The sequence below is a fragment of the Lycium barbarum genome, chromosome 8 (assembly GCF_019175385.1).
Source record: "Lycium barbarum isolate Lr01 chromosome 8, ASM1917538v2, whole genome shotgun sequence".
Taxonomy (NCBI): domain Eukaryota; kingdom Viridiplantae; phylum Streptophyta; class Magnoliopsida; order Solanales; family Solanaceae; genus Lycium; species Lycium barbarum.
Genome location: NC_083344.1, coordinates 25,529,316 through 25,593,595, shown reverse-complemented (window position 1 = coordinate 25,593,595; position 64,280 = coordinate 25,529,316). Strand labels below are relative to the sequence as shown.

The window sequence follows — 64,280 nt, the reverse complement described above, 5'->3', positions numbered from 1 at the left end:
ACCTTCCAACCATCAACTCTTTAGCCCAAAACTAGGTATAATTTCCAAATCCCGATCCAGACGGCGTATGGTTACAACTACAAAATTGTATAGAAGCGCGTTGTGGCTTAAGGTGAAGCTGAAAAAGTGAAGATACGGAAATATTATCGAGATAAAGGTATGAATCTCCTGCTATTAACGTCAATCTTGGTTTATTTACGGAGAAGGAGCTGTAAACAATTGTTATGAAATGATTCTGTGGAGGGAATATGGGACGAACACCATATGGGATGTTTATGAAGTATTTTGGTATTGGAAATATTATGGTTAATATTGGTATTGTTGTGGTTGTTGTTGGTTGTTGAATTGAGAATTCGAGCTGGGCATATAAACAGGGGAGATGCTGCCCGATTTTCGGCAGAATATGGAATAGTTTGATTTGAAACTTGGTACAAGTGTGCGATGAAGAGGCTAACGTTAGTGTAAATCCTCTTAAATATAGACTTACAAGCTTGGACGAATAAGCGTAGCTAATAAGAGGTGGAACAGGTATGTTAAGGCTCGTCCCTTCTTTCAAAGGCATGATTCCTATGTTACGATTTCATAAATGCTTCCATAACTTCTTTGTTTTCAAAAGTTAGAAGTCTATGATTCCAAGGAATGATTCCATTCCCGATAACGCGTAAATGTTTTTCCAAAATGTCCGTATTTTTTTCAAAACAGAGGTTTATGATTTTGTAAGCCCTTATGACAACAAGGATGGACATGTTTTTATCATGATGACAATGATGCCAAAGATGAGAATATTTTTCTATGATGACTATGATGAGAACGATTTCATGTTTAAAGGTTCCAAGTTATGATTTCAATGACGATATAAGAATGTTGAGCTATTTCTTGATTTCTCAATTTTATTCATGGATGATGACTATTTAAAGATTCCAAAGTATATGAATTGATGCCTTATGAGATTTATGATCTTATTCTATGTTCTCTCTTGATGCTATTCTTCATTGATAGTCTCACCTTATAATAATTGTTCCTTCAAGGTGAGACAGAGCGATGATGATTATTCCATAATATAATTGGAGGTTACCGACCTTACGTCACTCCGATAAAGACATAACTTTCCTTGGGCTCTCCTGCATGCTGCTTATATGATATATGTATATGTATAAGGGTAATATGGGAAAAAGAGAGTGGCACTATACACGCATGACCACCTGATCAGTTGGCGTAATATGATATCATCCCGGACGCGGGATGCCTGGACGTGGGACATATCTGGTTAAATGGATCGGGCCGACGTTCCTCGACATATTTTCTGTGTATATGAACAAAAAATGTTTTTCAAAGAAAGCCAAGCATTCATGGCATCCGCCCTAAGAGACACTCATATGTACAGGTTACTCTTTTATCTTACGATATGCTCTATATTTCCATTCTGTTATTATTCATACTTTACATCCCTTATTATGTTACTATTCATGCCTTACATGCTCGGTACATTATTCGTACTGACGTCCCTTCTTGTGGATGCTGCGTTCATGCCCGTAGGACTAGGTAGCCAGTTAGACGATTCGCAGCAGTAGAACCTCCCCTCAGCAGCAGTCAGTACGCTCCATTGATCCGGAGCTACAGCCCTTTTGGTATGCTATTCTGTTACGTACATATATGGGTACGGCAGGGCCTTGTCCTGTCATTTCTACAGTTCGTACTCCATAGAGGTTTGTAGACAGTGATATGTAGTCGTGATATTATACAGCCTCGTCGGCGTGTATTTTGTTGTACAGTATATATGTGTGGCGGCCAAATCGGCTCACGCTGTTATTCTCAGTGTTTATGTTTATATGTATGCGTTGGCCGTGAGTTCCCGGTATGGTGTCTTTTATGTTGATTGTTCAGGAGACAATATAGCACAGTTACATATTGTATATGGGCCCAGGACAGTCAGTGAGAAGTAAATGCAAGCACAGGAGTGCTTGGCCAGTAGTGGTCGGGCACTTGTTACGGCCCATCGGTTTGGGTCGTGACAATACTCTACTTTCTTCCATAATCCAAGTCTTTCAACCATTCAATACTCTTAATAACATGAAATGAACACAAAAATCACCTTTGATTATGTAGGAATGGGCTTTGGATGAAAATATTTCACTTGGATAAAAACCCGACTTCAACACCAAAGAGATTCTTGATTTCCATAAGCCCTAGAGAGCATCCTTGCACTTGATTCTACTAATTCTTGGTGTTTCACCTTTGATTTACCTAGGATTTATGTTAGTAAGGTGTATGGAATAGTCTAGAGCTCCCAAGAAGTTTAGAGAACATGGGAGAAATGAAAAATAAGAACTTGGGTCTAATATATATAGTTGCAAAAATATGACCTGACATGATTTATAGGGACACTTATACGGTCCGTATAAGTCCATCAAAGACTGGTCCATTTTGTGACTGTTACACGGACCATTATACTGACCGTATAAAGTAATACGGACCGTATAAATGGTCGTATAACCCACCTTTTTCCCGAACTTGTTCTCGTTAATTCGTTTGATCTCAAATCCATATGGAACCTTCTTAGCACTTGTATAACACCTCATTAACCATCTAAAGAACCTTATAAATCATCTTTAAGACCTTACTAAATACTCGTTAGCTCGATAATTACAAAACCTTTCCCGAACACAACTTATACTCCACTTTCCCTTGACAAACTTTCTTCCCTTACCTCAAATGTCTTTGGAATCTTAATTAGAATTATTTAGTATCCCTTCTCACCTGTAGGGATTCTATGTACACCTTAGCTTGCGTTAGTCTAATCACTACACAACAACGTGAAATGTTCGAGGTGTAACACTTAGTACAACATTTTATCCCCAGACTGATGGGCAAGCTGAGTGTACTATCCAAACTCTTGAGGATATGCTACGGGCATGTGTATTGGATTTCGGAGGTAGTTGGGATGATCACTTACCACTTATTGAATTTTCTTATAACAACAGTTATCATTCTAGCATCCAAATGGCCCCGTATAAGGCTTTATATGGGCGCAAGTGCAGATCGCCAATTGGGTGGTTTGAAGTAGGTGAGACTAAAGTGGTAGGGCCAGACTTGGTCCAGCAAGCTATAGAAAAGTTCAAGCTTATACAGGATTGATTATTAACAGCTCAGAGTCGCTAGAAATTCTATGCAGATAATCATCGACGGGACTTGGAGTTCTAAGTAAAAGATTGGGTATTCTTGAAGGTGTTGCCAATGAAGGGCATCATGAAATTTGACAAAAAGGGCAAGCTTAGTCCTCGATATATTGGACATTATGAGATTGTACGCAAGATAGGCTAAGTGGCTTATGAATTAGATCTACTTTCGGATTTGGAGTCAGTCCATTTGATTTTCCATGTATCGATGATTCATAAGTGCAATAGAGATCCTTCCAGAATTGTACCGGTAGATGATGTTCAGGTCACTGAGCAATTATTCTACGAAGAAGTTCCCATTGTCATTCTAGATAGGCAAGTACGGAGACTCAGAACCAAAGATGTAGCTTCAGTTAAAGTCTTATAGGGAAATAATAATAAAGAGGAAATGACCTGGGAAGCGGAAGAAGACATGAAGTTCAGGTACCCATATTTATTTCCACCTCCAGAGGAGACTCAGGCAGAGACACCGTTGTCCTCAGGTATGTAATGCTTTCCTTGATGCTTTCTTGGTCGTGTGTGGCCATGGTTTGTTGTAGCCCTATGGGGCGATATATTTTGGGTTGCTATGATAGGATGGTAGTGCCATATTATAGGGGAAACTCTGGCAAAATATTTGTAGAATCCCCAAGAGTCTAACATTCGAGGACGAATGTTTTTAAGGGGGGAAGAATGTTACATCTCCGAGATTTCGGACTTGTCGCATTGTGAGTGAACTAACGCGAGCTAAAGGTGAATATGAAGTCCTTATGAGATTAAGGAGAGTATTAGATAGATTAAAGTGTGTACCATAAGATTTTGAAGTCATATGAATCAGTGGAACTAGGTTCATCGAAGGAAGTGAAATGTAAGTCATGTTTGGGAAGGTTTCATAACAATTGAGCTAATAATTACTTAGTAATGTCTTGAGGAGGAGCTATAAGGCTTCTTAAATGGTTAATGAAGTGTTATATAAGTGTCAATAAGGTTTCATAACTTATACGGCCCGTATAATGGTCCGTATAACCATTCCAGTGAAGGGGTAATCCCATGGTGGGATTATATGATCCATTTATATGGACTGTATAAGTTATACGGAACGTCTAAATGACCGTATAAATCGGTCGGGCCAGTTTTTTTTCTTTTTATATATATAGACGACCCTTGTCTTATTTTTCATTTCCCACTTCTCCCAAACTCTTAAAAGCTCTAGAACCTTCTCCCAAGCATATTCCAATCAAACCCAAGAGAAATCAAAGATCAAATAGCAAGAATCAAGATATACATTTGTTGGGAGACTCACATGGGTTGGTAGACTTCAAGAATTTCTTTAGTATTGAAGCTAGGTTTTTCATACAAGTTGGTAATTTGATCCAAAGCCATACCTATGAGATAAAAGGTAAGTTTTCGTGTCTATTTCATGTTTTTAAGCATGCTTGGTTGTTGAATAACTTGGGTGAGGGAAGAAAATAGAAAATGAAGCTCAAATGTGGAATTAATGATATTTTGAGTGGTAAATTAGCTTGAGATATGAATCTTAGAATGCTATGAGTATAATCCTGTTGTGAAGGGTGATAATAATGACAAGGAAGTGTTGTATGCAATTGTGCAAAGGGTTGGTGTAAAGTTGTTGAATAGGAGAACGAATTTTGAGACTTAATGGAATATGACTACTTGATTATGATATTGTGGATGTTATTATAGATGTTGGGGAGTTGTTTTACAATATGGTGGAAGTCGATGAAATAGGGGAAATGCTGCCAAATTTTCGTTAACTCATGAATTATTCTAGTTTGAATTTAAGAGTGTCTTTAAGACTTAACCATGGTATGAATCCTTTTAAATGTAGATCTTTCAAGCTTTGGAGATGAACGTTAAGTAGTTAAGGAGACGAAAAGTTATGTAAGGCTAACCCTTCTTTCTTAAGGCATGATCCCATTGATGTATACCTTCATGTGAAATCCATAGTATCTGCCATGATGATTTCATTCCTAGAATCACAAAAGCTCATAGCTCTTGATACTCTCATGATATCGTTGATCTAACCCTATGATAGTCAATCCTCCGAGGGAAATATATTGACGATGATTATGTTGACGCTACTAGGTACCCCTAGGTGTATATGTATGTGTATATACATAGGTGTGGCCACTATGTAGCACCGAGCTTATGTGCCTGGGTATGATATCTATTGCGTGCGCACCACTGCAGTTGGGTACGGATAACACTAAGCCTTGGTAGGGCCAGGTATGTATAACACCGAGCCTTGTCATGGTCGGGTATGTGAAACACCGAACCTCTATGGTCGGGTATAGTACTACTATATGTGTAAGTGTATGTAATGGAAGGTTCCCATTAGAAAAAAGGTAAGTAAATATGATGAACGTCGCTAGAGGTATACACGGCTCTCTATTATCCCATGACTCTTCCATCTTATGTTACTTTTCATGCTTCTATTATGTTATTGATTATGCCTTACATACTGAGTACATTATTCGTACTGACGTCCTTTTTGTTTGTGGACGCTGCGCCATGCCCGCAGGTGGACAGGGAGATAGACTTGATCCGTAGATTGCTTATCCAGAGATTGCTTTTGTGTATATATATATGGGCATGGCGGGGCACTGTCCCGTCTTTAGGATGTTACATGCTCTTTTTAGACGCTCATAGACAGTTATGTATAGTTAGATGTTTTTCAGCCTTGTCGGCTCATATTTTGTATATCATTTTGTCAGCCTCGTCGGCTTGTATATATATATATATATATATGGGCATGTTCGTTGATGTTGATATAAAAGTGCCTTAGGAAATGGTATTATTGATGTGTAGAGATTGTTAGCAGGCCAGGTGGCTCACCTAGATATGATTGTGAAAGTATGATGGGAGGTGCCCGATGGTTTAGCTCCGGGTGCCCGTCATGGCCCTCCGGTTGGGTCGTGACACTTAGTTAACAAACACCACACCGTAAGTGTCACAACCCAACTCGTGGGTCAAGCGGGCACCCACACTAACCCTCCTTGTGGGATGACCCTTCCTTTAACTGACATTTATTGCAAGCGTACCAAAACAGAAACAAAATCATTCAAGAAGTCTCAATATATAACTAACTACTAAGTGTGGAATACTAATACAAAATACTCAAACTCTGGTTTAAGTACAGTATAAGATCCACTATAAACTACATAAGTCTGAATGTAACAATACATAAGAGTCTAAACTACTTTCTCAGAACAGACTGACAGATATCATAAAAGAAGAATTTTCTAGGTTGCGGATCTAGAATATGGCTCACCTGGAAACTCGTACTAGAATCCTCAGGAATCACTCACGAGGTACTGATGTGGATCCGGTAGCAAAATCTGCACTCAGAAAAGAGTACAGCAAGGTAGTATCAGTACAAACACTATGTACTAATAGGTATCATAGGCCGACAACAATTAGTTCACATATATGAAGAAAGAATCAACACATAGACATGTCAGCAATCAAGCACGTTCATGAATAAATCAACAATGAGATCAAGTCAAATATCAATGCCATGTATAATTCAATAGTGAAGAATGGATATAAGAGTGAATGCATATGCAATGCGCTGGCCAATACCTCGACCACGTACACACATGCCACGGACGGAAACCTCCACATCTCAATAGTCATGACCCTTGGGGGACCCATTAAGTTCATGTATACCCTCATCCCGGCAAGAAACCTTAGGCAGAGAGTATCACACGTTCCGCTCTGGTAACAACCTTGGATCACGGACTCTCATCTTTATTACACAATCCGACAAAGACCTCGGATGTTCCTTAGTCTTACTTATCATCATCAGTACCAAGTCACAGTTCATATCAATGCAACATATGAAATGAGAGTGTATGTTATGCAAGATATCATAATCAACAATATATCGTAACCGAAATCTCATCCGTGTCTTATCATAAGCACACATCATAATTCAAGCCTAATCTCATGATTTTTCCTCTTCCGATGATAAGTAACATAACAATAGAAAGATGAAGGAATACTCAAGTCACAACATAGCAAATAAGGCGACAATCCCAATCACAACAATAAGGCGACAAGCCCACAAACAACAACAACCAACCTAATAGAATTCATCTCAACTCCATACCCGAAGGCCTAACATGCTTTCCCCGTCAATATCTAATTCCTACATATGGTTCACTATTTGAAGTCTAACTGAAAGGTAAATCGTAACATACCTCGATGTCGAGAAGGTGCCACGAACTATCCACAACAAGCCTTGTCCTTCTGGTGAGCTTCCGAACGTTTGAAGTCTATTCAACAACACATTCTATATTAGAAAAAGAAGACTAACGATGACATAAAGCTACAATACTAATCGAAACAACCCTCTTTAAAGAGGAAACTGAGCCCACAAGGAAAAGTAGGAATTTTAGGTAAAAATCAGTTAATCCATACTTAGGAAGTCCGATACTATCCCTCAATTGCTAAATAAACTTAATCAATCATCAATTTCAACCCTCAATAATAATAAAAAAAAACCCCAATTTCCTAACTTTCCATATTCATAATCCAAGAGATTTAGAATGATTCAACTTAGTAACTACTCAATCCAAGAATTCATGACTAGGATAAAAAAGATTTATCAACAAAACCTAATTCCATAGCATAAGATTTCAAGATGGCAACTTAGAGTTTACAACTTACTTTCCAACTAACCCCTTTAATTCATCATAGATTTTAACTTAGAAAATAAATAAACATAAATTAGGGTCAAGGGAACTTACCCAAAGATTATTCAAATCTAAATGCTCCTCAAATCGCCTCTAGAACTCTTTAGATTTCAATTTAGTGAATGAGAGTTGAATGGTTTGAATTGGGAAATATAACGGGATTCTGTTTAGTGGTCTCCGCTTACGCGATCACGCCTCGACGGATAACTTTCCGCTGATGCAGAGCTCATTTAATGAGTCATCTCTCGCGTCAGCGGGTCAAGTCCCGCAGAAGCGAAACACCAGAAAACCAGAAAATCTAGTTTTCACCAAGTTTCACCCAAAACCCCGACATCCATCCGAGACCTCCCGGATACAAACCCAGCATACAAACACATATAAAAATACGCTACCAACTCAACCGTGGCCTCAGAATTCCCAAAGGAAGTCACCTTGACCCAGTCAACCCCTAAACTGCCAAAACCAAGTTTCCAACCAAAGGTACAAAATGCTCCCGAAAGCCTTGGGAACCGAACCAAAAATCCCACTATGTCATAATCGACCCTCCGGACCTCACGCAATTGGTAGAATTCTCAACAAGGATCGTTTACCTGAAAGTCAACTATCGGTCAAATTTTTTTCACTTTAAGGTTTGAATTTCCTCAAATCCTATCAAAAATCGCCCGATGACCTAGGGAACAGAGTTGTCCATCCCCGCAAATCAAAAGCACTCTAATAGGGCTAGAGGAAGGGTTAACAGGGGTATAAGGGGAAAAATGCACATAACTGTCACGAACCAGCTAGGGGCCGCGATGGGTACCCGAGGCTGACCACCGAGCACCCCTTATTCCCTCCCTTGTCATAGTCATTAACGCTTCTTTATCATTCACAAATTCATAATTGCATGAAAATCATTTTTCGGTGGGAAAACACAATTAGTCTATATATATATATATATATATATATATATATATATATATATATACAAATGCCTCATTAGGCTATCAAAATAATATACATAATATATACATGCATGCTATAGTAGATTTGTGAGACCATCTAACCCACACTACTCACCTACGAGCCTCTACTGACATACTATACATGTAGACGGAACAAGACTCTGTCATGCCCAAAATATACATATGTACCAAAAGAATAATCATACGCACCTCCGAACAATAGAGTGCTTTCAATTAGCTAACAGCTCCTAAGAATCCGGATCGAGCTCGCCTCCCTGTCTACCTGTGGGCATGAACACAGCGTCCAAAGAAAACGGACGTCAGTACGAATGTTGTACTGAGTATGAGAGGCATGAACAATAACAACACATCAAGAACTAAAGGAGGCAACAAGTATGGAGCAACTGTACCTGACTGGGAATCATATGAAAAGAAATGCATGCTGACTTACTTTTATGCTTATCATCATCTCATGTATGCATATCATATATATATATATATATATATATATATATATATATATATATATATATATATATATATATATATATATATATATATATATATATATATATATAAACTGCCCGACCATATAGGTGCGGTGTGATAATCAGTAACATTAGCCCACGTCCGGGGTACCATCTCATGCCGCCCACTAGTGGTGTCTGCCCATGCCAACTGGCCATGGTGTATCGTATAGCTGCCTGCTTTCGCGGTGACTGCCTGGCCAACTAGGCCCGGTGTAATATGATTATAACATGCTCATTATAAAATACTTATAATAATATGCTTATCATCGTACATGCATAAGGACTCTAGAGCAACTGTATTTTATCGAGGTGACGTAAGGTCGTGAACCCTCGATTCCATTATGAACATATATGGACATTCTGCCTCACCTTGAAGGGATTAGTATATAAGGTGAGTGTATACAAGGAACGACATCATTTACTTTATAAGAACGTCATATCATATCCCTTGACTCATATAGTTATTCATGATCTTAGGCTCTTGGCTTTAGGGAATATAGGAGAATCATGGAAAGGGAGAAGAATCATATCATGGGATTCATGCCATAGAAAGAAAAGGATTAGCCTCACATACCTTTGTCTCTTAGTTCAGCTATCGTTCACTTTTTCTCCTTTAATATCATGTTGCTACCTTCACGAGAGAATACGCATTATAGTTAGTCAATCGATCATAAGAACGCTTCGTCGTTTCTAGAGAAAATTGGGCAGCATTTCCTTTGTTTCTACTACTTTTCCCATGTTCTATTTCAACTCCCAATCATTTACAACAACACTCACAATATAGTATCAACATTCCTCATTTATCTACTCTTAGCAAAATCCATCATTTTTCTCCAATTTCTCCACATTTAGTGGTTTTAGCTCATCATCATAATTTTGCATACTTCACACCTATTCCATGGTCTATACGTCATTTATAACGTATTCATAATCACAACACACTAAAATTCATGACTCAATTCAACTACCATTCACTCATGACACTATTCACTCATTTATGACCCATTTGCTATGCTTTTCTACAATTCAGGTATCTTAACCTTCCAATACCTTAAACAACATGAAATGGTCATGAAACTTACCTTGGATGATGGTTGAACAAGTCTTGAGTGGAATTACTCCTTTAGCACCAAAACCCTTCTTCACCTCTTTTGGAATTTCATGAAGGAGATGACTTCCAATTAGGTTTCATACACTTTGTTTCATAGATTTGGTGTTGATGATCTTTGATTGCCTTGGTATTCTTGTGGTTGAAGTGTTTGGAGAATATTCTAGAGTGTTCTTGAGAGAGAGGGTGGAAGTGAAATGAAAAATGAAATGAAAGGGTCCCTTATACTTCAACTTAAAATCTGCCTGACCCTCTTTATACGGACCAACATACGGTCCGTACTATTTATACGGACCGTATGTATGGTCGTACATTTGGTCCAGTGGCTGGTGGCCTCCTTGGCCAATTATACGGTCCAATATACGGCTGGTACAATTTATACAGTCCGTAGGTTGGGACGTATAATGCCCAGTGATTCCGTTTTCGTTCTCGTTGTCTCGTTTGATCTCCGATCCTTATGGAACCTTCTTGGCACTTGTTTACCATTTCAATACCAATCTAAAAGGCGTTATTACTTGTCTCTAAGACCTCATCACGCCATCACAGAATCGTCACTCATTATTCTTATCCGATATACAACATACGTCTCGCTTTTCTTAACAACTTCCTTTCCTTATCTCGGATGGTTTTAAAATCTCGTTTAGGGTCATCAATTACTATTTCTTACTTCTCGAGACACCGCATACATTATGTCCTTCGTCAACCTATTCACTGTACATGTACGGGGAATTTTCCAAAGTGTAACAATAACGACCAAATGAGTCGTTGCAGTAAGAAAACTGGAAACACATTGCCATTTAATCGCATAAAGACAGCCTTGTATACATTAGACATATTGTGTATACAAAATGCATACACTCTTGTATACAAAGATACAAGGTGTATACCCCTTGTATACTAATGGTGTATTGAGTTTATAAGGTGTATATCGTCTCAAAATAGAAGAAGGAAAGAAAGGGAGGGGAATAGAATGAGGTAGTAGCCAAATAATAAGCAACACAGCCTGATTACCTGAATATCAATAGGGTATACAGTTTGTATACACTTGTATATGTTGAATATACAAGATGTATATACCTTTGTAGACTTTGAAGTATTTCAGAGTATAGTAGATCGTATATTTTAAACACAAAAGGAGAGAAAGATGAGGAAGATGAGAAAAGCAAACATATTGAAATGGATCAATCTAACTGAACATTGCAAGGTGTAAGGAGGCAATTCCAACCAAGTGATCAGTATCGAATCAGTGATATATGTTGAATGTATACCTAGAGCATACCAAGCTAAACCAGGTATCATAGCCTATTATCTAGTTCCTTTTGAATGTTTCTTATCAATAGGAACCTAGACACATGGCATTTTGAGGTCTGACAAAGGGGCTTAAAATTAGGAAAGAACAGAAGTTGAAGATATCACATATAATTCAAGAACTTCTGGACACTTTGCAATGGAAAAATTATATGCATAAAGGAGATAAAAAAGAGAAGCAAACAAGAAGCTCAATATCCCACAATCAGATAAAATACATAGTGAAAGGAAGGGATATCATACATCTCCGTTTTGACATCTTTGATTTAACACAAGAAATAAAATAAAAAAACAATGTCATGTATCATGTTGGTTCACACACAAACCCATATTCATTGTGACTGTTTAGTTTGATTCTACTATGGGCTAGTCATTTTAGTTGTAGGGAAGGTTTACTTCAGAAAGAATAAAGGAATCATACAAAGTTACACTTATTCATTCCTCTAAAACAGGTTTAGAATCCTACATATATCTATCAAAGTGAATTCAGTACCCAGGAAAGGAATCTGTATCACAGCCTCAGATTGACAAATTGGATCTCCAAAGTTAACTATGTCTTAAGAGAATATACCTTAACATTGTTAATCCCAAATGACTCATTTATACTTAAAAGACCATATCTTAACAACCACAAGTTGAACTAATCTATTTTCAGATCCTAACGGTTCAAGGACCAAATTATTACCTGACGTTACTTAACTAGAAATATACCAATAGTGAAGAGTTTAAGACCAAATTGTCACGCCCCAAACCTGGGGAGGCGTGGCTGGCACCTGATGTCTTAATTGACCCCGAGCATACCATCTACAACTCACAACCTCTGAATACACAAATAAACAATATGGGCCGACAAGGCCATACTCTGAATAATCTGTAATGACAACTATCTCAACTGCTATAAGATAGCCCAAAAATATACATTCATATACACGCGCCTATGCTAGCCGACAAGACTACCACAGATATCTACAAACCATAAACCCAAAACAAATATATACAAGGACCGACAAGTCCACCATGCTAATATACCATATATACAGGACATGTCTATAAGCCTCTACAAAGAACGTAATTGTAATATGGTTGGGACAGGGCCCCGGACTACCCATCATATCTGTATATACTAAAAATACATCTCAAAACCTGGACCTGATAACTCCGAAGAAGATGGAGCTTACAAATCACGCTAATACTCGGCACTGGCTACAAGGAAGGTCTTTTGGTCAGTCTCTCAGGACCTGCAAACATGAAATACAGCGCCCCCAGCAAAAGGGATGTCGGTGCGAAATAATGTATCGAGTATATAAGGCAACTGAATAATTGTAACTAAACTAAGTATACAACTGAGAGTCAAAGATACTCTAGAATGCACTTACATGTTTTGACTAAACTCTTACGTAATATAATAGTATAGCTAGTTGGCCAAATATATGACTCGATGTATCTCTCACCAGCTATAAGGCCAGGATATCTCTTACTAGCCTTAAGGCCAGGGTATCTCTCACCAGCCGTAAGGCCAGGATATATCTGTATATCTTTGTATATAATAGTAGTATCGTATGTCTGTATATGTATGAACTATTTACTTTTTCTATTAACATAAAATGAGTATGGACTGTTCGTGGATTCTCGACGAGGGATATCCAAGACATGAGACTAAGTGATGACAATATGAATATGAGGACTCTATGATATGCATTTTTCTTATACGATTGTCCAACTCTTTCTAGTTATGGGTTCATGCCAAAGAAAGAAAGGATATAGACTTTACATATCTTTTGTCGCCTATTCGATAAGAACAACGAACTCAGGCCGTATCTCCTCAATCTACAACAGAAACAACAATAGAATTCTCATTAACTAAAGGGAAACTCGAATACGGTATATCGAGCGACAAGCTCGTCTCGTAACACATTCAATATTCTTCTACCTCTCCCCTTTTCTTCATAATACACATGACCATAACAAAAACAATATATTCAAGTTATCAAACCCATTTCTAGCCATATAACACCATAAGAGCAACCTCAAAACCAGTCCAACAACTATAACAACACATAATACGATTTCTGGCCTTTACTCTCAAGATTCTCAATCAACAATCCATCCAACACATATATGAACTCAAGTATTTGGAGAGGGGATAGAATCTTACCTTAGACAATAAGAACAACTCTAAAATATAAGGTTACTTCAATTTGAACAACAACAACAACAACAACAACAACGTACGCAGTGAAATCCCATAATGTTGGGTCTGGGAAGGGTAAAGTGTACGCAGACCATACCCCTACAATGTAGGGAGACAGTTTTCGAAAGACCCTCAGCTCTAGAGAAATCATGGCAAAAAAAAGTCAGATAAGGACAAGCAATTCAAAGTAGTATGAAAATAAAATAGTGCAAGATCAAAGACCATAACAAACAATCTAGAAAAAGGAATAGATAAATAAAACTACTTGAAATACAAGATTACTTCACCTTGAAGAATCCTCCAAAATTAACAACAAGAAGGAGAAGAAACAATCTACAAGCACCACGAGATTCTTAACGTCTAAATCACGTTGTTTAACTTAGATTCTACTCTTGGCTCATATGTAAGCCTTTATAGAGTGTTTATGGGTGTTTAGGGTCAGAGGATGGATGAAAACAAAATGAAATGAACCTCCACCATTTTTATAAGTTGATACCAAACTTGCACCGCCTCAGTTTTGCGTTGGGATCTGCGACGCAAAGCACCAAATGAGAACGCATATCCTCACACATTTCTAGGCAAAAATCTCCCCCAAATCGTTGGCCAAAATGCATCTCAATCTGTGTGGTAGAATGAGTTCTGCGACGCAGAACACCCCTTCAACACACTGAACCTCCACGAAATGTATTCTCATCGATTTGTTTAATCTCTAAGCCTTCTAGTACTTACGGTTATAAATTCTTGTAACCTTTAGGATCAACATGTTTAATCTCTTATAACCTCAAAGATAATCTCACTCTCTGAGCTTACGTCGATTAACTTACGATGAACTTAAAGTACGAAAGTACGAGATGTAACACAAATCGACTAATTAAATTGATTATGAGACTTTAATTTATGCTAAACTAATCCATGAGAACACATTACATCTTAATTGATTAGCTGATCCCAATATATGAACCCTAAGTCGTTAACCAATTTACAATAACGACTAGGTTAAACTAAGACAACATTAGCATAATGAGACAAATCAGCTAAACCAAACTAAGTAATAACCCTTACTACTCTAACAACTAATCTCAAACATCACGTATAAGTAACCAACTAACACAATACACAAATTGGATAATTAACACTAAATGTATGAAGCTAACAATTAGAAACACTACATACAACTAATCAGCATAATCAAATTAAGCTAAACAAGCACATAAACCAAGAAAATACATAAGTTAAACACAAAGAAATGCAAAAATGAAATGAGATAGAGGAATTACCTTTTGTAGACCCGCTTTATCAACACTACGAAACGCAACCACGCATAAAGAAAACAAAGTTTAGACTGAAAAGACCAAATTTTGATTAGGTAAAGGTTTCGGAAAAATCCTAATCCCTAAGTAAACCAAAAAATCAGTCTAATGCCTCAATGGAGACTTGCATGTGTATCCAAATTAGTGGAAATAGGGGTCCTTTGATAGAACCCCAAAACCCCAAGGTTTCATCTTGAAACCATTGTGGGATTGGTGTTTTTGGATTTCTTTGATGAATCAATGAAATTTGGGCAATCAGTTAGCAAGAGGACTATAACGACCTGTTAGGTCGTTTTAACATTTTTGACCATTTTACCCCTTTTAACCTGTTACACCTCAATTTTTTTGCATCGTTTGCATTGAAAGTAAACTAACGTAAGCCCAGAGAGGTTATGAAACTCTTATAAGGCTAAGGAAGACTTCTAACAAGTGCTAAGCAAGCGTCTAAAGGTTTCGGGATCAAGCGAATCAAAGAAATTAAGTATGTTGAAATTTTGAAAAAACTTGGTAGAATTTTGGACCAGAAATTTTAGGTCAACTTGAGAGAGGTATATCTCCTAGCATACGAGGAGTTATAGAATGCATAATTGCACATGTAATTCAAGTTCAAAGAGTCTTCTTTCCAATGAAACTAGCAGATTGAAATTTGGAGAAGTATGGTGTAAATTACGAGCCGTCGAATAATGACGGTCCGTCATTGTACATAGACGGTACCGTCGATGTACGAAGCAGTGGAACCGACCTTTGGGGGTTATAAAAACCCCACTCCACCCCTTATTCACCATTCTACAACCTTCCATCGCCTCTGCATACCTCTATATACTCCCTCCAATATATTTTATTCATTAGATCATTAGTCACTCCAATTTGTACGCTAATTAGCTCGGGAAGCTTGTGGCAACATCATAGCTATTGTTGATATTGAAGTTATGGATGTTAATATTGGAAAGAAGGGTTTGGATTTAGAGTTTCTGGACCGAAAAAGATTTGCAAGTTCGGGAGGATAAGCATTAAGTAGTTAAGGAAACGACAAGGTATGTTAAGGCTATCCCTTTCTTTCTTAAGGCATGATCCTATTGTTATGAACTTTCACAAATGATGCCCATAATGATTCCTTTCGTAGAAATGCTAGAAGCTTACATTCTCGATGTTCTTACGATATTATTTATGTTGGTCTCATCTTATGATTATTGTTCCTTCAAGGTGAGATATACGAATGATGTTAGCTCCATAATGGAAATCGGAGGTATATGTCACGACCCAGCCCCGTGGGCCGCGACTAGTGCCCTACTTGGGCACCCAAACGGACAAACATACCAAATTGTCATATTATAGCTTAGGTCAATTTTCAAATTCATTATTTTAAACAGATCTAAAAATAATTATTATCTTAAGCGGTCACGCGTACCAAAAACATCATATCGGAACAAAAGGGGCGGCGGAATACACATCGCCGATCATATGTACATATGCGAACACATGGGCCATTTTGGCCGCCATAACAAACAGGACCGCATTAAGACGCAAATTAGAAACAAAACGAACACACATAGGACCCACGACCCACATATATGACTACAGGCCTCTACAAACCAAAACGGAAACAAATGACGGGACAGGGCCCCGCCGTACCCCAAGTAGCCAAATATACATAAATATATATATGACAGAGATATGTACCAAAATATGGGCTCCAAATCAAAAGGAGCACTCTGTAGTAGCAGAAAGTGTGGCCTACAGTGGCGGATCACCAACGTCTGTACCTGCGGGCATAAAACGCAGCCCCCGAGGAAAGGGGGTCAGTACGAAAGATGTACTGAGTATGTAAAGCATAGAGTACAGAAATTCAAACCATAACCATAGTAAAGGTACAGAAAGGGAATACCGAAGCAGTATATCAAAACCGGTATGGAAATCATATGTACATAATGCAAGTAAAAGAAATCATGCATAAGGCTCAGGAACGTGGTCACCACTCCGACACTGGCGCCACAACACAGCATACTCCGGAAAGTTTCAAATCTCCGTACAACCCCGAACATAACATATCATCACACACATCATACCTTAAGCCATATCACATCATAACTCCATAAACGGAACCCGGCCCTATGGCGAGGTCTCGGGAACCGTAACACAACATACTGCCGAATATATCATAGCGCGCACGATCACAAAACCGGCCCGGGAACCGGCGAACGATATCATAATAATGGGCACGAGCAGAGTAGTGCGGAAACTAATGCAATTTACATATCAAAACATTTATGAAACTGGATATAATCATATGACAACCCGTTAGGCAAACTAGTCCGGACAACTGATCAATACGGGGTTTATCTCACAAAAGTACTTCTGAAATCGTATTCATAGTTCAAAATGTAAATCAGAATATCATGGAGTAATCAAAACATTATTCTTTAATAGCTAGAGTCATAAGTAAAAGTCTCTTTCCGATATCGTACAAAGTTAAGTCAATTAAGACAACGAAGGAGACTCGGGGCTAGTGGGCCCACCTCGGTCCAAGTCGAGGCGGCGTACAAATTTTTACAGACATTTGACCTTATGGAATCAACCATGAAAGCTTAGGGGTGATTCGATCATGTTTACGAAAGTTACGAATGGTTGAACATTCCTTTTCAACAAAGCATAAGTTTCTAATTCAATTTCGCTGAAAGGAATAGTGCTAAAAGTAAACTCGGGTTTCTATGAATAGGATGATCCCCAAGGTTCAAACTCAAACCTAGGACATCTAGGACATGCCAAGAGAAGAAAAGGGATAGCTTTACATACCTTTCGCGCTTCTTACGCTTACCCAAACTCAATCTCCGTTTCGCCCAAAACCTACAATTGGTCATAGTTACCAATTATGAGTTGCAAGCTTTTAAGAATTCAAACTTAAGTCTATATTTGTCTACCGAAATTTCGGCAGCATTTCCCCTATACATATAGCATCCCCGAGACTTAGCTCGGCCCAATATATCAACAACAACAACCCAACAATCCAACAACATCAACAATTATCATAAAGCGCACTATAACATAAATAGTCCTCTTTTCTACATAGTTCAACAACTTCCATTCCAACTTCCCGTTATCAAACTAATATTAACATTTTCCATATCCATCAACTAATTCAAGATTATTCAAACATATTTCAATAACATTCCAAACAATATTCATGAATTTAAGTGGTTCCGCCAACTCCATATTCCATCCGAAACTTCAACGAATGCAACAACGCTACCAACTCGCATTGTTTTCTCCCAAATTCATTAACAACAACCATAATTCACATTTAAAATCTTACTTTCACAATTATATAAAAATCATATAAAAATCACATAATTTCCCATAATAACATACAACCAATTTCAATGCTAACTCAAATCGTTAAACTTTTATTTACGTCACAAAGGTCACAACGACATAACTAACCAACTAAATGGAATTTAATTCACCTTCCCTTGACCACCCTATGGCTCACGGCCACACACACCACTCCACACACACACGGCTTCACATGCACACATCACAACCCCATAATTCTCATCTAATTCCAATCCTTACAACATATATACTTATTCCATAACACAAAAGAATAGATTTCTTACCTTTTCCTTCAAACTTCAATCTTGCCGCAAACGTTGCTCTCTCGCTAAACCAATTATATCACGTCGGAGAGCGTCCTGAACTTAACAAGGATTCAACAAGAAAGAGATTCTTAGGATGAAGATTAAAGAACTAAATTTATTTATTTTTTGTTCAAAGGGGTTCGGCCGAGAGCCTTATGGAGGGGCTTTCCATTTTTTTTTTGTTTTGTTTTGTTGTCTTGAAGCTTCTATTGGATAATCACTTATATACTTATCCTTTATACTAATTGATCACATGGAAATTAATTCATACTTGGGCTTGGGCCAAGGCCTCTTGGCCGGCCACCCCCCCCCCCCCCCCCCCTATGCTTGGGCCTTATTTTTTTTTTGTTGAGCCCAATTCCTTAGAAATGTTATTTTGTAATTCCCGAACTAATTTTCCAAAATTCAAATTTTTCCCCTAGCCTTCCTCAACACTTCCTCACTAATATTTTTCTTTCATGAACAACTCATATGTTGAATAAAATTAATTATGACCTCATTTCTTACAAGTCAACATTATTTCAAATTTTCCAAGTACGCAAAAACATGGGATATAATAGTATAACGACCTTACGTCACTCCGGTGAATTCAGAAATGTGTTGATTGTACTAGTGAAATTTTCGAAGGGAAATGATTCCGGATGAAGTGATGATGATTATGAGCCAATAGGCTAATTGACAATGATATAAGCCCCAGGGGTTGTAGCATTTTTTATACGAGCCCAAGGGGCTCGGATATGATATATGGAACCGTGATCCGAGGATTTTCTGGAGCGATGGTATATGAATCTCGCGAGTCCCCCATGGGTCATGATTCGTTGACATTCGAACGTGTGTATACCGGGTGATCGAAAGGCCTTGCATTGCAATTCATGCATTTGCACTTTATATCTTATCATCAATCCTATCTCATTTATCGTTATAGTGGTTTGAATAAGTTGATTGTCTATTATGCCTTGACTATGGTTTGGATTGCCTTTTTCGGCTTTGGATGATTGATGGATTAAGGACTTGGGTGCTTATTTGATTTCTCGATAAACCAAGGACTTAGTTGCTTGTTCGGTTACTGTCACGACCTAGCTGGAGGACCATGACAGACACCTGACCGTATTAGTCAAGCACCATCTGATATACATCTGTGACATTAATAGGAACATAGGTGGGCCGATAGGGCCATCATATGATACTCAATAGACTTATAAAGAAAACATGCTTGTATTAGATAATCTGAAAGATTTATCTATATGGATATGCTGGACATACTATACGAGTCAACAAGGCTATCATAATCACCTGTGTGACAACATATGAAACATCAAGTTTGGACATCATCCGACTATACATAACTGTCTACAAGCCTCTACTGGAAAACATGCGTAACGTAGTTGGGACAGGGCCCCTCCATACCCATGTATATGTGTATACGTGTGTGTGTGTGTGTGTGTATATATATATATATATATATGACCATGCTGACTTCTGGCATCTCCGGAACAAATGGAGTGCATCAACCTTATCCGCTGAGCTGACATCCTAATAGATGGATCACTAACCTGTATCTTGAGACTTGCGGGCATGAAACCCAGCCCCTAAACAATAGGGGAGTCAGCACGAATAATATACCGAGTATGTAAGGCATGAAAACAACATATACATAAGAATCATGAAAGGAATCTGAGACATGAGAGTCAATCCGTATATCTGAATATGTATGTATAACTATGTACATTTGAAAGTGCCTCTGAGGGCGTACGATATGCATGCTTTCTTTCAAAAATCATATACATATATCATAATATCGTACCCGACCATATAATAGGCTCGGTGTTATCCGTACCCAGCCATGACAGGCTCGGTGTTATTCGTACCCAACTGTAGTGGTGTGCACAGTAGGTGTCGTACCCGGCCGACTATAGCGCAGCTCGGTATGGTAAAATAAGTGTGTGTCTATATATATATATATAGTGCATGAATGACTCATAGGAGTAACTTCTGGGCCTGTCGGAGTGACGTAGGGTCGGTAATCTCCGAACATCATTATGGAACTAACATCATCAATATGTCTTACTTCTACTGAATCAATGATCACAAGTTCAAATCAAGAATCATCAAAGGTAAGTAGTAACATTATTGAGAATTCGAAGAACAGAAGCTTTCTAACATTGTTAGAGTGGAATCATTATGGATAACATTCGTTCATTCGTTTCGTTCTTTTCATAAGATTCATGCCAAAGAGAAAGAAGGGATAGCCTTAACATACTTGCTCCTTTCACAGTCCAATTCTTCGTCATTCAATGCTCGTTAATCTAAACAAGACAATTGAGAGCAAAGATCAATTCACCATGTTATTCATTGGTCAAGTTCAAGCTAGTGAGTGTCATATGTAAATTTGGGCAACATCTCCTTTATAATATCAACTTTCATCAAAACCAAATTCAGCCAATAAAAATCTCATAACATCAGCAACAATATACAGGTAACCAATCCATTAAGATAGTTCTCAAATGATTCTACAATCTTAACCCAAACAGCCCGCAAGTATCGTTCTTAGTTCTGCTTTCTCAATTCAAGTTTATGTCTTTCTGTTCAATAATATATCCATGAATTCATGTATATACCTACAACAACATCAAGAACGTCTAAATTATGTCATTAACCATGATTTTCATTCAAAACAATACCCATAATTACTTCAAAACAACCCATAAATACAACTTCAACCATAAATGTAGTATTTCACTCTAATCTCTAAGATTCATCATCTAAACAATATATCCAACACTTTTGTTTCATCAAATATGTTAAGAAAGGGTAGAATCTTACCTTTACGAAGTTAATTCATTCAGAAGTATACTCCAAGATCAGCCACAACAACCACAACTCAAGATTTCTTCTTCCATCAATATCTCTCTTATACTTCCTATACTTTGGAGGGGTTTAATTTAGTGTTTAATCATGTAGAACTTGTTTTAGGGACTTGGGAGAGGTTTAGGGGTCACTTAGGGAGGGTTATTAGGTCTGGAGACGAGTTAGAAATGAACTGAGCTTCGAAATAAATATATAAAGGTTGGCCACCGCCATAGAAATATGGTCCATACATCAAATCGTATAATTTTGTACGGACCGTAACTTTCATCGTACTTCTCCAATTTGTGAACTGTTAGTTGCATTGGAAACAAAACTCTCTGAACTTGAATTTACATGGGTTATGCATTCCATAACTCCTTATATTCCAGGAGCTATACCTCCCTCAAGTTGGCCCAAAAATCCTGTCCAGAATTCTGCCAAGTTTTCCCAAAGTTTTGACAAACTTAATTTCTTTGATTCGCTTGTTCCCAGAACCTTTAGATACTTTCTTAAAACTTGTTAAAAGTCTTTCTTAACCTTATAAGGGTTCTATGGATTATTCCAAGGGCCGTGAATCATTTATGCTGCATGTTAAACATCTTTGCAGGCTGGGTCACTTCCTTCTCTGTGCTTGTCTGTATCTGATGGAACATGTTTATGAGCCTAATTCATGTGCATACTTGTAACTGTATCTACGATCAGGTCTTTGGACTTGTTCAATATGCACTGCATTCTTGCTCGTTCAGACAAATAATACTTTGTGTTTAGAACTTCTGCCTCATTCATCCAGATGTCTAGATTTATTCAAATATCACATACATTTAGACCACTTTGCCTTGTTTATTTTGTCAATAATCAAAACTTCACATATGACTTTAGGCCAACACTTTGGAGCTTAACCTCAATCACAATCACAACATTCCAACGAGAGGCAAAGTGAGCGCAATCAACGCTTAGTCTCAAGAAGAGCCAACTACATATCGATGAAGAATCGGAGCGTATCAAGATTTATCACTAAGTTCTTTAGTTGTTATAGTTAGGTTCTGTTGTGGTTCCACTTGCAAGTATTGTGTAATAGGTGCTTTGTTGGTTATTGAGTTATAAATCATCTCTTGACTGGGTAGAGTCTTGAGATAGATTATTGTATAAATGGTTAGAGGCGGGACTATTAGTGAACAGTTCCTTAGGTGTTACAAGGAAGTTTGTAAGTCTTAAACTGCTATTGTTTAGTGAAGATTAAGAAAATTCATATAGAGATAGGTCGTGGTTTTTTTCTCTATTGGAAGTTTTCCATGTGAAAATACTTGTGTTAATTTATATTTATGTTGTATTATCTTCATGCATAGTTACTCCAAGAACCTGATTCTTAGAGTGCATAGAAATAACTAGATCCTAATAGTTTGATCAAATCAAAATGCAAGATTTTGAAGAAGATGAAACAACCAATTTCGCCAGGTGGGCGTCTTTCAAGTTTCCTTAACTCTCTTTTGACAAATGGAAATGGAAAAATTAAAGGTTTCGTGTCTGGACTAGACAAGATTTGAAGACATAAATTTTATTGAGAGGAATTCAAAATCAACTTGTTCTTTAGTTTCTTGGGATCTCGACGAGAAGGGATTTGAGTCTGTTCGAATGAGGTAAATAAGGCGAAAGGATTAGGGGTTTGCGTAAAAATGAACTTAGGTTGGGTTATAACGTGGTATGGTTAAAATATAAAGGGAACTTGTTAAAGATGGAATGAGTTACGTGATGTGGGTGGTGTAATTGGATGTGACATGACATATCTGGTATTTAAAATCAAGAATTTCACTTATAAAATCGAATGTGTGAGCCGTTAGTGGTTAGTGGCACAAAAGGGCCAAATGTGTCATGGCGGTGACTTTTGTATGCCCAACTATTAATTAATGGCATCAATAAGCCATTTCTGATTGTTTGATACTCTCTCCACCCCACAGTAAGTGTTACCTTAGCCAAAAACACGCATATTTAGAAACCAATAATGCAATGTGAAGTTTATCAAATTAGCTATATAAAATAAAAATAAATTACTTTTAACTTTTGATTAGAGCATGCACAACAAGTAAACCTTTTAACATTGGGAATCCAACAATACCAAGTTTCTATGTGGCTTTTTCAATCACCATTTAGATGTTACTTTATTGTCTAAGGGTAGATTGGAAAAAACTAGTCAGTTTATGTCTTGGTTTCCTAAGGTGACACTTATTATGAGACCAAAAGGTTAGGCTAAGGTGACACTTATTATGACACAGAGAAAGTAACATATTTGAGCATTTTGCTCTTTTTTATTATGTCATCACGTCAGGGGTATAAGCTCTAGACTTCTAGTTCAAACAAGAATAGGGAGGTAAAGTCCTCCGTAAAGTTTAAGCATATAGCTTTTCTAAACAAGTTTATAGGGCAACTTATATATTTTCCCAAAATTGAAATCAAAGAAAATGATAAAAAGATGAACTTAGGTGGTCAGACTGTAATTTGCAGAAAGATTACAACTGCTACGTCAATCGCTCAAGGGGTATTAGGAGCCCGTTTGGATTGACTTATAAGCTGTTTTCAGCTTTCTTGAGTGTTTGACTGACCAGCTTAAAGTCATTTTGTGCTTAAAATAAGCTCAAAAAATAATTGAATCCATTTGACTTAACTTATGTAAAACAGTTTATAAGCTGAAAATAACTTATAAATAAAAATAAATAAATTAGACTATCCAACTTATTTTCTTTTAGCTTATAAGCCGCAGGCATGAGCCCATTCAACCAGGCTCTAGTTCTAGTTCAAACAGGGATAGGGAGGTAAAAGTAAAGTTAAATTTAAGTCGAAGAAAATGATCAAAACAAGAAATTAGGTGGTGGGAGTGTAATTTGCAGAAAGAAGTAAAATTTTCCGTAGTTGGACTCTGAAGAAGTTCCAAGCCTAGTCTTTGGCAAAGCAAAACAAGTTTCCTATCCCAAGCTGCACAGAGGAAAGAAAAACGCCTTGCATTGAGTACAGGATCTTCATTCCAATTAGATTGGATATCAGCAACACAAAAAAGCCCTAATTGGAATAGCAGAGAGTTGAAAATGTCGTGGTTCAAATCAGCGATGAGTAAAGCGGTGGAGGTTGGGAATAAGAACAACCTGACTCGCACAGTCAAGAACTACGCCGACTCCGTTGTTCAACAAGCCGGTCAAGCTGTTTCCGAAATCCTCCACGATCGTATTGTAATTTCAACACTATCCTATTTTCCCCTATATTTACTACTTTTGTATTACTCCCTCTGTCTCAAATTATCTGTCGTGGTTATTGAAAATAGCTGTCTCAAATTATTTGTCATTTTACAAGTTCAAGGCGCAACTAAGTAGAATTTTGTCATTAATTGAGATACACATAAATAGAGTAAAACATTTGGTGGAGAGGGATTAAAGCTTAGACATAAATAAGGATAAAGTTAGTTAAATAACCCTTATAATTAATACTCCTTCCGTTCATAATAAGTGGTATTTTTAGCTTGGCACACCCCTTAATAGAATTACTCACTCCTAGAAAGTAACAAGTGTTTTTACAAACTTACCCTTAATCAAATGCCTTGAAAAAGAAATAGCTTTTTAATGGTTTCTTGGTTATGTAAAACTTCATTTATTTAAATAAGGGTAAAGGTGGAGGAAAAAAATTAATGCCTTCTTTATTTTGTGACATACCACTTATTTTTGAAACAAATTAAAAGGTAAAAACACCACTTATGATGAAACGGAGGGAGTATTTCTTAAGGAACGTGTAAATAAAAAAAGCGACAAATAATGTGAGACGGAGGGAGTAATGTGTTGAAATTAGACAAGGCAAATTAGGTTCTCCAAACCGACATGCAAATTTCTAAGGTGCTGTTTGGTTGGTCTTTCAATGGAGTTGATCAATTTATGAAAATCAGCATAATGTAGTACATTGTTTGGTTGATATTTTAAGGAGATTAGTCTTGGTATAAAATCCATTATAGCTAATAAAATGTTTGGCTAGCTTTACCCAGTTAGGAATGTGAAGGCCTCTCCTTCGAAAGGAGACTGGGAAAGAAAGAACTATGCTATTGACCGGACCCTTTTTTCTCAATTTGTTTGAAGCGGGCCAAATAGAGAATGAAATGCATAAAAAGGGAAGAAAGTCAGAGAGTCCTTTTTTTTTTTGAGGGGGGGGGGGGGGGGGGTTTAAGGGCTGCAGGGGCGAATTTACATTAATTACAGTGCATGTGAACCCATGGTAAATTCGTCAAATGCTCTACTTCACAAAGTGTGGGAAACAAAACAAACCAAGTCCTGGTATTAGGGTGATGGGCCCGCTTACCAAAACAAAACAAACCAAGATCTGTAAACTTCTATTCCTAGTTGACACTAAATTAATCCAGGATTTATATGTAATGACCATGGTGTTTTATGCATATCACTCCTAGATGATGTCAACATTACAGGAAGTATAAATTAAATAGATAGCGCTCCAACGAGGTTGATTATTGGTAAAAGGCTGGGCCAGTAACCTGAGTGAACTAAGGTTCAAATTGTAGGAGAGCGAGGCACTAGGTTAACTCTTTCAATCTGTCTAAGTCTTGGTGGGTAGCTGGTGGACTAGTTGAGTGTGTGCAAGTTGTCCAGGCACTGCCATTATTGAAGTGCAGAATCAATCCTAGAAGTTCTTGACTCATGTTAGGATTTTACTTTCTTAGCTTCTTAGTTTTCTTTTTTCTTCTGTAAAGGGGTTTTCAGTACTACCTAAGTACTGGTCTATAATACAAAGTTGGTACCTGTTCAAAAAAAAAAAAAAAAAAAACTCAACGATACAAATGAAATGAGTATCTCCTTTGAAGTAGTACTGCCACAGTGGCACTGAAGTAGAACAAATAAATAAGGAAAGACGGATCGAAAAAGAGCTTTTCTTTGTACATGGGTATAACAGAAGCAGACTCTAAATAAGTATCTATAAAGATAATGTAACTTTAATGATAAATCAAAGAATAGAGAAACTCCTGATATATGCAGGCAAGAGAGCACTATTGTATTATAGTCCTCAAAAGAAAAGGAAACCAAGTTGTTTCTTGTTAAGCATTATGATAGCTGAAGTATAACAAAATTTTAAAAAATAAGGTTTGCTTAATGAAAGTAAGAAATATAAGCAGCAGAGCTCAAATTGAAGTTTAACATAATTATGAACTTCTGGAATACTACAGGAACTGTGAAGTTTATATCTGGGGTCCCTGTTCTTACGCTCCATCTTATGTGTAACTAAGAGTTCATGAGATGATTTATTGTTTATGCCAGGGGAATAGGAACTTCAAGAGTTTCAAACAGACGGTCAAAAGATTGGAAGAAGCTTCTGTTTCTTGTAGGGGACCAGAGAGAGTTCAATTGATGAAAAGATGGTTAGCTGTAATTCAAGAAATTGAAAAGAGGACCGAGGTTTCTGCTGCAGATAAGGAAAAGATCAACGAGCAGCAGTATACTTCTGAAGAAACAAAAGAGACTCCAAGAAAACAATCTCTGGTGAGTAAATTGATCTTCCATGCTCTTTCACTTTTATCTTTTCTGTTTTGTGATGAAGCAGGACTTGGATTTTATCTTATTAGAAATAATTTCTCCCTTTTGGTCTTCATGTAAGAAAAACGAAATCTTAATAATCTAGAATTATTTTGTTCTTCAGTTTGGGATTTGTATGTGCATTAAGTGAAATATTTGTATGTTTAAGTAGTTTGCCGCAGATTCATTGGTGCTGTTTTATCTCATGGAGTAATCTGTTGAGGAATTGGTTCATTTTGTCGAGTAATCTCCCTTTTGATATGGTGTGTCTAGTAGTCCCCTAAAAGGCTCTTTTGCTGGTTTTGAAATATCAAGGAGTGTCGAACTCCCTTCAATCCTTTTATTCTGCTTTTGATTGCTAAAGCAGCAACTGGATCCTGGTCTGTTATGTATACTTCTGGGATATGTCTTCATCAGCTGATTTCAAGCTAACCTTGCTGAAGCCTGATTGTGGAACTCATGAAGCTATTGTTATAAGCTATCAATTAAAGCTGCTAGTCCACTGTTATTAGCTCAGTTCTATGGAGCATGATTCATATGCCATCTACAGTTCAGTAATATTTATTGCATCAAGTACGCAGACCATGAGAAACCGACCCTTCATAAACTGATGAAGCTGAGCATGTTTGATAAAGCTTCTTTGTCCACATTCCACAAGTTTATTTTGGAAGCAAATCTGAATGGATATCAGATTGTCATTGGTTGTTTACAATGCATATCAAGTTCTGCTGATCCTGATCTGTGGACTGTTTCTGCTTTTTCTTGAACAGTTTTAGAGAAAACTCTTATGTTTTATATATTATGCTACTTATCGTGAAAGCAATCATTCCAATTAAATTTTGACTGTTTTGATTGTGGTCCCCTTGTCTCTCTTATTTAGTTACAGGTGGTTCTTGTACTTATGTTGCTTAGCTGGCGAGTAAACTCAGTCACATTATCACAGTATTCTTTTCTGTTATGGGTATATGTTGTTTATTGGTTGATTGGATTCTCTGATTCAGCCTTCACAAAGGTTTTAACCCCAGTATACTTGTTTCACACAGTTAGCCTAACCCCTGTCTCCAATTTGATAGGTTCTCTATTATGATTCAGAGATGGGTGGTGAACCAATGAACTTTCGTGACGTCTTTCTTTACAGTCAAGCTTTGGAGGGCATATCAATATGTATGGTATGTAAATAAATATTTCTAGTTGCTGCCTGGTTTTGCTAAAGAAGTTCTGTCATGTTTAGTTTCCTTTACAAATTCTGTATATGTCGTCCTTTTTACTAAGTGTAAAGTGGACGATAAATAACCTTTCCTTGTAGGAAAGGTCTTGGTTTGGTATGTCATTAGAGAAAACTTGTTATGGTTATGCGGCTATATAGAAAAGGACTTGATTATTCCCACAAACTATTGAGGTTTAAAGAGACATGTTTATATGCTCTAAAAAGGAAGAAAATCACTACATAATTACAATAGGAGTAAATCAAGCTATCTACTATATGTACACTTATTCTAGAATATTCATGGGATCCTAACACTCATCTTCAAGCTAGTGCATACAAATTACTTTCACCAAGCTTGCGACATATATAACTTGTTCTGTGACCGGCGAGGGACTTGATGAATATATCAACGGATCATTTGACCGCACAAACTTTGTAACAATGTCTCTTGAGAGTACCTTTTTTCTGACAAAATAGCAACCAATCTCTATGTGTTTGGTCCTCTCGTGAAACACTTGCTTGATCCATATGAGTTCCATGTAGCCATTGGTATAGCCGATATTCTGCTTCTGCACTCGATCGATCAACTACATTTTGGTTTTTACTTTTCCAAGACTCCAAATTTCCCCAACTAAGGCACAATATCTAGAGGTAGATCGTCTATCAGAGGGTGACCCTGCCCAATATGCATATGTATATTCAACAACTTGCTCATGTCCTCGGTCTTGGTAAAGTAGTCCTTTATTATGTAATAGAGAATGCGAATAATTGCATTTGAATGAATGTCCATAGGAGAATCCAAGAATTGACTTACAATATTAATCGGAAGGAAATGCCACGTCGAGTCGCAGTAAGATAATTTAATTTTCTCACCAACCTCCTATATGTTCTAGAATCACTAAGAAGAGGCTCCCCCTAATTTGGTAGGAGCTTAACATTTGGATCCGTCAGAGTGTAAATAGGCCTACAGTATACCATCCTCGTTTTTAGAAGAATATTAAGAGCATACTTCCTTGTGAAGTGACAATTCCTGAATTGGATTGAGCAGCCTCAAAGCCCAAGAAGTACCTCAGTCGACCAACATCCTTAGTCTGAAAGTGCTGAAAGAGGCGACACTTCAATTTGGTAATTTCCTCTTCATTGTTACTTGTGATGACTATGTCATCAACGTAAACCACCAAATACATGCACAAATCTTGAGCAGAGTGATAATAAAACACAAAATAATCAGTTTTACTTCGAACCTTGCCAAATTCCTGAATAACCATGCTCGGGGTGATTGCTTAAAATCATGAAGTGATCGCCATTGTTTGCACACCATGTTATTTCCCTCCAAGCCACAAAACCCGGTGGCTGTTCCATATATACCTCATCTTTGAGATCCATGAAGAAAGACATTTTTAATATTGGTACAGGGTCTAATGGCGACCAACCCCCATAGATAACAAGGGACTGACGGAAGCAATCTTAGCCCCAGGAGAGAAGGTACCACCGCAGTCAAGTCTAAAAATCTGTGTATAACCTTTGGCAACTACTGGTGCCTTTAGGCGATCTATCTGTCCATTAGGGCCAACCTTCACTTTATGTTCCCAAAAACAACCAATTGTAGACTTACCTGGAGAAAGAAGAACAAGCTCGCAAGTACCACTGGAGTGTAAGACAGACATCTCTTCAATCATAGCTTGTTGCCACCCTAGATGAGAAAGATGATACAAAGGCATAATAAGCTGGTGATAACCAATGATAACTAAGACAAGTATGATTAGATTTAGGTTATGAGTAGAATGAATACCTTTTCGAGTGGCAATCGGAGAACTCTGTGGAGATAAGTCCGCAGCAAGCAAAGAATCTATTGTCGGGCTTCAATCTCCTAGACCGAATGAAGACTGTGAACGGCGAGATAAGTCAAACGTGGTGGAGGTGGAGCCGATGAAGATAGAGTTGTAAAGGGGGAAGTGAAAGGATACACGATGGTTGAATTCTAAAAAGATGGAACTGTATGCCGAGATGTTTCGTGGAAGACGATGTAAAGTAGGGTTGACCTTCAAAGAAAGGAACATCGGCAAACATAAGGTGTCGTTGGAGGTTAGGTGAGTAGCATTGATATTCTTTTGTACCCTTGAATAATCAAGAAATTCACATTTAGGAGCACGAGGAGCGAATTTATCCTTTTCTGGATATAAACAAAATAGGTGCTCCCAAAGACACGTGGTCGAAGAGAGAATAAGGATGGTTGAGAAAACAAGACAGAGTGTGGAACCTAATTTCGAATGGCGGAGGAAGGCATACGATTAATCAAATAACAAGATGTGAGTACTACATCCCCCAAAGTGCAATGGCACATGTGCATGTATTAGTAGCGTGTGAGCAGTCTCAATAATGTCTGTTTTTCGTCTTTGCTACCCCATTTTGTTGTGCAACATAAAGACAAGATGTCTGATGAATAATTCCACGGGAAGACATAAATTGTTGAAATTGAGATGATAAACGTTCACGTGCATTATCACAAATAAATGCGATTAGAAACCTAAATTGATTATGTTTTTCATCTTTGCTACCCCATTTTGTTGTGCAACATAAAAACAAGATGTCTGATGAATAATTCCACGGGAAGACATAAATTGTTGAAATTGAGATGATAAACGTTCATGTGCATTATCACAAATAAATGCGATTAGAAACCTAAATTGATTTTGCATTTCTGCACAAAAAAGCTTGAAATATAGAAAATAATTTAGAAAGGTCTGTCATTAAGAAAATCCAAGTACACCTTGAGTAATCATCAAAGAAACTAACACAATACTTAAAACCCATTGTTGGACTAACTGTACTAGGACCCAAATATTAGAATGAACTAAATGAGAAAACTCTGCATGATTATTAAGATTACGTGGAAATGTAGTTCGGATGTTTTCCCAATTGACACGACTCACAGTCTAACATAGACAATTTTGACAAGCAAGGTACAATATCTTGAAGTTTGGATAAATTAGGATGTCCCAACTGTCTATGGATAAAATTTGGAGTGTCGGAGATGTAATAGACTACAGTGAAAACAGGAGGACTGAGCTAATAAAGTCCATGTGACTCACGCCCTTCGCAAAACATCCTTCCTGTACTGAGGTTTTGTATAACAAAGAAGTCACTAAAAATAATATGAAACATTGAAAGCTCCAGCCAAACAACTGATTGACAGAAGGCTATAAGGACAACCAAAGACAAAAAGAACATTATTTAGAATTAAGGAAGGTAAAGGATTGGCTTGACGAACTCCGATTGCCATGGTCGGACAACCATTAGCTAAGGTAATAGTGAGAAGGGGTCGAGAATATGTAATATTAGTCAAAAGAGGGTTGTTCCTAGAAATGTGGTCGGAGGCGCCTGAGTCCATGACCTAGGGACCAAAGTGTGGTGAACTGTACGGTACAAGCGATAGGATTATCGGTCTGAGCAATGAAAGATACTTGCGGAGATGTCTGCTAATTCGCCTGATACTTAAGAAAGTCATTGTATTCTACCTTAGATAAGAGAACATCTGATTTGTTGGGTTACCAGTAGATTCGGTCTTAACAACATGGGCATTTCGAGAAGGTTGACCATGTAAATAATAGCATACATCACAAGTGTGAAGCAAAATAGAAATGAGAGAGAACTCACTTGATTATTCCCTTAAGCTATTGGGGTTTAAATAACTATGTTACATGCTCTAAAAAGGAAAAGAAATCACTGCCTAATAACAATAGGAGTAAATTACGAGACCTACTATATTTACATATATTCTTGAATATTCAGGAGGATTCTAACACTCTCTCTCAAGCTGGTGCATACAAATTAGATGTACCAGCTTACACCACTAACAGGGAAGGCAATGTCAGGTCGAGGCATAGTGAGATAATTTTTTTTTTTTTTGATTAAGCACCGGGTGTCCGGGTCTCTTTGAGCCCCGACTAATCCCGGGGGTGCACAGGCCCTCGGCAAGGAGTTTCCCGCAAGTGCACCACGGGTAATTCAGGGTTTTACCCCAGTCCGATGGCCCTCAGAAATTGTTTGCACCCAGTGGGTTTCGAACTTGAGACCTTGAAAGGGAGCACCCCAAGGCTCAGGCCAATTACCACCAGGCCAACCCCTGACTTGAGATAATTTAATTTTCCTACCAACCTCCTATATCTTCCAAGATTACTAAGATACTCCCTTTGACATAGTAGGAGCTTAACATTTGGGTCCATTAAAGTATATTAGTATAAATAGGTCTACAATCTGTCAATCCCCATCTCCTCACGATATCAAGTGCATACTTCTTTTGTGAAATGACAATTTCTGATTTGGATTGAGCAAACTCTCTCACAAAAAGGCCTTAGTCGTCCAAAATCCTTAGTCTGAAAGTGCTGAAAACTGTGATTTTTCAACTTGGTAGTTCTCTTCATCATTACATGTGATGACTATGTCATCAACGTAAACTACCCCGTACATGCACAAACTTGGAGCAGAGTGACAATATGACAAAGAATGATCAGCTTCACCCTCAGGCCTCAACCATGCTAAATTCCTGAATAACAATCCTAAATTTTTCGAACCATGCTCGAGGAGACTACTTCTGATCATAAAGTGATCGTTGTAGTTTTAATACCATGTTACTAGACTCCCTTGAGCAACACAACCTCGTGGTTGCTCCATAGATACCTCATATTCGAGATCCCCATAAAGAAAAACATTTTTAATATCCAACAGGTAAAGGCCAATGGTGAACACCAACCATGATAAAAGGAGACAAACAGAAGCAATCTAAGCCATAGGATAGAAGTATTACCGTAGTCAAGACCAAAAATTTGTTTATAACCCTCGATGGCTAGTCGTGCCTTTAAGCAATCAAATTTGTCCATCAAGGCCAACCTTCTCCATATGTACCCAACGACAACTAACTGTAGACTTACTTGAAGATAGATGAACAAGCTCTCAAGCACCACTAGAGTATACTACAGACATGTCAATCATAGCTTGTTGCCAGCCCGGATGAGTAAGAGCTTCACCTATAGTCTTAGGAATAGAAAAAGATGATAAGATCTTACAATGGTAGAATGAGCCGGCGGCAAACGATGATAGTTCGAACATGTACAGATAGGATGAGGGTTACAAGTAGAACAAATACCTTTCCTAGTGGCAATTGGAGAACACTGATACCATGTGAAGAGGAAGAGAAATAAGAGAGAATACGGCTTGATTATTCCCTCAAGCTATTGGGTTAAATAACTATATGTACATGCTCTAAAAAGGAAATGTGAAAAAAAACTTTATAGATGGAAGACTCAGTATTTGTCTATGGGTGGTAGATTGACTTTAATCAATTCAGTTCTTGATGCACTTCCAACATACATGATGTCTCTGTTCCCCATTCCAACAGGGATCATCAACCGGTTGGATAGCATCACGAGAAATGTTTTGTGGCATGGGAACAAAGAAAAGAAGGGTTACCACTTGGTTAAGTGGAAAACACTTACTTGTGGCAAGAGATATGGAGGTTTGCGAATCAAGAATTTGAAGATTCAAAGTAAAGCTCTCAGAATGAAATGGTTTTGGAAGTTCACCAATGAGAATCAGCTATTGTGGGGCAATGTTATTAGAGCCAAGTATGAACAAGAAAGATAACTGGATGACTAAGGAAGTCACAACACCATATGGGGTGAGTCTATGGAGATCTATTAGAGTACTGTGGAGTGAGTTGAGGGCCAATTCCAAGATCAAAGTGCTTGATGGAAGAAAAACTAGCTTCTGGAAGGACAATTAGCATGAGATGGGCAGTTTGGAATTGGCTTTCCCAGACATCTTCAGTATAGTGCTCTACCAACAAAGGCATATAGCAGAAATGTGGACATCTCGAGGCTGGAGCATCATTTTTAGAAGACAAATCAATGACTGGGAAATACAAAGAGAGGCTGACTTCTTCAGTACAATAGAGCAGTTTGGTGGACTACAGACAGTCAATGATGTCCTATGGTGGCAAGGCAATAGCAGGGGAATATTCAAGGTCAATGCAGCTTACAAAAAGATGAATCACTCTAACCAGCAGATAGCCAACTGGCCTTGGAAACACATCTGGAAAACTAAAATTCCCCACAAAGTTGCATGTTTTGTGTGGTTACTTGCTAAAGAAGCAACTCTTACACAAGACAATGTGACGAAATGAGGACTTCCTTTATGTTTTCCAGATGCTTTTTATGTGGAGAAACAGCAGAGACAGTTAACCATCTCTTCCTTCATTGCAAGTTTACAACTCAACTGGGGAGAATTATTCTAAACCTCAAAGGAATCTCTTGGACCATGCCTGGAAAGGTCACAGATGCTCTCAAAAGTTGTGAGGAAGGCTTACAGGCAAAGGACATGAGCAGATGGAGAAATGTCCCTGCCTGCATTTAGTGGACAATTTGGAAGGAGAGAAATTCCAGATGTTTTGAGAATGTGGAGAATGGGTTGCAGAAGATTAAGCTAAACTTTATCTTGCTTTTTTGTGTTTGGTGCAATAAGATCTACTCAAATGATACTGTCTCCATAATTGATGTTTTAGATTCAATATAGAAATAGGACAGTAAGATTCAGAGTTTGTTGTAAATATGGTTTCAGTACTATCTAAGTACTGTTTTGCTACATTTGAAATATAAAGATATAGTTACCAGTTTTTTTTTTTTTTAAAAGAAAAAAAAGGGAAAGAAAATCACCATATAATTACAATAGGAGTAAGTCAAACTATCTACTAAATTTACACTATTCTAGAATATTCACGGGATCCTAACACTAAGTTTTGGTTTTCATGATTACTTTGATCTTTCCTAATAAATGCTTCGTACGAAACATCTTCTGTTGGAGTTCTTAGGCTAAATAATGAAAGTTTAGATATAGAGAACTACTTTTTTTTTTTTTTTTGAACAAGGACTTACATGAAGAGTAGTGGTGTTTTCAGTTTCATCCTTCTAGATTGTCCATGGTATTTTCTCTTATGTATTACATTTGGTCGATATCTAGCTCTCAAAATTGCTGATTACGAAAGTTGACGATATATTTACTCTCTCCCGTGATTCAGATTCTTGAAGCTCCAAATGAAGAAGAAGTCTCTCTCCTTCTTGAATTGTTTGGGTGAGTTTATTTGGTATCACTGGCCATGAGTTTGTGCTTTACTAACTTTAGTATTCAGTATGTTCTGGCTTATGTTGTATCTGTTGAGCAGGCATTGATTGTCATGATATTATGATGCAAGATTAAGAACGAAAATAGAATTAAAATGCAAGAAAAGAAAAGGATAGATAATTTGACACAACTTAAGACCTAATTTAGCAACCAAAGTTATAGAAAACTAAGACCTCTAAATTAAGAACAAAAGAGACCAAATTCTTAGGATGACCAAGAGGGATTTGGAATCCCTGATAACCAATCCTCTCAACAAGAATTCAATCCAAGGCTAAACAAGCTCTCACACTCAAAGTGTTTACAATCTCAAAATATCAATAATCAAAATAGTCTGAGTCTTCCAAATGAAAGAAAATTACTATTAATACTAAAGCTCAAAAGAAGACAACTACATTATTACAACTTTTACCCTTAATGAAGTAAGGGCCTTGTTTGGGTATCTTCTTTTGGGAACAAAGCTTGAATTTGCAAATCTTCAAGTAATAGCCACATTGCAAGCATGACCATCTTCAACCCACTTCTCCAAACCATCCTCCCATGCTATCATGAACACTTGAAATCCCCGGGAAGGTGCTAGAGTGTATTCAAGTATGTCCCTCCTCATGAACAATGCTTGCATAGCTTGAAGTTCCCTCGCTTGGCTCCTTGTAAAAGGTCTTGATGCCACTCGAATTGTATCATTCTCCCCTTCTTGAAGAGAATTTGTCCTCAAATTTAAGGGATCATCATGTTGCACCACCATAGGAGAGAGATCACACACATTGAAGGTGTTATGAACTTGGTATTCGGGTGGAAGATTAATTTTGTATGCATTATCATTGAGTCGTTCAAGTACTTCAAATGGACCATTTCCTCTAGGCATCAACTTGGTCTTTCTTTTGTTGGGAAACCTCTCTTTCCGGAAATGTACCCAAATCCAATCACCCGGTTCAAGCACAACTCGTTTGCGGCCCTTGTTTGCTCTCTTGGCCGTTTCTTGATTCTTTTTCTCAAGGTGAAGCCTCACCTTCTCATGCAACTTCTTCATGGCCTCGGCTCGTTTGTTGCCATCTAAACTCAACACAACATCTTGAGACAAAGGGGTTAGATCTAAAGGGGTTAGGGGGTTAAAACCATAAACCACTTCAAAAGGTGACATGCCAATAGTGCTATGAATGACTCTATTGTAAGCAAATTCAACCAAAGGCAATTGATCTTCCCAAGATGCTAGTTTCCCCTTAACCATGGCCCTAAGCATAGAACCTAAGGTCCTATTGACAACTTCGGTTTGGCCATCGGTTTGTGGGTGACAAGAGGTAGAAAACAACAATTTAGTACCAAGTCGTCCCCACAATTCTTTCCAAAAGTGGCTAAGGAATTTGGGATCCCTATCGCTCACAATGGTTTTGGGAATACCATGCAACTTTACCACATGTTCAATAAACAAAGATGCAACATGAGGGGCATCATCAACTTTATGACAAGCAATGAAATGAGCCATTTTAGAAAATCGATCAACCACTACAAAGATGCTATCTTTACCCCTTTTGGTTCTAGGCAAACCCAACACAAAATCCATCGAAATATCAACCTAAGGTTGTTGAGGGGTGGGAAGAGGGGTATACAAACCATGGGGAAGGAGTCTAGACTTGGCGCCACGACACTCAATGCATTGGCCAATTGATACAATATCGGATACGCAGAAACGAGAAATTAAGAAGATAAACAAAAGGAAAAGAAAAGATAGATAATTTGACATAACTTAAGATTCAATTTAGCAACCAAAGTTATATAAAACTAAGACCTCTAAATTATCATCAAAAGAAACACCAAATTCTTAAGTTGACCTCAAGGGAATTGAATTCCTAAGCAACCAACCTCTCAACAACACAAGAATCAACAAGAGCCTACCAAAGGCCTCTCACAAGTTTCTCTCTCTAGAGATAACCCTAAAACACTCAAAATATTCATAATTCATCAAAAGCTCCCTATTGAAATGTTTAGTCTACTATTTATACTAAGAAAATAAGGAAGACAACTAGCTCTATTACAATTATACCCTTAATGAAGTAAGGGCCTTGTTTGGATGTCTTCCACGGAAGTGAAACTTGAAAAGACTTGTATTTAAGTACTAGCCCTTTTTGCATGCATAGCCTCCTTCTCCAAATAGCCTCTCAAGCTATCTTCCATATCTTGAATGTGACGTTCTTGAAGCCTTCCATCCAAGCTATCTCCCATATCTTGAAAGCCATCCTATGTGGACCTCCTATGATCTTCAAAGACTCCATCTTCATGAAGCTCGATGGAGTTGGTCTTGTATCATTCTCCCCTTCTTGAAAAGGATTCGTCCTCGAATCTAAACCTTGCAAAACCATAAAGGAGACAAACAAAAACCAAGTCCTCAAAGGAGGAGGGTTAGTGTTAGGGTGGACTAACCTACCACCATGCCAAGTAAGCACAAATTTGTGATATAGCCAAGTATCAACCATTTTCAAGCAAAATAAGCTCTCAAGTAGAGCACTAAGAACTTGGCTAACCAAAAGATTAAGAAATGAGGATATTCTAAAAGAGCCAAGGGTGTCAAGACACCAAGTTGGCAGGACATACAAATGATCCTCAATTGCAAAATGATACCATTCACACCAAGTTAGGACTTCACCGGGGTCAAAGGGAAAAGATACCCACATATCACGGGCAAGGTAACAACTGAGTACCCCAATAGGACCCCGCCCTCCATAAGATGCACTCCCAAAAAGATCATGAATGTCATCATATGCAAAAAGATAATAAAGAAAGGTGTCACGCAAAATAACTTCATCTAGGGTGTCCTCAAATGTAGTTTCACTATTAAACTCGAGCATGGTCAATCATACTACTACTATTCGGAACACCCAAGGAAGAATTAGCAATTTTTAGACAAGTTTCACCTTCCTTTTGAACACTTCCCTTCCCAATAAGTGGATCACGATTCCTCAAGGGAGGATCTCCATCATAGGGAGGAGTGTTATCATCCCATAGTGGATTTTCAAATACCATGTAGTCACCAAAAGTGGCCACACTTTCAACGCTACAAAACATCCCACTAGGTACTTCACTCTCAATAGTCATGTCATCCTCAAATAAAACATTATCCTTTACAAAAGAGTAATCCATGAATAATGAGGAGTCAAAGCATGTCATTTCACTCTCAAAAGAACCAATGTCATCTTTCAATGCATTTTCGCTCACATGACTATCTACATGACACACATCACCACTACAAATTGGAGTCTTATCACATGACAGTAAAGTATGATCAAGAGACTCATTTTGACATGAAACAAGTAAGGGTGAGATGTCACATTCTTTCAATTGACCAACTATATCAACATTATCACTAACTAGAGGTACATTAAACACATCACAAGGATCCTCAAGTAGTGAATTATCATTACAAGCAAGTTGATCAACATAAGTTTCAACACTAGTTGGTAGTATGTCAAACTCGCAAGAATTACTAACATGATGATCACATGACATTGTACTACCATTTAATTCACAAGTGCCAACACTAGGTGGACACAAATCGATCTTGCAAGAAGAATCAATTTGGTTATCTAAAGGATCAACTAGTGTTTGAGCACCCGCCTTCGATAATGCACTATCATTCAAAGCACAAGTGTCAACACTAGGTGGACACAAATCGACCTCGCAAGAAGGATCAATTCGGTCATCAATAGGATCAACTAGTGTAGGGACACTTTCAACAATGACATTATCAAGACATGGCAAGGATTCACTAGGCTCAATGCAAGGTAAACTAACTTTCATACTCAAATTGGCATTAAGATCACTCAACAAAGTAAGAGTATTAGGAGAAGTTATTTTACCTTGATTCTCATGTACGGGATCTTCCTTGCCTTGAGACACCAAAGGGAAGCTCATTTGACCACGTGAATTAATGGTCTTGTCCGCCGTTCCTCCTTTCAACCACTTCCTTTTCAATGCCGCCCAAATCTCACTTGGGGTTTCTATAGGTGAGGGAATATGTTGAATTTGTGGCATCTCACAAGAGGGACTTTGCTTCTTCCCTTTTGACTTTTTCTCTTGGGAAGTGGTTTTGCTCCTATAACCGTTTTCATGTGGTTCGGGATAATGGCCTCTCAAGCTCTCTTTCATTGCATCCTAAGTAGTGATTGGATCTCCCCTCTTGTACGCCCAATAGTGTGCAAGCTTCTTTTCAAAAGTCCCAACAGCCAATTTCATCTTCCTTTCTTGGGAATAAGGGTAACTAGCAAAGATTTCTTCCATCATGAACTCCCATTTCACATACTCTTCTCCACTAGCTTCCATAATCAGGATAGGCCATCTCACATTGGGCTCTTGCACTTTTATACTTGGAGTCGTTCTACGAAGTACGTATGGAAATAGAGGTTTCCTCCTTTCATCCACGACATACTTATGCCACTCTTGCTCATATGGGATCTCATGCCTTTGAAACCAAGGGTCACCTAAACATACGTGACAAGTATCCATTGGAAGCACATCACACCAAAGCTCCTCTTGGTACTCACCAAGTGAAATGAATACCATCACTCTCTTATCAACCCAATACCCTCCCTCGTCATAGTAAGGATTTCGCCTAATCACACAAGGTAGCCTTAACTCTTCAACCGCACGAGGGGTGATGAAATTGGTGTAACAATCATCATCAAGCACAAGGATTCCCTCTCTACCACAAAGGTTTACCTTGGTCTCCATGAATCGCCTCTTTGGAACCACTTTCTTTTGCATATGACGACTCCAACTCGTACTCATATTCCCACGCATGCCACTTTGCTTCGGATAGGAAGTACTACAAGAAGAAGCATATGCAAGCACAAGGATTCCTTCCATAATCAACATTAGCACTTCCACTATCAACATTAGCACTTCCACTATCAACATTAGCACTTCCACTACCTCCGTAGACATACCCTTCACAAGTCTTATTTGTATTAGGATTTTCCCCATAAGACCCATAAGACACGTGTGAAGGAGAGTCATATCCCGAGTCGTCTTCATTATCATGATGTATAGCACAAGAACCTTCACCTTCATCATGTGAATCATAACAAGTTTCTTCTTCATCCCCATCTTCCTCATGAGACACATGAGTACCGCTCTCTTCATATTCTCCTTCAAAATGGTAATTCTCTCCTCGAACTTCCTATGATCACCATTCCCCATATAGCCCTCATATTCCCCATCGTCACATCCTTGGTAGCTCCCATAGTCCTCCCCTTCGTAACTACAACCATCATCGTCATAACAATCATAATCGCCACCACATGAATCGGAATCCATGGAGAAGTACCTGCAAAGAACACTTAGCAAACACGTTAGTAGTAAAGAAACCTCACCACACTCGTGTTTACACTCGTTTGTGCTTGGCTAGCACCACTCAAATGAACTCACACACTTTTGCCTTTTACCACTCAAATGGATTGGCCGATGTTGATTCTCGATTGGATTCGGTTGCTTGCAAGGTGCACAATTGTTACTTGAGGTTGGAATGGATTCTTGTTAGACTCGAAGAAAGACGGACGACACAATTCAATCTAACGGACTTGAACCAAGAAATTAACAACGAAGCAAAAACGAAGAAAAGCACGAAAGAATTGGCACGAAAGAAATGCGAACACAAGAACTAGTAAACACAGGTAGGAACAACTACTAAATGGCTACTAGTTGAGAGACAAGAAAATGGAATGCAAAAATCGGGAAATAAATAAAATTTCGAGCCCGGTAGGTGATAATTTGAAAACGCGGTCTTGAAGCCTAATTGATCCAAGGTATCAATTTGAAGTAACGAAAATTTAAAAATTCTATACTTTTTTTTTTTTTTTTTGTTCCTTTCCTAAGAAATAAGGAGACAAACAACCAACCAAGGATCAAGGGAAATTTTTGGAAAAGAAGTGAAGGAATTGAATCAAATGTACCTTTTCGTTGTTGGAATTTACGGTCTGAACTGAGGTAGTTATACGGTCCGTATGTTTTTGACGGACCGTAGATGTAGTCCGTAAATGAGGAACATAATCTACGAATTTGGACTTCAGATTTACGGAAAGGACTTCTTCAATTATACGGTCCGTATAAAATGTACGGTCCGTATATGGTCACCGTAAATCAGCAACAGTAGCATAGCAAATTTCACTCCAATCTACGGTTGGGAACTGCTCTCAAATCTACGGACCGTATCTTATTTACGGTCCATATATAGTAACCGTATATCTCCAACAGTGTTCAACTTTTCCAAGCTTCAATTTGACGGACTGAATTGACGGTTCGTACTTCTTTTGCGGTCCGTGAATTTAGACCATATCTTTGCTTCAGTGACGACGTATAGCACGTGATTTCTTGGATCTTGGGCTGGGTTTGTTGACTTTTTTTGACACAATGGACCCACTCAACCTAGGACCATTCCATTTGGGGCTAAAAAAACACTTTTCCAAAACTTGGCTATAAACTTTTGGATCTAACTTTTCTTTTGAGTCTTCTTCTCCACTTGAATCTATGAAGATAGCTCAAGAACACATGAACATTCAAATTTCTAGCTACCTTCAAATCAACTCATTTTACCCCCAAATTTCGGATTTAGGCTCCCTTAACCTAGTAGAACAAAGCCCAATGGTTATCAACTCCCAATTTCGTCACAAATCAAAACCCACAAAGTTGTTCTTCAACTTTTTCTAAAGCTTCAACCCAACAATGGTAGATTCTTCAATATTGACTTGAATGACACGAAATTTGAATATTTGAAACCCTAACGTACTAAGGAACAAGAATCTAATAACAAAACAACAAAACAAACACAAAATGTTTTGGGGTTTTTGGAGGAAAATTTCCAGATTTTTTTTTTAGCAACAAACCCTAGGCTAGATTTGATAGAACAAATCTAATCCAAGCTCTGATACCAATTGATGCAAGATTAAGAACGAAAATAGAATTAAAATGCAAGAAAAGAAAAGGATAGATAATTTGACACAACTTAAGACCTAATTTAGCAACCAAAGTTATAGAAAACTAAGACCTCTAAATTAAGAACAAAAGAGACACCAAATTCTTAGGATGACCAAGAGGGATTTGGAATCCCTAATAACCAATCCTCTTAACAAGAATTCAATCCAAGGCTAAACAAGCTCTCACACTCAAAGTGTTTACAATCTCAAAATATCAATAATCAAAATAGTCTAAGTCTTCCAAATGAAAGAAAACTACTATTAATACTAAAGCTCAAAAGAAGACAACTACATTATTACACTTTTACCCTTGATGAAGTAAAGGCCTTGTTTGGGTGTCTTCTTTTGGGAACAAAGCTTGAATTTGCAAATCTTCAAGTAATAGCCACATTGCAAGCATGACCATCTTCAACCCACTTCTCCAAACCATCCTTCCATGCTATCATGAACATTTGAAATCCCCGGGAAGGTGCTAGAGTGTATTCAAGTATGTCCCTCCTCATGAACAATGCTTGCATAGCTTGAAGTTCCCTCACTTGGCTCCTTGTAAAAGGTCTTGATGCCACTCGAATTGTATCATATTAACTCAATGTTGTCAAAGGCGCGCTTAAAGCGCGCTTAAGCCCTGATGCGAGGCTCAAAACATGTTGACTGCTTCACCTCGATTTATTTGCGCTTCAGTATCATCATCAAGGCTCTAAGACATACTTTTCCTTGCCAATGAGCCCCTTTTGAAGGGATGACACTAGATAATTTATATTTCACTTTATCGTAATGTTTTTACAATTTCTTTGTCCATATATTTGTTATTCATGCTTATTATTATTAGTCTTGGAATAAACCATTGCGCCTTTTTTCAGTGAAGTCCCCGCTTTATTTGCGCTTTGCGCTTAAAGCCCCAGCTGACCAAAGAGGTTTTTTGCGCTTTTCGCTTTTGATAACACTGTATTAACTGCATTTGGTTACTTGCAGATTGTGTCTCACTGGAGGAAAAGAGGTGCACTATGCAATAGTCAGCAGTATCCAGGATCTGGCAAAAGCTTTCTCAAGCTACCAAGATGAAGTATTGGTAAAGTCAAACTGTCCTTTCTATCTTTTATAAATATAAATATAAATATACAACCGTCCTTTTTTTTAATGGACAACCGTAATTGAAACTCTATGTACTTTTGTTACTCTATTTGATTATGTTACTTTGATGTCACAATCATTTGATGAAGTGGTGGGCCTTCATATCCATTCAATAGTTTTCACTACAGGACTATGTTTTGCTGAGGCTGAAAATTGTTGAGAAGTTCAATTTTGAGACATCTTTTATATAATAATTTTAAAATTTTAATTGTTGGTCAACTAAACTATTTTTTTTTTTTTTTGATTCAAGTAGAAGATTTCACTGATAATAACTAGGCCAACTTGGCCGTATACAAGATGTATACCAGAAAAGGAGAAACCTACAAAAGATGGTTCTCTCCAAAAGCTCCTTTATACAAATAGGAATAATGGGTGCACCAAAAGAAAATGAGGGACCTCAATTGAGTAAATCTCAGCTAAACCCCTTCAAAAGCTCTCCTATTTTTCTCTTTCCAAATGACCCACATTAAACCAAAAGGAGTAACATTCCAAGCCTTGTGCCTTCTTCTCCTCGCTCCACTCTTTCAACTGAACATCAACTCTTTCACGGATCTTGGTGTCACCCAAGAAACGCCAAACCATCTAAAAGTATCTCCCCATAACCTTGTGGTTAATTTGCAATGTAACAGAATGTGATCCACGTTCTCAGTCGTCTCCATACAAAGGAAACACCAGCTCTAGCAAACAACCTTTCGTTTCCTAAGATTCTCCGCTGTCAAAATCACCCCTCTAGTAGCTAACCATGCGAAGAAGCACACCTTCATCGGCACCGTAGGTATCCAGACCGCAATATAAGGAAAACCATCCTCCGTCCTAACCAGGAGCTTCTCATAAAAGGACTTAACAGGGGACACTTTGTTATTCCCCAACTCTCAACTCAAAGCATCGGGTCTGTCGACTGGCTCGCATTGCTTTTGAAGCAAGACTAGCAATCTCTGAAGCTCAATCACCTCCCAATCCTGGAAATTTCTCCAAGACCTCAAATCCCAGAAAGTCCCACCCCTCCCACCCCCTTATGTCCCCCTAACTTGCTGAACATACAATTCCCACCCCCTAGAGTAAACAGGGTGGGGGAATTTGATTTGGACTTTGGAGGAGTATATGGTCTTGTGGGGGAGGGGTTGAACACATTTTTTTGGGAAGAGCTGGTGGAGGTTTTGGGGAAGAGGATATTCTATGCGTTAGGAGGGGATTTTTATACCAGTAGATTCTTGGAGGAAAGGTGTATTTTTTCACTTGGTTAGCAGTTAGTGGGGTCTTGATGATCGAGAATTTAAGGAAGAGAAAGCTCACTTATGTCAGGTGGTGTTTTATGTGAAAGGGCTTGGGTGAAGATGTTGGCCATATTCTTTTTCATTGCCGGGTTATCTCGAGATTATGGTGGGAAATTTTAATATTGATTGGAGTGCAATGGATGATGCCAAGCAATGTTGTCCAGCTGGAATTGTGGCAGATAGAGGAAAAGGCATAGGGCTTGACATGTAGCTCCATTAGCACTTATGTGGGTTGTGTGGAGAAAGAAATAGGAGAGCTTTTGAAGGGGTGGTGATAAATTTAGTACAATTGAGGAGTAGCCTCTTTTTTCTTGTTACTTTTTGGTGCACTCATGAGATCCCTGTAGGTATAGAGGATCAGGTGGCTTCTGTGAAAAATCATGTGTTTTTTAGATTTTCCTACCTTTTGGTATACCTCTTGTGTACAGGCATTTGGTTTTGCCCAAACATCGATAAAATCATGTTACTTCATCAAAAGTTAACATATCTATTAACTTTAGGTCCATTTCACCAAATACTCGGCTTGTGGAAAAGGAAAATTCTGTCTCCTTGAAACCTCTGTTGTATTTTTTATTGATATATATGCCCCAAAATACTTATAAGACCTATTTGCGGAAGTCCTTGCTAATGGACCACTTTGTCTGATATGTTGTAGTTTCCCCAGGGGCTTGGTGTCTGAAGTTCATTACTTAGGATGCCTACATTCTTCACATCTTTGTTCATTCTGAATGTTATTATCTATATTCCATCTAGGCCAGTGAGATTCTTATGCTTTTCCATGTTCATTTGTATATTTCTGGCACACTTTCTGTCTGTTCCATTTGTGAATCAAAGTCTACAGGGGTGGGAACACTAGGAGAATCTTCAGACTTTGTCATACTTGTTGTACAATTTGCTTGTGCTCATGTGCAAATATTTCTTATGTGTTGTTGAGTATTGACCAATCTCAAGTAATTAATGTAGTTCTATTTGCTTCACTCCATTCCATTTCTCAAAAGCAAATTTTGCAGTTGTTTCCAGTGTCCGCTTTTGCCTAATCAATTTTGCTGACCTATTGAACTTTTTAGGCAAGTCCCCTCTATTATAACACAATAGTTACATCTCTACAAAAAAAATGTTATCTAAAAGACTAAATCTTGCTGTCATGACTTGCTATGCAAACATAATTTTCTCTTGGCAGGTAAAGCGAGATGAGCTGCTCCAGTTTGCAGAAAATGCTATCACTGGTTTGAAAATTAATGCTGATCTTGGGAGGTAATTTCTTGTTAGGACACTCCATGTTCTTGACATTTTTGGTGTATTTGATACTTGGCCGTGAGGAGCCAAATCTTTTTGAGACGAAGCTGCCATGTATTATGAGCTTTGATTCCAATTTGGTATCTTTATCCGATTAGTAAAGGGGGTTTTATTTAGGTCAGAGGGGAAGACTCGTGCTCACTTTTTTTTTTTTTTTTTTTTTTTTTTTTTGTGATTAAATATATCATCAGACAGTTGCCTAATGATGTTTTATTGATAGTAATGCAAAGAATCAAGGAATACAAAAATGTCTAAAGTTTGAACTAACTAGAATGAGAAAAAATAATCGTAAGCTAGAAACTATCAAATAAGCCATAATGTATCTAAACAGTGTAATTCTAAAGCTGTGAGTTCATCATCTGAAGGACAGCTTCTTATGTTTGTTCACCCAGCTTTCTGCCTGCATCCTCTTTCTTGGATCTCTTGGCAGCTAAATAAGATTAGAAGTATAAAAACCATCTGCATTTTCATCATCTTGCTATCTTCCTTGTTCTGATCCTGAAGTTTGGAATTTGACTCTTGTCCATATTAACTATTCTGCGAGCTTGTGAAGGCAGCTCCATGAAAGAATGAATCTTTATCATGTCTGGAGTTTCAAAAGCTAAGTTTGCCATGAAATCATCCAGCATATTAAGCCAACATATTAGCTTCTCTGCAAGTATGAATGATGTGAGCTTGACAGATCATCTTTGTAGCTTGTATCTCTTATATTATTTTCTGCAATAGTCCATAGAGAAAAAAAATAATATAATAAAAAACAAAGTCTAAGTTATTGCCTTTTGTTTTTGGTTCCCTTCCTTTTTCCCTTAATGCTGTCACGCGGTGCCTTCCTGAGATGTCTCGGAGGGGGGACATGAGGCTAAGTAATCGATGTCTGTACGGTTACCATCCGCCAACTGAAGGTCCCCTCCGTACGCCAGACTAGATTGTTAGTGCCGCATGAGAAAGCCAGTGTCAAAATCATAGTGAGCAATAAGAGAACTGGAAAGAGTGGCGAAAGCTTGTTTCTATTAATGAAAACAGCTTTTACAGAAAAGCAACACGACGTCGAAGGGGGAAAGACACCAATACAGAGAATTGAGTTTGCGTACTTGAAAACTTCGATTACTTGATCCCCCCTATTATGCTTTAAAAAGAAAAGCCAAAGTTGCAGGAAATGACATCAATAAGCTAAAAATGCATAATGGAAATACAGGAAGTAAAGCTACTTTGTATTTACTTGGAAAAGGACCTAGACTTATATAAAGGAATAGCTGGTCCACTGGGCAACACTTGGAGGGGCCGCATCCTCGTCTTTGGCTTCAGGGCCTTCACGCTGAGCTGGGCTTGGCTGCACAGAGGCTGCCTATGGGGCATCTGTTGCTGGCACCAACAACGTGCGCGTTGCAGGAGCTTCCTGCTGAGGGGTATTGTTTCTATTTTCCTGGCGTAGGTGCGGGCTATCGATGGGGCGACTTAGGCACAGACGTGCTTGTCACTTGGCGCAGTGAAGACCACGAGGCTATCCATGGTACTAGGCGCGGGGAGGCTTGCCAGGGCGCGACCAAAGGGTCATGGGGCTGGAAAGCAACCCACGACATTCTCCCTCACCTGATTTGGTGACGTCCTCGGCACCTTCCTTGTAAGATAGTCGTGCTTGAAGGATTTGAGGTCTTTCTCCTTTTCCCAAGTGTTCTCCTCTACATCACATTGTTGCCATTCACCCGGAACTCTTGATGGTCCTTCTTTGAGGCATGAAATCATTCAGTCATCAAGGATAGCTTCTACTACTTTCTTTCTGGCTGTATTGGTGAGTTGGCTTCTTGAAGGATCATCCTTGTCTTCCTAAAAAGGCTTCATCAAACTAACATGGAAAACATGATAAATTTTCCACCAAGCTGGGTTATCTACATGGCACGCCACTTCCCAATGCGTTTTTGTGTGGACAAAAGTCCAATGTTTATTTTGAAATAGGCAAGGGTCATGAGTCCCCGCAAACAGGTAGCGCTTTGGTATTTTCGCCTATCACTTTGTCCCAAACTTGATATTCCACAAAGCGGTGATTCTGATCAGCGTGCTTCATTCATCCGCTTTTGGGCCTTCTCCTGATAGTTCTGCACTATCTCTAGGTTCTGCTTTCATCCGTTTGAGAAGCTGGAAGCTCGAGGAGGTTTCGACACATTTGGGGCATCCACAGTATGCGGGAGGAGTGGTTGCTGCTCGTTAACAATTTCAAAAGAGGGCAGCTCAAGGAGATTTAGGACACTTCACATTCTTGACATTTTTGTGTATTTGATACTTGGCTATCAGGAGCCAAATATTTTTGAGAGGAAGCTGCCATGTATTATGATTTTTGATTACAATTTGGTACGTTTATGCGATTATTTAAGGGGGTCTTACTTAGGTGGGGGAGATATATGCTCATTTGCTCTTTATGATAGAGAAAATGATAATGTTGTTAAAAAACAAATATTCTAAGTCAATGCCTTTTTTCTTTTTGTTCCCTACTTTTTCCATTAATGCAAATGAAGACATAATTGTAGGCCTTCTGAGAGTGGAAAATGAAACCTGAATAATTAAACGTATTCTATTTTGCATTTGTTTTGGGGTAACTGGCCATATCAATACTTATACCAAATAAATGGCACTACCAGTGTTCAATTTGTGAATTATCCAAAAAGGAAAGGAAGTCTTCAACTTGTGAATGATTTGAGTAATTGTTATAGTCAAGTTCTTGAAACATGAGCAAGGACCTGTTTCATATATTTTCTGTTTTTCATTTGTTTGTGGTCTACTTATGTCCTAGAACTAGCGTACTTGAAATTCATAAGTGAAGCTCAGTTAAAAACCAAATTCTTGTTTAAGCTTTTTATAAGCATTGAATTGAATACATTGTGAAAAATGTTTAAACTTGTCAGGGAGAGGTTATAACTGACATTGTTGCCTCATTCGTCTTTCTGCATTGCAGAATTGATGCTGAAGTCTCCTCGTTGAAGAAAAAACTTGGTGAAATAAAAGCAGCGAAGGACCCAAATGATGAGGGTCATGAAGTGATGTCCCAAGAGACCGTTGCTTCAATAGAGGTGAACCTTATTGCTTACTTATCCACTTCTTTTTTTTTTTAAGAGGTGAACCTTATTGCTGTTCTGTTGTTTCCCTTTTCCTCCAACTGTATTTATGTGGCATAATCAATTTGAGCATGACATGGAGAAGTTAATGTGAATTCCAAGTTATTATAGTGGCATACTTTATAGAGAACTATCATCGTACAATTATTTGACATTGAATGGTTAAATGAGTTAACATAATTGAAACTTCTGACTAATGTATTTCAGAAATTTCTGCAAATCTTAAACTGTATTTGAAGAATATAACTGGACTGTATATTAAAATGACATGATTTTGAAGGAGAGGGAAGTACGCGATATTCAGGTATTCCTCTCCATTGCTGTAGTATACTTTATAAACAAGCTAATATTGTATAATTACTTGAAATTGATTTGTTAAATGAGTTTATAATATGAAACTTGTAATGTATTGTTACTTGGAGGATGTATTTCTTAAGTTTAGATAGGTTATCTTATCTTAATCTGTATTTGAAAAATGTAAATGGACTATATATGAAAATGACATGTTTGTAAGGAGAGGGAAGTATGCGATATCCAGGTGTTCCCCTCCATTGTTGTTCTGTTTCTTGCCAGTCTGTTAACACCCTGTTCACGAATATCATTCGTTTTTCAGATTTCTAAATATGGTCAAGTGACATTTTCTAAGGTGGTAAGGTAGATGCTTTACATCCATGAAATGTAAGATACGTGTATTGCATAACTCTATTTGACCTCACTTTCTAGTTTTCAGTTTTAACTCCTCAGGTTTCAGATTTAACTCTTTTTGAAATTGGTAACGACTTGTATTCACAGTAAAATTCAGCTTCAATTGAAGCTGAATTGTAATCTTTACAGCAAAAGTATAAGGAGCACCCAACAAAAACTTACACTTGTCCTATTAAATCTACCAGGTCTCCTATCTCCCCCCACAAATTTTGTTTACACCAAAAATAGAAGAGATTTAGACAATTCATCCTAATTTTCTGGATAGAGCTACTAGTGCCCTCAAAAATTCTAGCGTTCCTTTCCTTCCCTATTGTCCACCAAACACAAGCTGGGATGATCTGCCACTAGTCTTCTTCTCCACCTCTCTTCCCTACACTCTTCCAGCATCTGAGAAGCTCAACAGTAGTATTAGGCACAGTCCAATTGATACCAAGGATACAAAAGAACATGTTCCACAGATTTGTAGTTGTCTTGCAGTGTAAGAAAAGGTGCTTATTGGTTTCACCATCTTGACCACATAAGAAACATCGTGAGCAAATCTGAAAACCTCTTCTTTGTAATTTCTCGTGGGTTAGGCATGCCCTCCTCGCAACCAACCAAACAAAACAAGAGACCTTGAAAGGGGTTTTTACTTTCCAAATGAGCTTCCAGGGCCAAATCTCCATCAAGGTTGTACTATGGTTGAGGTTCCAGTAAACAGACTTAACAGAGAAAGTTCCTTTGTTGTTCAATTTCCATCTTAGTCTGTCAGGATAAACTGAAGTTCCTCCAAAGGAGGTTAAGAGTTGGAGCATATTGGTGAAGCTTTCAATTTCCCAATCATTGAGAGCTCTTCTGAAAATAAGATTCCATCCTTGAGGGCTCCAAACTTGACTGATTTGTGCTTGAGCTTGGAGGCTTATAGAGTATAAGTCAGGGAAAGTCGATTGAAGGTTGTTATGGCCAATCCAGTGATCTGCCCAAAAAGTAGTCTTTCTGCCATCGCCAACTATGATATCTACATTAGCCCAGAATTCATTCCAGTGGAACCTAATAGATTTCCATACACTAGTACCATAAGGGCCATTAACTTCTTTAGTAATCCATTGATCTAGCATCCCATATTTCTGGGAAATGAATCTTTTCCATAAAGCATTGTCCTCTGAAATGAATCTCCATAGCCATTTCTGCAACAAACTTTTGTTGTGCAACCCCAAGTTCTTAATGCCCAGCCCACTCTCCTTGTTCAAAATGATTTGAGTTCCATTTGACCAGGTTCTTGCATCTCCTTTCATCATCAACTTTATTACCTTGCCAAAGAAAGTCTCGTCTCAGTTTGTCAATCTTTTTTTCTACTCCTCTGGGGAGTGGGAAGAGAGACATCATGTATGTAGGGAGGGCATCCAAGACAGAATTAATGAGTGTAACTCTGCCACCCAAAGAGAGGTATTGGGTTTTCCACCTTGCCAGCTTCTTGTTACATCTCTCCAAAACTTCATCCCAGATTTTTTTGGATTTGTTTTTGGCACCTAGAGGCATCCCTAGGTACTTAGTGGGGAGGGAGTCCACTTGACAACCTAGGTTCCATGCTAGATTCTGAAGATCATCAACTTGATTAATTGGATAGAGTGAACTTTTGCTCCAGTTGACATGAAGACCAGACAAGGCTTCAAAAATGGTCAGGATTGCTCTGAGATGTCTGATCTGCTTCACTCAGCATCACAAAAAACTAGTGAATCGTCAGCATATAGTAGATGAGTGATCTCCAGATGGTTGCTAATGGTGGACTGAGAGTCGAAGCCCCTAATCCAACCATTAGATTTAGCTGTCCTTACCATATGATTAAGGCCTTCCATAGCAATCAAAAATAAGAAAGGTGACAATGGGTCACCCTGTCTGAGACCCCTTTGAGATTGAAAGAAACCTGCTGGACAACCACTTATCAGAACAGAAAATCTGACACTAGAGATGCAAAATTTGATCGAGTTTATCCACTTGTGCCCAAAGCCCATGTCTTCCAGGATCTTCAGCAGATAGCCCCAATTGAAATGGTCAAAAGCTTTTTCGATATCCAATTTACATAGAATTTCCGGCCTGCCTTGTTTGAATCTGGAGTCCACTAGCTCATTAGCTAGTAAGGCTGCATCCATAATCTGTCTCCCTTTCAAGAAGGCCATTTGGTGTTCATCGATCAACTTCCCCATGACTGTCTTCAGTCTTTCTGTGATGATTTTAGAGATGATCTTGTAAACTCCTCCGATAAGGCTTAGCTAGTAAGGCTGCATCCATAATCTATCTCCCTTTCAAGAAGGCCATTTGGTGTTCATCGATCAACTTCCCCATGATTCTTCAGTCTTTCAGATTTAACTCTTTTTTGCTCACTTTTTTGGGTTTTCAATGAAAAGATATACCCTCTAAAAAGAAGTTTTCATGGTTCTAGTTTACTTATTAAAAAAAGATATTGTTGGTTACAGATTAAAAAAAAAAGTATTCGTGGTTTGATTTAGTTGTAGACCTTTTGTAAGGTCCCATAAATTTATATGATGTAACTGCAAGAGAGAGCTTTCCCCTTTGCATCAACAACAGATATTTGTACTTAAAACGGTTGGTAAGTTACCATGCCTCAACCCTCAGCATCACCACAAATAGAATTCTCCCAGGGCCTTAATTTAAGGAGTTTTGGGTTTTATGCTACGGACATGATAAGAAACTAAAATGAATAAAAAATTACTTAGTACTTCATAAATTAGGCTAAAACCTCCTTTTTGTTTTGTCATTAGAAATAGAAGACATGATTGAATACAACAGTTCTTATTTTATTGATAGGCTCTGAAAGAAGCACTTGCACATATTCGGGTCTGCTCCAAATTAGAAGGACTTCTACTGAAGAAAAAAGCTCTTAAATATGGGGACTCTCCTGAAGTCCATGTTCAGAAGGTACACCACTCTAAGCTGTTACTTTAAAATATAATTTTCTGAAAAACAGGAACTATGGTTCCCCATCTTGTGGGAAATCACATTATGCTCATCTTTTCATTTGATATGTTCTTTGTTATTGCTACATCAGGCTGGTAATCAAACACTCAATAATATTTGATGTCCATATTGGCACGGTCTAGATTCCTTTGAAGTCATTGCTCCTGACCACATTGTCAATTTTTCTATCATTGATATGTATGCCTTCTGTTAAGTTTGTTTTCTCATGAAATTTTTTAGTTTCATAGAAATCTTAAGCCTTTCTTAATCCTACCCATTCTTTGTTTCCGGTGGTGCTTTGTGTTCTACTTATAAAACTATATTTTGTCAACCAGCTGCTTTTATTCTATCTTTTTTACTCCTCCGTTTCAAGAAGAATGAAGGGGATCGGAGTTTCGCGGGTCGAACCATTTAATTTGCTGTTTCAATTCAGGCATTGATCTCCTAAGTTATATAAAATAATTTAAAATTTTTGGAAGCTACATAAAAAGTACAACAGGTCATAACTTTTAAAATTCAAAATCTTTAGCAAATGTTTATAAAGTTGTAGTCTAATAAAAACAACTTGACTCCCCAAATAATAATGGTGTAATATAAAATGAAACATAGGTAGAGTATATGTTTGGGACTTTTCTCTTTGTGGTGTGTATCAAGCATATCTTTTTAGCGTCAACTTTTTTTCTTAGGTTGTTTGCTGCCTCGTCTTATAATCCCATTTTGACAGACCATTTTTGTCAGCTTGTCCTAATTCCTTTCAAGTTCCAGAAAGCAAGATGCTTCATGCAATTTGTTTTGGTATAGTTTGTTTGTGGGAAAGAACATTGGTGGATCCCCTTATACATTAATGAGTAACGTGGCACAATATTTTCAGCAAAGTTCATTCCTCCTTCTATATCAACTGTTCGTTGCATCTTTCACAAGATTAAAGCAATATTTGCCTGTTTGCAGGTTGATAAGTTAAAAGTCTTATCTGAATCTCTTGCTAGCTCCACCTGCAAAGCTGAAAAGAAGATCTCAGACCACAGGTTGGAAGTGCATATTTCAATTGCGACGTCCTTGTGTTTTGTTAATCACATTTTTAAGTGGCAAACTTTACCAAAAAAAAGAAAGTCCCATTGTATATTGGCAAATTGTTCGCTTCATCACTAAGAGCACCATTATCTTGGCCTTGTATACGATTCTTGCAATCTTTATTTTTATTTGTGTTTCCATTTGGTAAAGGAAGACCTGCCTCTTTAAAGGAGCTGTCTTCTCTTGCTTCTAAGTTAGCTTAAGGTTATTACTCACATAGAGCTGTCTCCCTAAACCAGATACGCTATACTCCTGTGTTGCATATCCTGTAAGTTTTATCCACCAAGAATTTACTTCGTTTGCAAACAAACCCCATTTTTTTGGGGGGGGGGGGGGGGGGTTAGGGGTTGGGGCGGTGGGGGATAGTGCATCATCTTTTTGAGATTGTAGATGATAATTGCATTCCCATGTTTGGTCATGGGATTAAAGGTTATTAAAATGGAATCTACTTAAAGGATGATGCTTCAACCAAAACAAAAGAAGGAAAATAATAGTGTGGTTGGGGGGAGGGGGTGTTTAAATTTCGCTTCCTTACATAGGATGAACTACTGTCGAAATACATAGGACATATAAGTGCAACCTTTTTAATGCCTATGTAAAAAGTTGATCCTTTATTTCAAGAAGGCAGGTAGATCATTTGTCGTCTCTGGTTATTATTAGATAGTGAGCAATTTTGTTGCTCATCTATGCTAAAGTAAATTATCAACATAACTGTTCTATGAAGTAATGCTTTTTTTTTTTTTTTGGTTGAAAGATTTGTCGGCTTGTCAATTTATGACAGAAGGGAACTTGTTCCCTCCATTTGCAGCTTGGACTCTTAACAGGTTAATGGTAGAGCCTGGTCGAATTACCATTTTTGGCTTGCTGGTGGATCAAATTATGATTGCTGCTTGTTTCAATGAGACGTTCTGGAAGCTATTTATATTAAATCTGTCGATTGACTAGGTTCTATAAAAAAGTTATCTCATGTTTGAGCAAGTTCTCAAGATAATTAGTTAATTATGTCTTTAGAAGGGCTTATTTTGAATTGTCTTATGGTTCCATTTGGAACAACACCTCATTTTCTATTGTGTATATAATGCTGACAAGGGTAGAAAGTGTGGTGCTTTGATACCGAAATTGAAGTAGTACGAAAAAGAAAGTAGGGTAGAAGGACCAGGGAAGATGAGAAGCAAAGAAAGAGAGAAGAATAAGGGAGAGAAGAGTTTCAGTGGCGAGCTTTCTCATTTCTCGTTTAAGCCGTAAAGCTCGGTGAAGCTCATTTTTTGTGCTTCCCCTCGCTTAGATCAAGGTGGTAAGTCGTGCACATCTTCACTGATGGGCTCAATCTTTAAGAACAAAGCACTAGACAATATATATTTGACTAAAGTGTTACATGATATTTAAAGAAAACGTCATGATTTGTCTTTTAGTGATTAAGAATAGGATATTCATTTTTTTTTTTGAAAATTGAATTTCCTATTCTTAATCACTAAAAGACAAATTCAAAAATTTAGTAGGCGTTAGGCCATGAAAATCAAATAATTTTCACTTTATTTGGAATTTTGAAGTTGGACTTGAAGATGGAGTTGTGTTTGGTTATAGTTTTTGTAAAGAATATTTGGTTGTTTGAATGTACTGAAAGTGAAAAAAGTGAAAACATGGTTTTAGGTGTTTTCCAAATTCCAAATACAACTTCAAGTTGTATTTGGAATTTTCGAAGTTGTATTTGGAATTTTCATGGCCAAACGCTGATTTTCAAATAAAATGAAAAAAATTTCTGGAAGAAGAGTGAAAAATTCTCATGGCCAAACGAATGAGAAAGCTAGCCACTGAAAACCTAAAGCTATATTTTTTTCATCTAAATAAAAAATTTAAGATGTTTCCCGAACTTGATTGACATGATTTAATCACACCTATATAGCTTAATTATTGGACTTCCATTCTCTTGTCCAAATAATTATTGTTTGTCTGGATAGTTACATTTTCTTGCATTACATTTGTATTTTCTGTTTTTTCCTCATTGATGCTTTTCTTTGCTATATCCACGCTCTGATTGAGCTTTTCGCTTGAATCCCCAACAGAGTTTGGCGCCTTTTTTTGTTGCATTTTTCACTTTTGAATACTCTGATCGGCCTCTCTTCCATAGTTTCCACCTGTCTGCATCTTCATCTCTCTTCAGGTTTTGTCATCATAGATAAATCTCTTTCTGAATAAACTTCAAGATTTTGTTTGCTATGTCTGTCCAACCTTCATCCTGATTGATTTCAAGAATAATCAGTTAACACCTTTAGTTTCCTGGTGTTGCTTAATACATGTAAATCTACATGTTGAAATTTTGGAAGATTTTGTCTCTGTCTAGGCGCTCCTCCTCCTTCCACTTGTGACATATCTACCCAGTTTCCACTGAAACTAAAATCAGAATGCTACATCTCTGCCTCATAATTTTGAAAAACGGATTTCGATTACTTTTCTCTTTGACCTACTATAACTAGGCTTATATCACTACTAATCTCAATATATCATTCTCATTCGGGGAAGAATTTGGTTATCTGGAGAAACATGTAAGATGTATATTTAGACTTATGCCGGGATCCTAGAGACTATGGAGACTCTCTAGTTTCGGTTGTTTTCTCATCAATTATGATGCTTTACTTTCGTATTACTAGAACATTATCTCTGACTAAAGGTAAGATCATTTTTTAATAGATGAGATCAGATTTCTGACTAACAGATAAAAGATAAATAACATTAAAGATGGGAAAGAGTGATAGTAATAGTTGAATGATGACATCAGTTAATAATGAATTGAGTGAAGTGTTTTTGCTGCTACTTGATTCTTAGTGTGTCTATATAGCTATTTGATTTATTATCATTATTTGCTGTTGACAGAATTCAGAAAGAAGAGGCACTAAAATTTCGTGTGGCCAAGACTAGCGAAGTTGGTGAAGTAGAGGAGGTAACATGCTTGGATGATGTTAAATTATAAACAAAGTGCTTTTGCACCGGTGGTGGCTGAAGAGTATATGCGAAATATAGGTTTCTGGGATTGCTTGGCCTAAAGGGTTTGGGTTTGGGGTTCATTTGCTTGTGTTTTCAGGAATTAGCGGCTGAGATTTCTACACTGGAGAAACAACGAGATGAGATTGAAGCTCAATTGAAACAGGTACTCTGTTGTTGATAGAAGGCATTCCCTTGGTGACGTTGTTACTATATTTTGGATTGACTGAGTTCTTTGCTGGTATATTTCATGTACAGGTTTATCATGGTAGGTGAAAACAACATGATCACCTTTAATTGTTACATTATACCTTTACTCTCTCTAACTCTAATATTTTCTCTCATGCTCTGTGTTCATAGTGATGATCTCTTGCATATATCCACTGTACCTAAAATATCTTAATGATATGATTCAGTATGATAAAGATATTATATAAAATAAGCTCCCAACTCTTTCGAAATCAGAAAATGTTAACCATGCAAGAACTAGTCCTCTTTTAGCTGCTTCTGTATCAGTTTCAGTAAGCTAGAGCTCTTCTACACACAGCTGATTCTGATGCAGACTCCTTCATTCAATTAAATTTTGGAATTGCTGGAATAACATAATCTTTGAGTTTCTGGGATTAACTCCAATCTCTTCCCTTTTCTATCTTTCATAAGCAACAAAGGATACAAGGACGACATTGCTGTTTTTGATCTATTTTTTTTCTTAGGTTCTGTTACATCGCTTTGGGTTATAAGCATTCGATGTATGTATACAATTATATCCAACTACCAGTAGGTTCTTAGTATTTTGAAAGTTCTAGTATATCGATATCGAACCCATTTGACACTGTTAGGGCAGCCCGGTGCACTAAGCTCCCCCTATGCGCGGGGTCTGGGGACGGGCTGGACCACAAGGGTCTATTATACGCAGCCTTACCTTGCATTTCTGCAAGAGGCTGTTTCCATGGCTCGAACCCGTGACCTCCTGGTCACATGGCATCATCTTTACCATTTGATACTGTTGATTGTGTTAATTAATTAGAATGATTTTAGGAGACTTTATTTTTCCTTACCCTAGTGTAATTATAGGAATAAATTTTTTCCTTCTATTGTAATTGATTGACTTTCCTCAATTAGTTAGGATTCACTTGTATAAATACCCCTTCTCATGAGATGTAAAAACATACCGAAATACAAAGAAGTCTTCTCTTATTTCTCAAATTCTACTTGGTACCAGATCCATTGCTGCCTATTGAGCTGAGTTTTTCTTCCTCGCACCATTGGTTTTTTTTTTCCCCCCTTTAAAAAAAGAGGTCGAGTTTTCTCTCTCCTTGAAGCTGTCCGTAAAGGCTACTTCTGGCGGAACTTTTTCATGATTCTTTCTTACTTTGATTTGTGTATCAATTCTGAGCCTACCCACCAAGTTTTAGATTTTTCCGATCACCGGAGCAAGGATTCCAGTGAGGCAGACCTGGTTTTCTGGCAAGACAGATCTGTCCGGCGATTTTTTCTTCTCTAAGGGACTGATTAGAAGATAACTTACTTCTATAGCTGTAGGAAATTCGATTTTCTGATTTGGAGTCCTATTGAAAATGAGGCCAGGAAATTTGGCCCTCAGTCTTTCTTCTTGAAAAATAGCTAATGCACGCCCCCGATGAGGTCGCTACACGGGAGACTGGGTGATGTCCTTCGACCTCGCGTGCAATAGCCGTGCGATGTGAGCTTATATTTCTGTCGCATATGGACTGGTTTCAAAATCTTCTCAATGTTCCCTGCAATAGGCCTACGGCGCGAAATCCTTCTATTTTCTACAGGTCTTAAGTTTTCAGTCCAAATTTGTCCTCCATTGACGAAAATAACGAGAATACAATATTTTTTTCATAAGATGGCTGATGCTCATTGCTCATAAGAGGTACATTAACATTGACATAATGGGCGACAGATGACAAGCTGTTGAATGATACAAAACGAATTAAAAGCCACATTCTTGCATGTTGTTTCAGATAGTGAGAATTGGAGGCCTAAATGGAAGAATGAAGATTTGAATGTACTGATGGAAAAGGAAAATAATTGGCTCCAGACACATATTTGAAGAGGAAATTGTTGCTGCTATGATACAACTCATTGGAGACAGAGCCCCTAGACTTGATGGATGTAACACGTTCTTGCAGAAATGCTGGCACATCTTAAAGGATATATGAAGACTAGAGAATTTTTTCATGAGCAGGGCACCTTTAAAAGGAGCTTCAATGCACTCATTATTGCATTGATCCTTCAGAAAAAACGAACTACTGAGATTAAGGATTTCAGGCCCATTAGCTTGTTGGAAGTATCTATAAAATAATTGCCAGGACCTTGACAGAGAGATTGAAGAAAGTCATACACATGTTTATTTCTTGGAATCAAATTTCTTTTATTGGGGGAGGCATATCATACGCATGTTTATTTCTTAGAATCAAACTTCTTTTATTAGGTGAGGCATATCATATATGCTTCTTTGATGGCCACTGAGGGCCTAGATCATCATTCAAAGAATAAAAAACCTAGAGTTTATGCAAGCTGGACATAGAAAAAGAAGTGAAGCACATGACCATGTGAGCTGGCAGTTCCTCTTAGACGTTATGAAATGAAGTTTGGGAAATAATGGATAAATTGGATGATTTCTTGTATTTCAAGTCATGTTCTCTATTTTGATTAATGGGAGTTCGGAAGGATTCTTGAGATCTTTGAGGGGATTGAGGTAAGATGTTTCCCTTTCTCTATGTTTCATTTGTGATTGTAGTGGAGGTGCTTAGGAAATGCTCAAAAAAGTATTAAGTTTTGGGGTGGATTAAGGGCATTCAGATTGAAGTTGGGGGAAACATTAGCTCGTCTATTTCACAAATCTTATCTGTTGATGACACTTTAATATTGTGTGAAGCTGAAACGGGACAAGTTTTACATCTCAGGGTGTTCTGATTGCTTTTTGGAGCTGTTTTAGGGTTGAAGATTAACTTATCAATACGACGTGTATGCAGTAAATGCTGAGAGTTGTATCAAAGAACTGGCTAGCATGCTAGTTGTGAAGTGGATATATTCCCTTCTGTTTATTTAGGGTTACCCCTTCGAGCTAAAAATAACTACATGGAGATATGACTAGGAGTTATTGATAAATGTGGGAACAAAATAACACCATTGAGTAAGATTACCTGTACTTTATCAAAAAATAAAAAATCAAATTATCTTCTAAGAATTTAGAACCTGTGAAAAATCATGTGATTTTATAAAAAGGTATCATTCTCTGTTTCATGACTCCGAAAATGATGCAATATTATCAACAGTGAAAATCACAAAAATCTCTAATGTCCTTTGGGGCTTTAAGCGCAAAGCTCAAATAAAGTGTGGGCTTTAATGAAAATAGGCGCAAATGGAGAAAAAATAGAAATACGTATGGGTAGTCCAAGATTAATAATCATAATCATGAATAACAAATATACGGCAAAGAACTTGAATTTTTTCCACAATAAAGTGAAATATCAATTGTTTAGTGTCGAATCTTCAGGATTACGCTCATTGGCAAGGAAAAGTATGCCTTAAAGCCTTGATAACGGCATTGAAGCACCCATAAAGCAAAGGCGAAGCACTCAACATGTTTTATGCCTCGCTTCAGAGCTTAAGCACCTTTGACAACACTGAAATGATATAGGTCTATGCTCCCTTTAAGAAACTTGTCAGAACATAGTTTGAATATTAGAGACATATGTGCTCTGAGTAACCTCTTTAGAAAGTTTTTGAGGTTAAGATGATGCATCCCTTAACCAATTTTATTATTTAATGACTTACATGATTAGTGACTGCACCATCTGTGTTGATGCAATATTTTTGATAATTTATTATTCTCTATCTCTATCAAGTTGAGATTGCTTTGAAAGGGGATCAAGGTTGGTTTTAATGATCAAATTGTTTGAATTTGCATTTGATTTTTGTGCTACTGTTCATGTTTTTGGTACTGGCTAATGGGTTTCTTCTTTCAGGTTAATATCTCATTGGCTGCGGCTAATGTACGCCTTCAAAATGTCCGAGAAGAGAGGGACCAGTTCTATGAAGCTAATGATCAGATTGTTGCTCATTTGAAAACTAGGGTGTGTCTTTTATTTGAACATCTGTTGTGTCATTAATTCCCTTTTCTTTGCTTCTAGTTCCAGTTCCCGGGGTATACCTGTTATGTGTCTCCTATCCTCATTTCTTGCACTTGCCATGACCAATCTCTTCATCCTCATAGGAAGATGAGCTGACGAAATCCATTGGCTCTTGTAAAGTTGAAGGAAATATCCTGAGTACATGGATTAATTTTTTAGAAGATACTTGGACACTTCAGTCTTCATTTACAGAGAGTAAAGACAAGGATGTCAAGTATGTTACTGGATATACTGCACAATCAGTCTTCCATATTCCAGATCCGGAAGGATCTTAAAATATACTCTGTTTTAGTTTGTTAAATGTTAGCCTGAATGAATTCTTGGTTTGCGCTTACTTTTGTAGTGTTGAACTTGAAGAGCATGAGGTTTATTTTGGGAACTTGGTGGTGCAACTCCTCTCTTCTTTTGAGGTACTTAATTGGTAAATGATCATAATTTCTTTCCCTGTGCTTAGCACAGGACATCTCTCTGAACCATATCTGTTGCTTGCACAGAAAGAGTTGAGGCCTTCTATTGATCGCATAGCTAAATATGTTGAAAACTTGAAGACTTTAGGTGAAGGGTAAGGTCCACTTTTTTCATGTGTTCGTTCTCCTATTATGTACTGCAGAGTCTTACGGTTATTTTGCTTTTGTCTGACAGGTCAGTTGTGGGATCTGGTGGGTCAAAATCATTGAGTCCGAAGAAAAATCTGGAGGAGGAATACTTGGACTATGAAACCAAGGTAGAAAAACAGAACCACATATGATCCATTCACTTTTCTGTTGCTGTCTGATATCCTAGTTAAAGGATTTCTTAAAACCAACAAACCCAAAGTATACCTTCTAAAAATCAGTTCAGAAGCATATTTGGGCGAATTGGTCTTTCCTACTTTGTTGCATGTGCCTTGTTAAACCAACCTAGATTTCTCAAGGTATATATCTCTTCTAAGTGCAGATTGTGACCACCTTTAGTGTAGTTGACAACATGAGGGAGCAGTTCTACACTCAACAACAGAAAATCTGCAGGTTTGGTTGTGCATTATAGTGTTTTCTTTTTATTATATCTTTTGTTGGATAATTACTTTCTGCCGTTTTCTTTAGGAAAGACGATCCAAAAATAAAAAAGCTATTTGAAAGCATTGAGAAGCTAAGAAAGGAATTCGAATCGATTGAAAGACCGAATCTGGAAATGGAAATCCCAGTCGAAGAGGAAGACGCTTCTTCCCATGAAATGGTAGATGGTAATATTTCGCATCCTTCAGAGCAGGCCATAGAAACTGCTGTATCAGGGGAAAAGAAGAAAAATGAGCCGCCATCTGCCAAAACAGAGCAGGTCCTGGACCCTGAAGCAGAGTTGGCAAAGCTAGAATCTGAATTTGGTAAGATAAATCGCGATTACTCCGCGGAAGAGATTGGTGACTGGGAATTTGATGAGCTGGAGAAAGAGTTGAAATCTGGTGACTCAGCAACGAGCAAATAGATACAAACACCTATTCAGATATATTTGGTCCTTTTCTAATAATGTATAAGTAGTCATGTATGTACGCAGGTTAAGCAACTCTTGAGATTTAAGCTCATAAATTGTCCAATTTGTTCTTTGTAGGTTGTTTCACTAAATGCAGTTCCATGCACTAATTCTGTAAATTCTCAAAGTTGGGGTTGTACAACTGCAGTTCACTAAACAAACCTGTAGGAAATTTGTTTAGCTATATAGATTGTAAACATTCAAATATGTCTTCACAATCAAAGACATTGTTCAAACTTTGGGAATGATACTTTGCCAGCTGAAGTTCTGAAAGAAATTCCTATTTGACTTATGTTTAAAATGCAATCGTGAAAACAGTCATCGTAGTTTGCCATTATCTTGTCGTTCGTTTGTCACGACGCAAATTCCCCAAATTTCACCTAAGTCGCGAAATATAAGTAAATAGCGGAAATGTAAAGAAGAACCATAATAAGTCTCATCATAGGTCTAATAGAAATAAGGACAATAACCTAAGTCAATACATCTCCCTAGAATCTGAAAGTCACAATACATGAGCGACTAATCTGAATACAAGTCTGGAAAATACTACATAGAAGTCTGTATTGAAGAAAGACGGGAAATAAACATGAGAGTGAAGTCCGGTGTTGTGGGACCCTTACCATCTCACCCTGGACTCCAAAACTACTCCAAAGCTCTACGAACCTCGTCCTCCGCTCGTCTCAGGATCTAATCCTGCACACAAAGGGTGCAACAAGTGTAGAGTGAGTACGGGAAGCACGTGTGCCCAGCAGCATCGTTGGCCATCCCTAAACTATAGTGATGATGAGGGTTGGTACTTTCGATACTTCTCTTCTTGCTTAGTTAGTCTCCAATTAACAATTTATAAGCATACAATAAGTAGATAAGAGCCTCACATTACAATCAAATCATAAGGTCCATTCCTTTCTAGAATAATCATGAAGGTTCAACCTTTCCATTGTTTTAAGTCAAGAGTAAGTGTAAAGATCCCATCAAGTATAAGCATAAAGATCCCATCTTTATACCCTTAACGCACATAGAGCATGAAATCAAGTCAAACAAACATAAGTAATGTGATATGTAAATAATGCATGCAATGCAAGTGAATAACATGCAACGCAACAGCTATATGCACCGGTATACACACGCTCCTGCAGTAGGTTTCAAGTGACCTATGGGAACTCACGAGGTCCATATATCCACCTGGAATACCAGATCTCCCACATCATATCGGGTCTCAGCCGTTTGGCTAAATCATCATCATCACTTTGTCCATGTACCATATCTAATATCTGGCCTCCCAGTCCCCTGTCGTGTCTTTCATCAATCAAATGCCAATAATATCATGAAAGTATGAATGGATATGCGTACACCATACAAATGCACAATATCAAGTATATATATCCTTTGCATAGTTTAGACGAGATATGGAGTGATGAATGTAAATGTCAATAATCACAAGTATTCGATAAAGTGG

At 37.8% G+C, this 64,280-nt stretch overlaps 1 protein-coding gene across 1 annotated transcript; it reads left to right on the top strand.

Moving 5' to 3' along the window:
- The first annotated feature begins 24,550 nt into the window (after window positions 1-24,550).
- On the top strand, window positions 24,551-63,069 carry LOC132606060 (uncharacterized). The gene is made up of 18 exons (XM_060319372.1): window positions 24,551-24,961; window positions 27,041-27,262; window positions 28,369-28,464; window positions 35,575-35,627; window positions 43,610-43,706; window positions 46,223-46,296; window positions 49,286-49,400; window positions 52,956-53,066; window positions 54,054-54,130; window positions 57,048-57,114; window positions 57,256-57,321; window positions 61,154-61,261; window positions 61,402-61,532; window positions 61,662-61,728; window positions 61,813-61,880; window positions 61,961-62,042; window positions 62,255-62,325; window positions 62,401-63,069. Exons 1-18 carry the CDS (start codon window positions 24,821-24,823, stop codon window positions 62,777-62,779), a joined length of 2,025 nt encoding a protein of 674 aa, XP_060175355.1. The 5' UTR covers window positions 24,551-24,820; the 3' UTR covers window positions 62,780-63,069.
- Window positions 63,070-64,280: the final 1,211 nt, after the last annotated feature.

Coding starts and splice junctions, on each gene's coding strand:
- LOC132606060 (XM_060319372.1), top strand. CDS start 24,821: ATGTCGTGGTTCAAATCAGCGATGAGTAAAGCGGTGGAGGTTGGGAAT. Junction 57,115..57,255: donor AAGTTGGTGAAGTAGAGGAG/GTAACATGCTTG, acceptor TTGTGTTTTCAG/GAATTAGCGGCTGAGATTTC. Junction 62,326..62,400: donor CAACAACAGAAAATCTGCAG/GTTTGGTTGTGC, acceptor CGTTTTCTTTAG/GAAAGACGATCCAAAAATAA.